Source organism: Malus domestica, chromosome 13 (genome assembly GCF_042453785.1).
Source record: "Malus domestica chromosome 13, GDT2T_hap1".
In the NCBI taxonomy this organism is placed as follows: Eukaryota; Viridiplantae; Streptophyta; class Magnoliopsida; order Rosales; family Rosaceae; genus Malus; species Malus domestica.
The window spans coordinates 14,477,611-14,542,849 of record NC_091673.1 but is presented as its reverse complement, the minus strand read 5'-3'; the positions used below and the strand labels follow the sequence as shown (position 1 = coordinate 14,542,849).

At 39.2% G+C, this 65,239-nt stretch overlaps 6 protein-coding genes and 1 pseudogene across 8 annotated transcripts; 3 read left to right on the top strand and 4 right to left on the bottom strand.

Annotated features, from left to right (window-relative positions):
• Positions 1-14,966: 14,966 nt before the first annotated feature.
• Positions 14,967-18,363, bottom strand: LOC103453047 (protein FAR1-RELATED SEQUENCE 7). The gene is made up of 2 exons (XM_008392581.4): positions 17,976-18,363; positions 14,967-17,572 (listed from the first exon to the last, which is right to left on the bottom strand). Exons 1-2 carry the CDS (start codon positions 18,017-18,019, stop codon positions 15,241-15,243), a joined length of 2,376 nt encoding a protein of 791 aa, XP_008390803.3. The 5' UTR covers positions 18,020-18,363; the 3' UTR covers positions 14,967-15,240.
• Positions 18,364-28,061: 9,698 nt separating this feature from the next.
• On the top strand, positions 28,062-29,964 carry LOC103453046 (BI1-like protein). The gene is made up of 4 exons (XM_008392580.4): positions 28,062-28,564; positions 29,059-29,172; positions 29,287-29,444; positions 29,572-29,964. Exons 1-4 carry the CDS (start codon positions 28,291-28,293, stop codon positions 29,776-29,778), a joined length of 753 nt encoding a protein of 250 aa, XP_008390802.1. The 5' UTR covers positions 28,062-28,290; the 3' UTR covers positions 29,779-29,964.
• A 141-nt stretch (positions 29,965-30,105) lies between these two features.
• Positions 30,106-31,937, bottom strand: LOC103453045 (protein DOS2-like). Its single transcript, XM_008392578.4, has one exon. It carries the CDS (start codon positions 31,620-31,622, stop codon positions 30,291-30,293), a length of 1,332 nt encoding a protein of 443 aa, XP_008390800.3. The 5' UTR covers positions 31,623-31,937; the 3' UTR covers positions 30,106-30,290.
• Positions 31,938-34,012: 2,075 nt separating this feature from the next.
• On the bottom strand, positions 34,013-38,191 carry LOC103453044 (uncharacterized). 2 transcript variants are annotated; one of them, XM_008392577.4, is made up of 11 exons: positions 37,882-38,191; positions 37,289-37,453; positions 37,090-37,208; positions 36,171-36,245; positions 35,792-35,885; positions 35,633-35,692; positions 35,360-35,425; positions 35,169-35,267; positions 34,991-35,035; positions 34,559-34,661; positions 34,013-34,425 (listed from the first exon to the last, which is right to left on the bottom strand). In XM_008392577.4, the coding sequence occupies exons 1-11, from the start codon at positions 38,002-38,004 to the stop codon at positions 34,343-34,345; spliced, it is 1,032 nt and encodes a 343-aa protein (XP_008390799.1). In that variant the 5' UTR covers positions 38,005-38,191; the 3' UTR covers positions 34,013-34,342. The 2 variants fall into 2 exon arrangements, 1 of the variants encoding a protein (XP_008390799.1); XR_011574591.1 differs by having other exon boundaries at positions 34,248-34,425; positions 34,752-35,035; positions 37,882-38,164.
• Positions 38,192-39,336: 1,145 nt separating this feature from the next.
• On the top strand, positions 39,337-43,665 carry LOC103453043 (F-box/LRR-repeat protein 4). Of its 2 annotated transcripts, none has more exons than XM_029091312.2 (8): positions 39,337-39,818; positions 39,957-40,187; positions 40,574-40,980; positions 41,221-41,406; positions 41,812-42,004; positions 42,317-42,393; positions 42,629-42,779; positions 43,013-43,665. In XM_029091312.2, exons 1-8 carry the CDS (start codon positions 39,516-39,518, stop codon positions 43,307-43,309), a joined length of 1,845 nt encoding a protein of 614 aa, XP_028947145.2. In that variant the 5' UTR covers positions 39,337-39,515; the 3' UTR covers positions 43,310-43,665. The 2 variants fall into 2 exon arrangements, with proteins under 2 accessions (XP_028947145.2, XP_028947146.2); XM_029091313.2 differs by having other exon boundaries at positions 39,414-39,782.
• A 249-nt stretch (positions 43,666-43,914) lies between these two features.
• Positions 43,915-46,114, top strand: LOC103453175 (AP-5 complex subunit mu-like; annotated as a pseudogene).
• Positions 46,115-59,145: 13,031 nt separating this feature from the next.
• Positions 59,146-60,653, bottom strand: LOC103403820 (probable galacturonosyltransferase-like 4). The gene has a single exon (XM_008342665.4). It carries the CDS (start codon positions 60,548-60,550, stop codon positions 59,498-59,500), a length of 1,053 nt encoding a protein of 350 aa, XP_008340887.2. The 5' UTR covers positions 60,551-60,653; the 3' UTR covers positions 59,146-59,497.
• Positions 60,654-65,239: the final 4,586 nt, after the last annotated feature.

Below are 65,239 nucleotides of genomic sequence, written 5' to 3'. Positions count from 1 at the left end.
GGGTTGGGCTTCCTTGTTTGTAGGTTTATTTCAAGTAGTGGATAATAATCCCTAACTTTGAGGGATACGTTGTTTAGTTTGTTTCCATCACTAGTCATGCACCACGTAATTAGGGTTGTGAAAACGTGGGTTGTTATGCTTTCATTTCAGTTTGTTTTGTATGGCTATTTAATGCCATCTTATGTTTTTTAATTTAAATAAGAAATATTCTCCCAGTTCTTGTGTGCACGTTCAAACATACATTCTTTTCAAACGTTTATTCTTGGTTTTAACATGGTCCAGTATTTATGAAATATAAAACTTGAACCCTAGATTAAGGTATATGATAAACAAATTCACTAACATGGGTAGATATCTGCAATAAGAAGGACAAAACCCTTTTACTTTGTCTTTGTAGTGAAACCCTGTCTGTAGATGGTTGTAGCCAAATGATACAGCCATATATCATATATGTCTAGCATAGACATTAAGTCAGCATCCAAGAGGTTGTAGCCAAGTGATACAGCCACATATCATATATGTCTAGCATAGACATTAAGTCAGCGTCCAAGTTGTCCACCCATTGTACAAGACCACCAACATACTTTCCATCTTTAAGATGACCTCCATGGTGAATTTCTATAAGACCACATATTTATTGGTTAACGGAAATATGCTCAGGAGGTGTTAGAGAGGTTCAACATGGATCAGTGCAACCCAGTCCATAATCCTATTGTTCATGGTTTCAAGCTTATCAAAGATTAAGATGGGGTACAGGTTAACGGCACTCTCTATAAACAAATCGTGGGAAGTCTAATGTACTTGATTGCCACACGTCCTGACATGATGTTTATAGTAAGTTTGATTAGTAGATATATAGAGTGTCCCACTGACATTCATCTACGAGCAGCTAAAAAGGCGTTGAGATACTTGAAGGGCACAGTTAGTCTTGGGATGTTTACAGGAATGGAGGAAATAAAGAGCTTATTGGGTATACAGATAGTGATTATGCCGGTGATCAGGATGATAGGAAGAGTACTTCAGGATATGTTTTTATGCTAAGCTCAAGGGCAATGCATGGTCTTCATAGAAACAACCAATGGTCACCTTGTCTACCACCGAAGCTGAATTCATTGTTATAGCATCGAGTGCTTGTCAAGTAGTATGGTTAAGAAGAATTCTGCAGCAGCTTGGTTATGAACTTATGATCAATGTAAGGTTACAATAGTATATTGTGACAATAGCTCAGTAATTAAGCTTTTAAGGAATCCTGTGATGCATGGCCGCAACAAACATATAGATGTACGCTTTCACTTTCTTCGTCAGCTCACCAAAGATGAAGTTGTGCAGTTGGTGAAGGATTTATTTTGAAAAACATGTTCATTTGAGCAACATCATATGGCATGCAATTAACAATTAAAGGCGGAATCATGCTTGCATGTACTCAAAAACAAAACATTACCATGAAATTCAAAGCCTAGTAGATTGGTGAACCAATAATCAACTCAAAACAAAGTGAGTTGAAATTATTACCTTTGTAGATTCCTCTTTGCATAAGCAAAGGCTAATCACCCAAAGAGATAGGGCCTTCATTCCTTGCTTCTTAGATCCATGGATTTGGATGGAAAAATAGGTTTCTCCAAGTTCCCAAAATAGGGAACCTCTAAGTCTCTTCACCAAGGTTTGATTGTAGAAGAAATGAGTGACCTTGGAGTAGTAGGATTGCTAGATGTACCCTCCAAGGTGTTGGCCTCTTTAGAGAGAAAATGGAGAGACAATTCTCACCAATTTTCCCCAAAATAAACCCTTAATCACCTAATGAATATTTAGTTATAAAGTCATTTATATAGTCACTTCTTTAAGTGACCTAAATAACCAAAACCCTAATTCATCACACCATGGCCGGCCATTTAGGGGATTTTGGGCTTTTGGGCTTTAATGAATCTTCATTCATTAAATTGTCATACAACTTAAGTTAATGGGCTTGACGTTCAAAGCCCATTGGGCCTTAAGGTCCAAAACTATCCCGAAGTCTTTAACGAACTTATTCGTTTGATTAATTAACATATTAATTAATCCTTGCCATAAATAAATGATTAAACCATTTAATCATTCTTACTCATTTCCGTTTAATCTTCAATCTCCACCTTTTATGGTGTGCGATCCATTAGGTTCCTTTTAGCGAGGTAGTGGGCGATTAAAACCATTTTACATCGATTGTGAATTGAAACTATTTTCAATTCTCCCTTTAGTGATTACACACGTTTAGGGCTTCCACAAACCATGAGTGACACCTAGCAGCATATCATGGTTACCCAAGCTAATCAGAAGAGGATAGAGAACCTATTCAGTTTGGGATTACAAATGCAATACGGTCCTTCTCTAATCTAATACTCTTGACCACATTGTTTGGTATGATAGTTTATTTACTCATGTCTACTATCCAATGTGAATCGTTTGCTTATATGATTTCCTTGAATGTGATTTGGAACGCATTCCCCAATCTCATTCATACTCTGGCCAGAGATTCCAAATCATATCATAGAGTATTCTCCCTCAACTGTTTGAAGGTTAGAGATCCCTTGTTGCGCATTCACTTGTCTCCATAGCTAAGTGGCTTAACCCCAACGATGCCGTGACACCCCGAGGGGGGTGAATTAGACATAATCAAAGATTAAGGACTTAACCACAAGACAACTGTGATGCCTCAGGTCAAAGGACTACTTTGCATTATCCCAACCATGAGTTCTCATGTGACATGGAATATAAGAACTCTTCGTTGATCACGTTCAGTGAACTCATTCTCTTATTGAGCACTTACGTACTTGTCTTGATGTCACACACACCAATGACTCGAGACTAATCACTCTCCTTGAGAGAAGACATAGTACGTACTGATCTTAACGGACTGTCAACGCCCAATTGGCAATCCTATGATCAGGAACGTTTAGGATGTGTCTACGAAAGAATGGTCTCATGAATCTAACTTCATTAGATTACATTCTCCCAATCACATATTCCTTGGACTTTATCGTTTAAGCATATAACATTTATATGAGACGACTCAAACAATAATGTATGCCCTTTATATGTAAAACTAGATTAGTTTAACATGTGAAATGTCCGTAAAGTATCATCACATGATTGGCTTTAGGGCACATTTCCAACAGTTGGTTCAGTGCCGTACTCAAGAGCAGGTTGCAAATATAATGACAAAACCTCTGAAGCTTGATGTGTTCTTAAAGCTACATGACTTGTTGGGTATTTGTTTATATCCAAGTATAAACTGATTGCTAATAGGAATCGGTTTAATGGTGGATGTTGAAGTTTTAGGGTTACCTAGCCGTTAGGGTTGGGCTTCCTTGTTTGTAGGTTTGTTTCAAGTAGTGGATAATAATCCCTAACTTTGAGGGATACGTTGTTTAGTTTGTTTCCATCACTAGTAATGCACCACATAATTAGGGTTGTGAAAACGTGGGTTGTTACGCTTTCATTTCAGTTTGTTTTGCATGGCTATTTAATGCCATCTTATGTTCTTGAATTTAAATAAGAAATATTCTCCCAGTTCTTGTGTGCACGTTCACACATACATTCTTGTCAAACGTTTATTCTTGGTTTTAACATGGTCCAGTATTTGTGAAATATAAAACTTGAACCCTAGATTAAGGTATATGAGAAACAAATTCACTAACATGGGCATATATCTGCAATAAGAGGGACAAACCCCTTTACTTTGTCTTTGTAATGAAACCCTGTCTGTAGATGGTTGTAGCCAAGTGATATAGCCATATATCATATATGTCTAGCATACACATTAAGTCAGCGTCCAAGAGGTTGTAGCCAAGTGATACAGCCACATATCATATATGTTTAGCATAGACATTAAGTCAGCGTCCAAGTTGTCCACCCACTGTACAAGACCATCAACATACTTTCCATCCTTAAGATGACCTATGTTGATGCACAAAACTGGAGGTCTTGGAACAACGTAAATCCCGCTGTGAATCTGCATGAAATGTAAATAACACAAGATGTATCGTGGTTCACCCCAAGGTTTGGGCTACATCCACACTGATTGTATTTATTTGAGGGAGAGAGAGCTCTGAGAGTGAGAGCGTTGAGAGGGGGTGAGAGGGCCTAGGAATTGGCCTCCCTTAATTGTGAGGGTGATGGGTCCTTTTATGGAATAAGGACTCATCACTTATTACATATTTGCCCCTTCCTTTATTACATAATTACATTTAAGTCCCTCGAGAATTTATACGAGGTTTAAATACGAGGCCCTAAATATGGTATAAACAGTAGTCCCCCAAGTCATTAGTCAAGAGAGTCTTTTAGCTGGAGACTTGAAATTCAGTCCATGTGTGGGCCGAAGTAACTAGATGTTATCTTGAACTGATGCTCGATATGAGACGGTGCTCAATCTGAAATGATGTTCAACTAGAAGTAGCACACGCTGCGAGGCTACTCGGCTCGTGGCTTATGTTGCCTTGGTTAGCTCGGCCTGTGGTGTTTGAAGGTGAGGGAGTCCCTTTTATAGAATAAGGGCTCACTCCTCAATACATGGATGATGGGCTAGAGTTGATGCTCTCTAATGATGGTGAGGGAGTTTCTTTTATAGAATAAGGGCTCGTTCCTCAATACAATGATGGGCTATGAGTGATGCTCGCGACAAGTCGGTTGCTCAGCTGGCGGCGATGCTCTCTAACAAAGGTGAGAGAGTCCCTTTTATAAAATAAGGGCTCGTTCCTCAGTACAAGAATAATGGGTTAGGAGTGATGCTCGTGGCGAGGCGGTTGCTCAGCTGGCAGCAGTGCTTTCTAACGAATGTGAGAGAGTCCCTTTTATAGAATAAGGACTCGTTCCTCAGTACATAGATAATGGGCTAAGTCCCCCAAGTATTTTCATGAGTGCTTTCTAATGAAAGTAAGGGAGTCCCTTTTATAAAATAAAGGCTCGCTCCTCAGTACATAGATAATGGGCTAAGTCCCCCAAGTATTTTCCATGAGGCCCAGTTGAGGCCCAATATATGGTACATAATGTATTCCCTCAAGTCTTCGGTCAATAGAGTCTGTTGGCTGGAGACTTCAAATTGAATCCATGTATAGGCCGAAGTGACGGTTGTTCGGATGCGGTATTTGTATACCCTGCACTGAAGCTTTGTATGTGAAGCTTTGCAAACCTTTTGGAAATGTGCAAGAGTAAGGATTCCAAACCACTCAACGGAACCAAAATATCAATCGGTTTCTCGTAATCTACCCATACCTGTTGCATGTAAAATCAGTGCCATCGATCATAGTTTATAAATCTCAAATTTAAGTTCGTAAATATGATTACATTGTCAAGTCTCTAATAACTCCAAATGAGTCACCCAAACATCCAACGGCCTTTTTAATTCAAACCACAAGATTCTCAAAATCCATCGTTCATATGTACATTAAAAACTAGGGCTAGAGGGATGTAGTTCGGCCGAAGTCTACATCTTTGAAGCTATCTCAATCCAAATTCAATAAACCCCAAGGTGAACACGATTCCGGACCATCTCTCAACGGAATCACGAAGTATGAGGGATTCCAAACCCTCTTAATGGGATCCAAGTGGGTACGATTCCAGACCATCACTCAACAGAATCGCAGAGTACAATGCATAATCACCACTAAATGAAACCCAAGTTAGATACGATTCCGGAACATCACTCAATGGAATCGCGGAGTAGAAGGGATTTAAGACTATCTCTCAACGGAATCCGAGTATATACGATTCCGGACCATCAATCAACGGAATCCAAACAAGCATATGATTCCTTCATCAAATGTACCAAGTACAACTAATCATCCTCACTTCTAGAATGCATATGGTCCCCCAACGCGGATATACCAAGCAGGACCATTAGTGACCCCCCAACACGGATTAACCAAGCGCTATCCATATATAGTATGGTCCCCTAATGCGGATTAACCAAACAGGACCATCCATGTACCACTGCTACATGGTGCAGTAAATTCAACACACATTATACATAGTTGTACGCATACACACTATCGATTCCACGTATCAACCAAGCATATAGTCATATGGAGCACAACACACGAAATTCCCTTAATTACTATTTCTACAAAAAAAACTAATAAAGTACCTGACTCATCTTCTGACTTTCATCTCTATCCCACACTAGGTAGTAATGCTAAGTTCATATAGGTATTCAGTTGGCAATCATATCCAAATAATTATCAAACAATATTTAAATCCCAAATTAATACGAATAATAAAGAATAATACTTATAATGGAGTTCTCCTAGAACCTCCTACCTCGTGTTCGACTATCTTTGTCAACACAAGTCCTCCAAACTTTCCAGCACAACATCTAAACCAATTTACAAACGCATGAACAAATGAAAACAAACACAAGTAAACACATATTAGCAAGCATGGAAGCGAGTAATTACAAATTATTAACTTGTGTAGCTTAGACATTATTTTAGTGCAACTTATACTTCAAATAACAACACTAGTATAAATCAAAAGTAATTTAAAGAAAAACAAGAGAATGATTGAGTACTAAAGAAACAATACTCCTCCACAAAAGCTGCATAAAAACTGCTTTGATTAACCAAATTGAAACTCACTTTTGAAAGCTCAATCTTGAACTAAATGGTACGAACTTAAATGTTTTTGGAGACATGTTTTGTGTAATTTATAACCACATAATGTTGGTAGAAAACAGAGCTCTAAATTGGAAGTAATGCCAATTATAAAATGGATCCCAAAACTAGAAATGCAGAACTTGTTGTCTGGCAGCTTTGTGACTCAAATTTGATCATAGTTTTGGTCAACCAAAATTCAATGGAATTAAGTGAAATCAGATGGGTTGTGATCATGGACATGTCTATTTTCAAAACACACAATATTAGTTCAAAGGAGCTCACAAGGACATAGAAATCAAGAGCCAAAGTAGGCTAATTGAAACATAGTGTCCCTTTGCAAAATGAATAAGTTTTCTGCAATGTAAAACCCATACTAGTTTAATCCAATTTACAATTTCAGGGCAATCCCAAACTATTCAGGAATCATATTTAACTTCTAGTTCAATGTGTTAGCTTACCTATAACATGCTTAATTCTTCCTCTTTCAGCCAAAGACTACAAACAATTCAATAAAATTAAAGTATGTACAATTTCTTGTTCTTGTCCTACCCTCCAAAGTCGTTCATCAATCTCCACTTAGCTACTAAGCTCTTGAATCAATGTTACCACCAGAACTCCCCATCAAGAACACCAAAAATTCAAGTTAAACACATAAATCTCAAACTTGTGGGAAAATAAAATTCGAAATTCGGAAGATCCACTCACATATCTTGGAAGTGCATGAAGAGAAGAGTATTATTCCCTCTTGGGTCAAGACCTATCTCCGGCAAGGTTAGCCGGAATCGGCGAAAAAATCACAAAATCCATCGAAGCTTCTAGGCTTCAAAATATGGGCACGTTTGGTTCCAGCATATTGGTTTGGTATCAATTTGAAGAGCGCTTCACTACGAATACATAGGCTTCGACCATGCATGATTTCGTTGCCGTACGAGAAAGTTATGATTCTATGAAATTTTTGGAGTGAAGGAGAATTAAAGGGTAGAAGAATCAGCAGCCCCCATGGTTTTTCACGCAGGAAAGAAGAAAAAGGAAGTCCTTGGCTTCCAGAAAGTTCCACTTGAATTTACTAAAATGTCCGTAACTATACCGTTATAATCTGGACTCGCAAACGGCTTTCACCTAAACATTTGTGGTTTCAAGATCTATTCAAAAATATAAATTGTGACCTCAAAAGGTGTACAGATTTTAAATAATTAATTTCCAAACTTCAAACTTCATAACTGGTTTTATTAAAATCTAAATTCAAACAAATTAAAATAAGTTCTCGAGAAATAATATAAAATCTCAATAATACAAATACGTAGATTATAACAGTGAAATCCAGGAACAAGATTTCACAATTTCTCCCAAGTTTCAGTGAACACCCACCTTGCAAATCGCCTGTAAACCCTAGATTTCTAAACAACGACTGTGCACTTAACATAAATATTGATGGAATATATGAAAAACTAACGGTAGGGGGCAAATCGGCTAAAAAAATTAATTTGAGTCCTTAATTTTCCATTAGAAAAGTTCAAGGAAAAAATCAAAAACTAAGAAAGTTTAGGAAAGAAATCAACTGTTTACTCATTGTCCTTTTTTTACAATGTAAAACATTTGAGCCTTTGTTCTATTTTTAAAATTTATTTAACCGTTGGAATGTTAAACCCCCCCTCCCCCACTTTTGCGTTGAAAAGCACAAGTGCAGACTCAAAACTCCTACCGGCATTTCTCTGCCAATCACAGATTTCTAGAGATTCTTTCACTTTCCAAAAAGCTCAAGCCTTTTTTTTTCCACCATGGCGGATCTTCTATCCTTTCCGTCCCATATAGTTGACCACATTGTCTCTCTGTTATCGTTGGCGGACGCCGTTCAAACAAGCATCTTGTCAAGAAATTGGTATCACATTTGGACTCGCATCAGAGTCTTAAACTTCAATCCCCAATCATCTCTAGAATTCTACAGCGCCGTTCACATGGATGCAGACATTGGCACCAGGAATCAAGAAATAGCAAGATTCGTTCGTTGGGTAGAAAATACTATTTGGAGACACACAGGTGCAACAATCAAAACCTTCCATGTTGTTTTTCCATTGAATGTCCTGCAGCAAGCATTGGAAGATTCCTAGGTCTAGTTTGTTGCAGGACATCCAACGGAAAAACAACATGCAAGGTTTCGATTGTTGCACCTGTGTGTCTCCAAATAGTATTTTCTACCCAACGAACGAATCTTGCTATTTCTTGATTCCTGGTGCTAATGTCTGCATCTATGTGAACGACGCGGCGCTGTAGAATTTCAGAGATGACTAGGGATCGAAGTTTAAAACTCTGATGCAGGTCCAACTGTGATATCAATTTCTTGACAAGATGTTTGTCCGAACAGCATCCGCAAACGGTAACAGGGAGACAATGTGGTCAACTATATGGGACGGAAAGCATAGAAGATCTGCCATGGTGGAAAAAAAAAAGGCTTGAGCTTTTTGGAAAGTGAAAGAATCTTTAGAAATCTGTGATTGGCAAAGAAATGCCGGTAGGAGTTTTGTGGCGGGGGGGTTAACATTCCAACGGTTAAATAAATTTTAAAAATAGAACAAAGGCTCAAATGTTTTACATTGTAAATAAAGGAAAATGAGTAAACGGTTAAATATCCAGCTCAAAAAATCTACCTAGATTCACAAATTCAACAATATGAGGATCCAAATCTACAACCACAAACCCAGACACAAAACAAAGAAAAAAACAAGGGAAAGAAAGACAGAAAAGTTATCCAATTACTAGAGCGGGCATGAAAGAGGTGGAAATGGCAGGGGAAGCCATTGGAGTCGACAGAGGAGAGATCTGATTTCGGAAGAAGTGAGAAATGGAGGAGAGAGAGGGAGAGGCGGAGAGCTCGAAGACTGTGTAGAGAGAGATTTGAGAGGAAAAAGAGTCTTTAAACAGGGTTCTTATAAATGCAGCGGACTGGTGGTTACCTGCTGCTTGTTGGGCCTTTTTATCGCTCTGTTTCTATCGAAATTTTGGGACGTTTGGGCCTTGGCCTTCTATTTTCTTTCTTGCTGTTTGGCTCCTGGTTCAGGATTCAGGGAGGGTTATATGGATATCACAATCTTCTGTTTGGCTCCCTTCATCTTCCCTGTTTGCAATACCAATCTGTACAGTTGGTTAAGCTGGTTTCTGATGAGGTTTTTTTTTATTACAAGCCATATTATACACCAAAAAAGAGGAAGAGGATTTAAAACTGAGACGCAAAAGATTACTAGAGCAATCAACCAGTTGCGATTTCTGAATAGATTTAGATGTACAGTCTAACCGCATCCGCAGCGGCAGCAGCAGCACCTCCAGGGGAGGGGATTCCGAATCCAAATTAGGAAGCAGCAGGAGAAGGACTTACCGGAAGCGGTCGAGGGGATGTGGCGATAATGATGAAGGTCATGATTTTGGTTTTGAAGATGCAAGGAGGCTGGCAGAAGAAAAACTAATTGAATTTATTGATGACGATGGGATCTGGTCGCAAGGAAATTGTTGGCTCTTCAGAATGACCATTATAATTTATTATACCTTGGTATTCATAACACCACATCTCAATAGAATGGAGTCAAATCTTCCTGAGCCTGTATTGGTTGAAATCCTGTTTTCGACTTCCTTGCAATAAATTATAGCGTTGTGCGGGTGCGGGTGTGGAATCATGATTTTCCAAGAAAGTAGATCGGTTACTTCAAAAGTTTAGTCATATACCGAACGACTTCGTTGAGATTGACCATTCTTATTCTACAAAACACGGGAACATGATCCAACAAGTCTTCAGCCAATTTGTTATATTCCTGGAGTTCCTTCAATCTCAAAATTAATGTGCGCAAAAAATCACACTCCAAAAATAATGCAATATATATCCATCTTTTGAGAGCCTTTCGGTTTGATATAGAATTTTATCCTAAAAAGATTTTCCTTCGGACTGGTATGCAGCCCACAACAAATGCAACACATAAAAAGTATAAAAAGTTTTACATGAAGCAATCACGCATGTGCGCGAATCATCCCTCCTTCCTTACAGTTAGGCCTGACAATTCTTGACACGATTCGATAACTCAACACAAAATTAATAGGTGTACGGGTCGATACGATAACGAATCGGATCGTTATCAAGTAATCCGATAAGCATATGTTAAGATAACGAGTTGGTTCGGATATACACGTGGATAACACGATACACGATAAGCAGAATACTAATTTTATAATTTTATAACCCTAAAAATTACTATAATTATATATATATATTAAATTAACTATAATAATTATAATAATTATATATACTATAATAATTATACCCCAAAATATTAACTATAATAATTATATATATAATTTTAAATTAAATTTTATACCCCTAAAAACTATAATAATTATACGTACATAATAAATAGATTTAAATCTACTTAATATATATATATATATATACACCATTAAACTTGATGGGATATGAATTATACGAAACTAATTTCAACGATCCAACCGTCAAACTTGTTTGTATATGCTTCGAGATTGCATCATTAAAAAATAGCAAAAAACAAACATTCAGAGATCAAGTAACCGAACAAAACTTTTCAACGGTTACAAAACGAAAAATCACGATTTAATTGTTATTTTAACTCCGATTTTTATGATTTTTTACAACTACACTCCTTGACCCTATATGAATACAATGAATGAATTTGATATTCAATTTAAAATATTTACACTAGTGGATATCTTATGTTATACTTAATGAAAGTATGAATACACTCTTAAGTGTTAATGAATCTTTTTTTTTTATGGGATACGCATTCTACGAAACAAGTTTCAACGATCCAACCGTCAAACATGTTTGTATATACTTCAAGATCGCATACGCCAAAAATTGCAAAAACAAACATTCAGAGATCAAGTAACGAAACAAAACTTTTTGACGGTTATAAAAAGAAAAATGACGATTTAACGGTTATTTTAACTTCGATTTTGATGATTCTTTACAGCTACACTCCTTGACCCTATATGAATATAATGAATGAATTCGATATTCAATTTAAAATATTTATACTAGTGGATATAATAAATCTTATGTTATACTTAATGAAAGTATAAATAAACTCTTAATTGTTAGTGAATATATTGTTTTGATGGGATACGCATTCTACAAAACTAGTTTCAACGATCCAACCGTCAAACATGTTTGTATATACTTCGAAATCGCATACACCAAAAATTACAAAAAACAAACATTCAGAGATCAAGTAACGGGACAAAACTTTTCGATGGTTATAAAAAGAAAAATCATGATTTAACGGTTATTTTAACTCCGATTTTGATGATTTTTACAACTACACTCATTGACCTTATATGAATACGATGAATGAATTCGATCTTCAGTTTAAAATATTTACACTAGTGGATACCACAAAATCTTGTTATACTTAATGAAAGTATGAATAAACTCCTAAGTGTTAGTGAATCTATTATTTTGATGGGATACGCATTCTACAAAACTAGTTTCAACGATCCAACTGTTAAACATGTTTGTATATACTTCGAGATTGCATACACCAAAAATTGCAAAAAACAAACATATAGAGATCAAGTAACGAGATAAAACCTTTCGACGGTTATAAAAAGAAAAATCATGATTTAACGGTTATTTTAACTCCGATTTTGATGATTCTTTACAGCTACACTCCTAGACCCTATATGAATACAATGAATGAATTCGATCTTCAATTAAAAAAATTACACTAGTAGATACCACAAAATCTTATGTTATACTTAATGAGTATGAATAAACTATAATAATTATATACATTAATTTAACATTTTTATACTCCTAAAAACTAAAATAATTATATATATATATATATATATATTAAATTATATGTTTTAATGTTTTGAAGTAATATTTATGTGGCAAAGTGTGGTATGTGGAAATTTAAGAAAAAAATATAATTTTTTTAACAAGTCATAACGGGTTATAACGGATTGGGACACTTTACCCTTATAACGGGTCGGGTCACTTTACCCGTTGGGTAAAGTGACCCGATCTATTAAGAACCTATTAAGATAACAGGTGTGACACGACATGACCCGTTAAGATAACATGTGTTATACAAAAACGACACGAACACGACAAACACGACCCGTTTGCCAGGCCTACTTACGGTTGATGATCGTACATCACCTACTCATTGATAATACCATAAATTGTCTTGTCAAAATGACCCGTGCTCAATCCTATTTCTATATTTTTCTTTTCTGACGTGGAATCTGTCTTTGTAATTTCAGAAAAAGAAAGTGGGAACATAGGAGAGTCTTTGACCGTCATACCCCCGATGCGTTCTATTAAAGAAAAACGGGTTTGAGCACCTCCACCTTCTCTTGCTGTGCGCAAATTTAGTTTCAACAGTTATACATATATATATATATATATGTATATATATATATATACATATACATATATATATATGTATATACATATACATATATATATATATGTATACAATATGTTTCTTATTTTTATATGTACATGTTTTTTTATGGAAAAACATAATTTTCTCTATTGATTTTGAATTTTTTTATCTTTCAATATTTTCAATCCCACAAATTATGAATTTTATTTAAAATATTACCAGCTTCTTGTCATACGCATATGTGTGTGGCAATTGACCTTTATATATATTTTTATTTAAATAATTAATTTACATATTTTTTAAAAATTATTTATAAAAAAAATGAATTAAAGACATGAAACCACCCACTAACGTGGGAGGTTTTGTTTTTTTTTTTTTGTTTTCTATAATTTTAAATATCAAATTCATTCAAAATAAAAATATGGTTAAATACTTTAGCTTCTTTTGGTTCAATTGTAATTTATGAAATTCTTAAATGGCAATTTATGATATTTTGAATGTTTCACACTTTAGGGTGCTCACTATATATATATAGATAAATATACACAACTACAAACTCCAATTTTAAGTTAAAAAAAAACTAATATGGAAATACATTAATATTAAAAGTCAAAGACTTCGATCAAAATTGAAAACCAATAAGCTTCGGTTAAATAACATTAGTAGCTAGGAACTGAGAGTCCAAATCTTTGTATTTTTAATAGAAGGGGTATTTGCACTGTAGCTCCATGTGCTTTGAAAAAAAGCCAGTTTTCCAAAGCTACAAATAGCAGCTTCAGCTTTTTCCTTTGATTTCAGCTTATTCTCATAGCAGCTTCCAAAATAAGCCTTTTTTTTTTCAATTTACCAAACACCTAAAACCCTCACAGCTTTTTTTCATAGGTGCTTTTTTTTAAGCACCTCACTCCCAAACTAGGTCGTAATCTAAACTACTATATGACCGATATTTGTATTAAAGTAAAATACACAAAATTAAGCCGTCTTTTTTTTTTTTTTAACCACCGCCCCATGGCATTCAGCAAGTAATGAAACGCTGTGTACCAAACGATCGTATTACTAATACCATATGTAGGCACCCTGGCATTCTTATTAGATGAGCTACCCGGCGTGCTATGCGGACTGCCGCTATGTCCACTGTTGCCGCCAGTACTACCACCTCCACTGCCGCTACCACCACCTACGGGGACTACGACTCCACTACCACTGCGACCAGCACCTCCATAGCCGCTACGACCACCACCTCCACTGCCGCCACGACTACCAACTCTACTGCCGCCTCTGCCAGGGACTACCACTGCGGCAGCCGCTGTGACTGTGGTGATGAAAACGAGCACAGCCACAACTTTCACAAACGAGCGTGAAGTTGGGGCCATAAGAATTGTAACTAATCTCAAATTTTCCTATGATAAAAGATGAAAATACGATCATGAGATTTGCGTTTATATAGGCATCAAAATTTCTTGCGGTAAAAGGTAACCAAATTTTTCACAAAAAGAAAAGGTAACCTAATTACTAACACTCGTGCGTAAATATGCGTGTTTTTAACAAGCGTGCGAATACAATTTTCTTACGATATTTATTACTTTTGATTATCTTGTGGTTTATTTTATGTTTATTGTTAGGATTACATTGTCGGATTGGAGGTCAAAGAGGAAAGAAATCCTAATTAGGGGATACTGAAATAAGGCCTCATTTGGCAGCTCCTATAAGGAATTTGATAGGATTAATAGTACGGACTCGGGTGTTTAGTGCGCTTATGTATAAAATAGTCGCCGAATTAATAAAACGGTCCAGATTCTTTTCTACGGTCAGATGCGGTAGTGGCAGTGTTAATAATACGGACTCGGATGTTTTCTGCATTGGTTATGGTTGATCATTAAGGAATCCTGTTTCAAGGAGTTAAGTTGCAAAATTTGATTCAGTGGGTAAAGAGAGATTGAAGTAAAATTCCAGGGGGGATTGACATTAGACTTTCATGCATTCCCAGTGACGCTTCAATTGATGGAATTGACAGCAAATACAGTGGAAGTCAAGTCTCCAGGAAAATATGGCATTACATCAACTGGGAACAAAATATTTACATGACTGATCCACTCACCAACAGCAAATTATCCAAGGCAAATCAAGGACTAGCCACTTATGCAGCTCAAAAACTTCAAAATCTATCCATACAGAGTAACCGAGATGACTGACTATTGTTCCCCACTCGCTTACCTCTGCCAACAAAGTTTCCGTCCACCCTCTCGCATAATTTCATAGGCGAGCTTGTGCTTTTCGAGAGATGTTGCCCCAGCCTCTATGTATTTACACGCTGCTTCTCTCAAACTCCACACCATCAAGGTCTTCAGTTCTCGGGGATTTCCACCCAATTCAGATTCACAAGGAATACCATATTCTGCATTTCTAGTCCAACGGCGTAAGATATAGCAGGGGGGTACTTCTTTTATGTCCAAGATTTGGAAAACTCTCAACACATGCCTACATAATATACCTTCAAATTCAAACATTCGACAGCTACAGCTCACTTCAGGAATGGATGCACCAACAGTGACTACATATTTCTCATCGTCATTCCCGCACTTGCGGACCAAATACCTGATGATAGCCCCTTCATCATAAATCTTAAATCCTAGATAACTATAGGATTGTAGAAGTTCTTTCTGAAATACCCGGAATGTGTTCAGTGTATAAAATCTTCTACATTGTTCTTCTAATGGTTCTTTTGTCTGCAAGTAGGCCTTCAAGTTAAAAGAGTTAAAATCCTCTTTTATTTCTTCTTCACGCCGTCGCTCGAGGCCTCTTTCATATTGTGAAACAAACTCCTTAAGTGAAGTTTGGGCATTGAAACGTGCACCAAAGAATGATTCTATACTTTCATTGAAGGGGATGCCAGCAAAGAATGTAGCTCGTAAGTATAACGGAACCCAACTCCTGCGCTTTTCGTACATTGCTTTCAGCCAAGCGTTATCCTTCAACCCATACCTGCTGAGGAGTGCATTCCATGCGGTTTCAAATTCATCGGCTGTTTGACACTGATAAATGCACTTTTCATATTCATATTTAAAAGAACTATTCATTACACTTAGATGCTCACTTTCTTTTGCCTTGATCTGCCACAAGGAGAAACGATGATGGGTTCCTGGAAAAACTTGCATGATGGCTTGCTGGATCATATCATCTTGGTCAGCTATTATTGACAGAGGACGACGCTCTGACATTGCCCTAAGCCATGTTTGAAACAACCAAGTAAAAGATTTCTCAGATTCATCAGCAACTAGGGCACAACCAAGAAGCACTGGTTGCTTGTGGTGGTTGATTCCAATGAAAGTGGCAAATGGCACCAGATAAATACTTTTCCGATATGAGGTGTCGAAAATAATGGCATCACCAAACTGGCTGCATGAAAACCTAGACCTCCCATCAGCCCAGAAAATACTCATGCAACTACCATTATCAACTTCTACTGCATAGAAGAATCCTGTATCTTCGGCCTGTTTGGTTTGAAAATAGTCAAACAGCACACTGTACCAATCGCTTCCAATGTGATTTTCTCTTCGTCTTTTGACAAGGTTTCCACTGTTTATGTCAACAATATCTTCAATTTCCAGCCCTCCAATCTCCTCTTCTATGAACTTTTTTGAAGAAAATAGATTTTTCTTTTGAACTTCCAGGTGAGACTCAAACTCATGGTTATGATTTTTATCAAAACGGTCCACTACCCACCTTCCAGAATCTTGTCTCTTAATCCTCATATATGCCCCACAACCAACTCTTGATGGATGCTGAAACCCTTCCTTTGAGCACACAAATCTCCGAGATGTAATTGACCCGTCAAGCTTTGAACGAAACAATTGACCAATCCTGATTCTAAATCCTGTATTCTCAGCGTACACATGATAAAATTGGTATGCTTCATTGGCCGAATTGAACTCTAGACCTGCAGATAGATCAATTTCTGACTGCATTTCCTCTTCACCCCGTTTTAAGCGCTTGGCACTTATAACTCCAGACGGGCAATGTGGTTTATCCTCAATTGCCTTAATCAATTTGACTTTTGGCCTATGAGACACTTCAACAACAGTATTTGTCGGCATGGAACTCTTCTTCTGCAAAATCAGAGTATGATTTTCCTCTGTAGATGATTCAAGATCAAGACCATGATTGTGATCCTTCAGGAAAAGGTCTACAACCCATTTCCCAGAATCGCGTCTCTGCACTCTTATTAATGCCGGACAGCCTGTCCGTGAACTAATCTGAAATCCTTCCTTGGAGCACACAAATCTTCGAGAAGAAACTGACCCATCTGTTCTCGAGCGATACAACTGACCAGTTCGAACTTTAAACCCCATCCGTGCTGCATAGAGAGTGTAAAAATCACGGGCAACATCTGCTGAATCAAACTCTAACCCCACATATGGTTCCAGTACTCCAGACTCTCCATCCTCTGCATCGACAGCATTCATCGGAGGCATCATTCCTAAAGGATATGCCTCTATAACTAAGTTGTTCCCACTGTCTTCAATCTTAGAATCGGTATCTAAGCTGCGTGTCACACAAAATAAAACGACATGAAAAATCACTACAAACTACAACCTTAGCCACAACATCTAGATTAACAATCTGAAGCAACATTAACTGATCCTCGAAAGCAAACTTATACAAAAACTAATCAATTAACACGGTCAGCAACTCAGCAGTCATGAATGTGAACACTGATTAGCAAAATAATAAAATAAAAACATAATTATGAAATCAATAAAAACAATTTCTCAGCAACCAAACACAGCATTATCCACTTAAAAAACACTAAAGAAAAATACCCAACAAAAAATCAAAAACACCCAATTCACAAATACAAAATGCATAACAAAGAATTAAGCTTGATTGGGTAGGACATAAATCAAATTGGGAAAAAATCACATTTAGGGTTTAAGTTCCAAATTACCTTCTGATATTTGTGAAGTGGGTGGAGTTGGATTCCAAGCCCATTTCGGAAGATTAACAACACTGCGAGTGGCGAGCGATGATTTCGAAGCTCAAGACGCCATTTGGGGGATTTCGTTTGCGTATTTTGGCGGGAAAATTGATTGGGGAAAAATTCAGAGGGCGCCCTTCAGAAATCTGATGAATTTGTGAAATTAATGAAATGTCAAGTGTATTGGGTTTTCGATCTCTCTGCTCTGCTGGCGTTCTTGTGCTCCTTATTTCAGGGTTTGACCTAATTCGATTGTAATTTGGAGCCCATTAGGGCATCCACTGACATCATCGTCATCCAATTTTTTATTTTGATAGGATTATTTTATCATTTTGTTTTTGGGAATTTGCATGATCTCTTTGTATTTTTTTTTTCCAGATCTATTTGTTTTTAATTTATTTTTTTCAGATCCATTTTATCTTTTTATTTTACATTATTATGAACCATCACACCAAAATAATAGAATAATATTTGGCTACTCAAAGAATGAGTAGGAGTTCTTATTTTGTAACTTTTCGTTACCGATTCATAGAACTTCGAGTTTATGATAAGAAACGTTCATATTATAAATCACTCTTTAACAATCGCCTCTACCAAAAAATCAATTGAAAATAAGATCGTTTAGTCATCAAACTATATAAAAATAGATGAAAGGAATTGTTAAAACAATTATGAACCGTCTATCTATTTATTATAACAAATTGACTAAACGACCTTACTTTTAATTCACTTTTTGTAAAGATTATCTCTACAAAATGACTTATAATATGAACAATTTTAATCATAAGCAAATCTATTATCTATGTGATTCAAAAATGAAGAATTTTGAGTAAAAAATCTATTCATTTTTTAGTATCCTAGCATTGTTAAAAATAATATGCATCTTGTTTTCCTTCCGAGTTTCACTTGCACAAAAGAAAACAAAACAAGGACACTCGGATGATCCAAAAAGCAAAAAGAAAAAACAAAACAGACAGATTTGTACTTGTTGTAAAAAATAAAAAAATAAAAAAAGGCCAGTTTTGTACTTTTTTACTTCATGTGCGAAAAGACATTATTTGCCGCGAGTTATAAATCTAGAGTCCTTGAGTAAACTCATCAATTTAACGGCTAAAGAGTATTTATTTTACACTATAGAATTTTTCATAGAACTTTAGGCCTTGTTTGGTACCTCAAATTATACTGATTATTTCAGTCGAATATGATAAATAGTCATCGAATAATACTGACTAAATTAATCGAACGTTTGGTACAATACCAAATTAATGATTTTTTTTATTTGTAATAAAAAAGTTTTAGGTTCAAATCTAAATTATGAGTTTGTAACCAATTTATTCTCTTCACTCCTTGGTGTAAATATAGCAAGGAATTCAAAAAGTGAAATTTTATTTAAACCTATGCAACCTCTTTTTACACCCAACTTAAAATTTTGAATGTTAATTGTCTATTTTATCCTATTGCATAATTACTATTAAGTACAAAATGAAATTAATAATAAAACTCAAATTTATCAATAAACCCAAAACCCCATTTTCTCTCCATCTTCTTAGTCTTCTTCTTCGATTTCAATCTTACATTTGTTGAAGAATCAATGAAGGGTGGTGGGAGAGATGTAAAAAAACGCGTAAGGAAGGGCACGCACAATAGAAACTAAAAATAAAGAATGATATTTAGTTGTTTTTACTTTCAAGAATTTATTTCATTCTTCTTTATTTTTTTCTCTCTCTCTCCCATTGCCCTTTAAAGTTCCTTCGCGTATGAAGAATACACTTGTAAAGGGCTTGTAGTTGCGTTCATCCTTGCAGGCGGAGTCATGTGGTTGAATCCTCGTGGTTGTTTTATTCTTTATCAAAACCATTGTTATTGAAAAGATCTTCATCTTTCTGGAAATGTCAGATACATGTTGTAGATGGCTCTTCACATGCCAGAATTTGAGTTTGATGCAGTTCGTCTGGAGTTGGAACTGTTTAGCCTTGAAATTGTTGAAAAGCCTTATGTAGTTACATTTAACAAAATGGACCTTCCAGATGCATATGAAAACTGGTCATCATTCAAAGAAAATTTAGAAGCTCGTGGGATTCGTGTTTTTGCATGAGTGCAGTGAAAAGAGAGGGTAGTCATGAAGTGAGCTCTGCTTCTTATGAGCTTCTACGAGAAAACAAAGTGGCCGAGGAGGAGTTCCCAAGTCTATTTACTTTTTTTTTTTTTTGTATTAAAAAGGTTTCTGAATTAAATGCATACATATATTATTTTGTGGATTGAATTGGTTTTATGGGGGTATATTAGGTATTAAATTTGAGTTTAAAGAGATATTAATAGTTTAGTTTAAAATTAAATGGGTGCAAAGAGTAAGTTGGGTGTATAAATAGGTTAGATGAGTTTAAATAAAATTTCCCATTCAAAAAGTATGAAAGAAAAAGGTGTAAATATAACAAATTTATTCTCTCCACCTTTTGTGTAAACTTGTAACACTAAGTGTGGAGTAAAAATAATCAAGAAAATTATGTAGGCGACATATGTACTTTTGGGTGTAAAATGACAATATTACCCTCGAGACACACCGCAACTTCTACGCACAAGTAACGGACAATCATGGCACAATCAGAGTCAAAAGTGATCAAAATAGGTATTTATTCAAAACCTATTTCATCCATCCTCATCAAATCATCCCCACAATGTAACCTTCAATTATTCATTCAAAATATGATTAATTACCTAAATTAATTGATTAATTTCCTAAAAACTACCATATCTTGTAATTACACCCAAAAACTACCATATGTGGCCAGTTCCCATCTCTCCAAAGGGGGCCGGCCACACCCCTATAAATACCACCTCATTTCTCCAAAAACATAATTTCAACTCTCTTGCAAAATTCTCCAAATTTCTCTAAACACTTTCTCTCAAATTCTAACTTTGACATCAGAGATTCTTCGGCCAAAGCCCCCATATTCATCATGGGCTCGCAAGGCTCTTGACCTTAATATTAGCTGTTATTATTTTACATGTGCATTTTCGTCAAGGGAGAAGACGGCGGAAATTTGCATCCACACTAAGGCCTCATTTGGTATTAATTTTTTTCACATAAAGCTGTTTCAATTTAAAGTTAAACAATAAAAAAGTGTTTGCTAAAAAAAAATATTCTACCTTTTTCTAGCGCAATGGCCTATAGACAGCAACTTTTAAAGTCTAGTGGTATTCTTTTTCACTTGTAAGCATGGTATAAAATATCGATGATATCAGAAATATCAGTAGTCCAAAAACATGGAAATTTCGATGGAAATATCGGGATATTATCGATATCGATAAAAATTGAATAAAAACCACGGAAATTGTAAGAAAAACTTGGAAAATTTTATTGAAACTTTGGAGAATGTTTATTTAGTCAATTATCTATTAGTTTATCAAAAAAAAATTAAAAGGAAATGCATTACATGATGAATTTAACTGATTTAAGTTGATTATACAGCGAGCTGGCAAACACTGTGAGTGTAGAAAATATGTAGTAATTAATTAAAAAAAATTAAACACACCATAATCATTTATATATAATGATTTACTACAATATTTTACACTTTATACATTACATGGTAAGATACATGAGTGCTTTAGTACCACATAAAGTTCCTATAAGGTTCAAAATTTTCACTATCTTCATCACTCTATGTGTAGAGTGAGTTTATTATGAAGAGTATTCATCAAATGATAAATCCCCAAAATAGTTTTGCATGTAATTGTTAACATGCCACTCATATAAATATAAATATTTTAGCATATTATCACTAAAACATAAGTGATATATGGTGGTTACAGGTGTTGGAGGGGTTCAAATCCCCTTTGTGTTTTTTTTTTCCTCCCTTTTTTCCTTTTTTTTCTTCTTTTTCTTTTTTTGTTCCTTCCTTTACATCAATATTTTAGATATTTTAGCGATTTTTTAGCGATATTACACCGATATTTTGACAAAATATTGCTAAAGTGTGAGTGAAATTATCGACATCTATATTTTCCGATAGTATCGTTGATATTGTCGATATTTGAACGATATGTACATGGATATGTTCCGAAATATCCATGATTTGAAAAAATCGAAATATCCTCGATATTTCTTCGATATTATCGATATTTCAGACTATGCTTATAAGTGAAGATTTAACATTATGAATTAGCTTCGTTCATGACTCAATGGATGAGAGGAGTTCTTCCTCAAGATACTTAGTTTTTTATTCACGAATTTTTGTATTAATGATCGAAACCGTTCAAATACTTTGTAAAGATCATATCCAAAAAAATTAATTAAATATGAAATTATTTAGTCATTCAACTATATAAAAACAAACGAATAAAAGTATTATAAACTATTTATTTATTTGTTACAGCTAATTGATTAAATGACCTTACAGATTTTGTCCAACTTAACTCATGCACTAAAAGTAAATCACACACATGCCAAAGGGCTACGGCAAACAACATTTAAGACTTGCTTTTGTTAAAAATTTGGTCTCCCTAACATTATCCATAACAAAAACAAATGAGAAATTTTAATAAAGTGGAGCTAAGTGTTTAATGAATATTTTTAATTCTTATAATACCCTCATTAAGGAAAACTGACATTATTTATAATTCTACGTATATTTTCGACCTCGAAGAACAAAGACCGCCACCACCTACCACTACAACGACTAATCTTATATCACCACCACCATTACCACCACCACAATCATCACTACTACCGTTGCCACCGCTGCTACCTCTACACCCTATTATTGTCACAACCACCAAACCCCCACATTTGCCGCTGCCATCACCGCCACTACCCCCACCACTGCTATCGTTGCCACCACCCCCCATAACTATGCCTATGTTTGTCATTATATACAATAGCATCATTTTTTTTTCATTAAATTAACTTCCTCAAGATACTTAGTTTTCAATTCAAGAATTTTCGTATTTATGATCGAAACCATTCATATTATAAAATACTTTGTAAAGATCATATTTAAAAAAAATAGTAAAATATGAAATCATTAAGTTATTCAACTATATAAAAACAAATGAGTAAAAGTATTATGAACTGTTTATTTATTTGCCACAGCTAATTGACTAAACGATTTTATAGATTTTGTCCAACTTTCTGCATGCACTACAAGTAAATCACACACATTGTGACAGCCCGTCCCAAATTTTATTGTTTTATAAATCTTAAAATGTGAAATTTACGAGAATTCCCTAGAGGTGAGGGTATTGATTTTTGTTGATCGTTAATTCATGACGCGTAAGAGAGGGAGAGGAAGAGGGAAAATAGAATAAGAAAGAGGAAGGGGGATGGCTGCCTGATGGCAGCGAAAGAGAGGGAGAGGAAGGAGATGGGCACTACCCAATCAGAAATGAGGAGAGAGTGAGATTGATGAATGGGAGAGAAGAACCAAGAGGGAAATGAGAGAAGAAGAAAATGAGGGAACCCAAAACGGGTCTTCTTTGATCCGTGTGACGGGAACCATAGAAACCGATGGTTTCCTGGCCAAATTTCGGTGAATTAAGCCAAACCATCACCTAGAAACACCTCGCTAGCCTTCCCTCTACCATTTATACCCCTAAATTCGTACAATTTGACCTTAGATTCAAGAGAGATGCACCGGTGGTACGTGTGGGTGTTTGGCGGTAATCCACAAATCGTGAAGCTAACTTAGCCAATTGTCACTACCATTAGGCTCCCCTCAACCTCAGGAACAAAACCCAAGTGATGGTAGAGGCGTCGGAGCATCCATGGAGTCGAATCGAAAATACCCAAAAACTAGGGTTCCTGTGGGTTTTCGTAAAATTAAAGCCTTTCCAAGCCAAATTGGCCTTGGCAGCAGGTATAAAGTTTTCTCTACTCTTCGAGATCTTCATTTTCGTAATTTTTGAGAATTTTTAGAAATAGTTGAATTTTCCGGCAAGTCGGGGCAGTTGACCGTCACTCACGGCGACGCCTGCATCTAACGTTGGTGGAAAATATGAGATTTAACCTTATGATTTTGTGGTTAAATGTTGGTCATAAATCAATGTGTAAAGAATCAAGAATTTGAAGTAAGGAAGCGTAAGTAATGATAATTAATTAAACTAGTGTCTAGTTGGGCTTGTCACCGATAATTATTCCCAAAAATAAATAATTCGGGAGTAGGGCGTTATAGTTTATGCATTTTTATGCCACATTAGTTATATATATATGTATATAATTGGAAATGCTATAACGTGGTTGAGTATTAGATTTCATCGTGGTTTATCTATATGTATATTACCTGCACATAATTATTATGAACGTTTTGAAGTGCAAAGGTGAACGCAGGACACCCAGGTAAGTTCAGGTGAGTTTATAGTATTAGTTGAAATGATGGGGTTATGGTATGACTACATGTATGTTTAGGCAACTCCGACCTGGTCATGTAGGTTGCAATAATAGGCAACTCCGACACTGTCGTACAGGTTGCCTATGAATCGTATATATAACAATAGATACAGTCAGAGCTCATAAACCTACACCCCGGTGTTAGTGATCCCGCCCGTGGTTAGGGCACAGTCCTTCACGTGATGTTCACCTCCCGCACCTTACGCTCACCTCGGATCCAAGGTAGGTGCACAGTCCTGTCGTACAGACCACTTTATATGGTTCCGACTTGTAGGTGACCCACGATTATTCGCACAGTCTTCATGTGATTGTAGCACTTAAGCGTATTTATTTACATCCAGTCCTGCCGTACGACCACTTTAGGTGGTTCCGACTCGTGTGCAGGTATACTTATTGAGCTATTAATAAGTCGTACATGTCACTAGAGGTGATTCCGACTTATGAGCTAGCATATATGATGAGATATATGATGAGCTAGCATATATGATGAAATATGTGATTATCTAGCATATGTGATGAGATATGGATAAGTCGTATAGGTCACTAGAGGTGACTCCGACTTATAAGCTAGCATATATGATGAAATATGTGATGAGTTAGCATATATGATGAAATATGTGATGAGCTAGCATATATGATGAGATATGTGATGAGATATGTATAGGTCATACAGATCAGTAGAGGTGACTCCGACTTATGAGCTAGTCTTGATTGATGAGATATGGATAAGTTTTACATGTCACGTGAGGTGACTCCGGCTAGCATGTTGATGAGCTATTTCAGCCGTACATGCCACTATAGGTCGATCCGGCTAATATGTCATTTCATATTGATTTATTTCACCTGAGTACTTATTCTTATTGAGATATTTGACACGGTATAACTATGAGACTATTATTTTGGTTATGGTATTGATTTATAGTCACACTTGTTATTTTTCAGGAAATTATACAGGTATTACGGTGAGGGGCTACTACCTTTGATAGTTGGAATTGGTTTGAAAAGTTTTGTTTCACTCACTCACATTTTCTATTTTTGTACCCCTTCAGGTTCTAGCAGCAGAGTTCCGTATCGACGAGGATTCGTGGCACTTTTTGGTACAAATGTTTTCTTGTGATGGTATGATCATTGTCTCATCTTACTGCACTATACCTATGCTCTGTATCACGCGTGAAATGGGTCCAGATCCGCTCACCGCGCACTCATGTACTTAGGGACTTTTAGGTTTTAGTTTACTCACATTTTATACATTATCACACTTTATGACTTCGTCACCTTCCAGGTGTCGGCCAGCACAGCTCGATTCGGAGTCATGGTGGACATCCTGGGTCGGGGTGTGTCACACATGCCAAAGGGCTAAGGCAAACAACATTTAAAACAAATAATAAATCCTAAGTATATAGATTTTATCCAACTTTTTGCATGCACTACATGTAGGGATGGGCAAATACCCATTGGTTATGGGTAACTGTGGTTACCCGCCCATTTAAATTAAACGGTTACGGTTATGGGTAACCGTTTAGATAAATAAACGGTTATGGGTATAACCATTTACCCACGAAATTTAAATGGGCAGTTATGGGTATTAACCACAGTTATAAATGGGTAACCGTTTACCCATTTATTTTATATATGTAAAACTAACACAAACCATGTTCTCGATCCAATAATACTTAGCACCCAATAAATTAGCAAGGAATTCATCTGTCATTCTCTCAATAACACTACTACAGGAATGATGATTCTCATCATCAAAGAATTGGCCAAATTAATTTAAATTCCTTGCGGGTAACCGTGAAATTGACAGAAATCTCTTCTAAACAATTTTTGTAACCCAAGAATACTTAGTAAATATTATATTTACCTTCATTGGTAACAATTAAAAATATCGTCCGTAAACTATTATTTCAATTATTGAAATGGTATAAGGACTTTAAAAATTAAAATATGGAAATGTATGATGAATGTACCTATAACGGTGTTTCATTGTCAAAAAAAAATTATGACAAATTTTTTTTAATTTTCAAGTTGTTAAAAAACATGTAGACGGGTGAAAAAAGGGTAATGGTAAAAAAAAAAGATAAATGGGTTAAAAATGATAAATGAGTAAACGGGTATTAAACGGTTATGGTTAAATAGGTATGCGGTTATGAGTATGGTTAACCGTTTATAAACGGTTATGGGTATGGGTATAACCGTTTAGGCAATTACCCAACGGGTAAACGGTTATGCAGGTATGAGTATAAACAGTTATGGGTAAATTAACCGCGGTTACCCGTCCGTATAACCATTGTCCATCCCTAACTACAGGTCAACAAATATTTGTGTTTTCTCAACTAATAATTCCAAGGACCAAGACTTAAAATTACTAAGTCATGAAGTTAATACATTCCCACTTGAATTGTGGAAACTTTAATTCCTGTATAAAGATGTGGCTATGTTTTGGTCACCTGTTAAATTGTCTATGATGATTACATTTGTAGCATGTTTGAGATGAAATGGCAGATGCATCGGAGAAAGTGGTGGCAGATCGGATCTGGGAGCTTCTGAAAGTGGCGCCCCAGTCAGCCCAGATTGGAAGTGGTCCTCGGGGATGGGCTCGGATCCGACTAACCAATTCATTTTGGCCCTTGGATTCACATCCTATGGTTGGTAATTAATTTTCTTTTCAATGGATTTCTCTCCCTCTCTCCCCAATGTCTTGGGGTCCTTGGGGTCATGGGAAAAGATAGGAGTTGAGAAGAATAAACCTTTCTGACCAAAAATAAAAGAGAAGAAAAAAAAAAAAAACCATTTGAAACAAAATTTATTATTGAGCGTAATGCCCATATTGATTTTTTCAAGTTTCATTTTTTAATTTTTTTAATATTCATGTGGGGTCTATATTGACATGTTACGTCTAGTTATTATCCAAGTGTGTGTCATGTCATTGGTCAACGGTTGATTTAACATTAACCTTAACAAATGTATGAAAGTATCCCTGAATTATGACTTTAAGTACCATTTTGGAATGAAAAAAAAATCAATGTACCAAATGTCGAAAACCAAAAAACTTGAGGGTTGTAAACTGAAATTAAGTATCATGAACTGTATATTTATTTGCTACAGTTGATTGATTAAATGACCACATAAATTTTATCCAACTTTATGTATGCCCTACAAGTCAACAAGTATTGTAGAGAAATGCTAAGGAGACTTGCCTTCATCCACAGTAGGCTCACTATATCACATGAAAACATTGAAAATAAGAAGCAACAGATTTGTAGGAGAGTTGCCTTCATCCTTCAAGAATTGCATCGGTCACTATCCACTAATTTGTTATTCAAGAATTCCACCAATTAAGAAGCAATTGTACCTAAATGTGATTCTTTTTTTCTTTCTGAAAATGAGCGCTATGCATGCATCTCTTTGTAAAGTCTTCCTTATTAATTTGGTTGTCTTCTTCAAAACTTAATTATGCATGCTTGTTTATTTTTATCTTCAACGTCTTTTGAGACAACACGACTTCACTAGAAAAGCTTCCACAGGACCTAATATAATGTTAATGCATTTTTAACCTAATATGGTGGAAGGGATCCGGAGCCACTTGACCTAATATAATGTTAATGCATTTTTAACCATTTAATTAAGTCTCAATTAAATTATGTTATTTTAATCATTATCATCGTCATAAATCAAAGACGCGTCTTGGAATCCATCGACCATAAAATGCAGCGTCACGGTCCAAAAAAGACCCGCCACTCACTCTATCAAAACGGCCAGAGAGACCAATAGAATCATCCACCAACAAAAAGAAACAAACCCCCATCATTCCACAACAACGTTTTTCCCCTCTCCCTCCCAATTTTCCCGAGAAAATTCCTCTGATAGAGAAAGTTCTCGAGAAAGAGCGAGAAAATCATGAACAAGATGCACGGGTACACGGAGGTGGGTACGAATAGCGGCAAGGCGGTGGAGGTAGACATAGAGTCGGGGGAGTTGTTGTACCCAGGTCTGAGCAAAGGCGAGAACCAGCTCCGATGGGGATTCATCCGCAAGGTGTACGGAATCTTGGCCGCCCAGATGGTTTTGACCACTCTGGTCTCCTTCGTCACCGTCCTCTACGCTCCGATCAACGATCTCCTCAAGGGCAGCCCTGGAATTCTCCTCTTCTTCGCCATCCTTCCCCTAATCTGTACGTAACCCTAAACTCAAAACCTCTAGTTTTTTGCATTAGTTGTGGTAATTGTTTTTATAGATATTGATTTTAGATCTGAGATTTGGATTTTGGATTCAAAGATGGAGGCTTTTTCGTTGATTTGGGGTTTTGGTGGGTGATTATTTGGTACTAGATTTAAAAGTGCTTCAGATTTGAGTATTCTGTGGGCGATCTTGGTCTTTTTAAATGGTGATCGAATTTGGGTATTGTTTGGTTTATCTAGTTTCTTATCTGTGATGCGGTTACATTGTTACAAATACTCGGAAAATTAGAGATTTTATCGTGTCGGTGATATGATCGTATTGATGTCTAACTCGAAAAATGCCTGCTTCTAAGATAGATTTGTGCTCGTTATATTGAATTAATCAGTGAACCAATTGCTTGCTGGGTGTTTCACATGTAAGTCCTTGATAACATTACACTTGGGGAAATATTTGCTTCATCTTATTAACCTTTGAATGTTGCTGCAGTGTTGTGGCCCCTGCATGTGTATCAGCAGAAGCATCCCCTCAATTTTGTCTTCCTCGGACTTTTCACTCTGAGTTTGAGTGTCACGGTTGGTGTGGCCGTTGCGAATACAGACGGTTAGTTTTATTTCCCTACATTTTGAATGTTTTACTGACATCTTGCAATCTGGAAACGATTGTAGGGTTTATTTCGGTTGCTGATTTTTCATCTGATTATGTTTGTGGTTTCAGGAGCAATTGTGCTTGAAGCCTTAATTCTAACCTCGGCTGTGGTTGCATCCTTGACTGCTTACACCTTCTGGGCTTCGAGGAAGGGCAAGGACTTCAGCTTCCTCGGACCAGTCTTGTTCACCGGCCTCATTGTCCTCCTCCTAACTGGTTTCATGCAGGTCGGATTGTCTTTCTATTACTTTGTTTGGCTAACTCTTTGAGTCTAATTAGTCAAATGCATGCGCATACTATACCCTAAATACTTGAAATATCGATCTGACTTGGTGATCTTGTGCCCTTGTGTAGATGTTCTTCCCTCTTGGCCCTACAACTAACGCCGTATATGGTGCCATTGGCGCTATCATTTTCTCTGGGTACATTGTCTATGACACCGACAACCTGATCAAGCGCTTCACATACGATGAGTACATTTGGGCCTCCATCACTCTTTATCTTGACATTCTGAACCTGTTCCTGACTATATTGCGGATGCTGAGGGAAAGCAACAATTAGTCATGCTGAGTACCGACTACCGACTCAACTCTCTGCAGTCTGGTTTTGGCTCATTGTGGACATAGTATATGGTCCAAGCCTGAACATAATCATTGTGGATGTAGAGTATATGTTTCCTTTTTACTCTTTAAACAGTTCGAATACCGAGCGATTCGTTTTCATTTATGCGATTCATTTTCCGTTTTATGGATTTGGTTGCTCAACTTGTTCGAACACCGGATTTTCTTATTTCGCTAGACATGTTTGTGTTTTGATCATAAGAGAAATTATGACACACGCCATATCGAATTAGGTATCAAATTAGGGTGCAAGGAGCTCCATTGAACATATAGCAAAGGAAACCCGTATCGGGTTTTCTAATTTAAGTGAACCACAAAATGTGACATAAATGTGAATGTAAATCACTTATACTTCAAAGTAACAGATAAGTAAGAGAATATATTTACGTCGTGTAACAACCAAATAAACAATTATCTTCACATACCATTTGCGATCTTCTTGCGAAAACAGTTTCAATGTGATTTTATAGCGCCATCTTCTTCATCATCTTCGATATCCCAGCTCAAATCCTCCTCCTCCTCTGCTAGCCGCTTGTGCAAATCAGCTCTGTTTGCGCTGCTCCCCGTTGCATCCCCTTTGTTCTCGTCTATGCTTCCTAAATCTTCAATCTCATCCCACCCAAGATCCTCTTCCTCAGGCATTGAGGGCTGGCTCGAAACAATCGATACATCACTCTCTTTGCAAGAATCACCACCATCCGTCTTCCCCTCCGACACTCCATCAAATTTGGATTCTGCCTTATCCCCACCATCGCTACTTACTGATTCCCTTGCAGCAACTTCAACACTCTCAACATCAGCACCCTCCCTTGCAGCAGCCTCACAAGAAGCTCCCTTTTGTTTCTCCAACTCTACATTCCCACTCGAACCCACCTTCGAATCCGACCCATCACCCTCTTCCTTCCCTACATCTTCATCATCATCATCAAAATCCCAACTCAAATCCTCCTCCTCACCTGAAATTGCCCGATTCACGAGCTTAGCTCTCGCCTCCTCCACTTCCTTCAGCTTATGCACCCTATAAAAGTACCTAGCCCAGAAGCTCTCATTGTCAACCTTACCAGGCACAATCTCCCCATGAATCTCACCAATCACTCCATTTTCCCTCATCAAATTCTCGACTTCCTCCGCCTTCTCGTCCAGCACAAACCCTAATTTCCAGCTCCCATAGCTCTCCAAATCCTCCGGTTCCTCCAAATAAGTCCTCAAATTACTCTGAACCGCACGCACCTGAGCTTCAAACCTACTGTACTTTCTCAAATCACTACCACTGCTACTTAATCTCTTATCATCACCACCAATCTCACGATTACCACTAACATTATCATCCAAATTATCAGATTCAACATCATCATCAGCTAAGATTGCGTCCCTACCGTGAGAGATGATCCTCGCCGTCGATTTCCAGACGGTGCTTCCGATATCATCGATCGCCTGCCCCACCGTCTCCAGCGACTCCTGAGCCACCGACGCGCCGACCTCGAGCGAACCAGGAAGACCCTTGACGGCGCGCGAAGCCACCTGCCGGATCACCGCCGTCTCCTTCTTCAACCCGGACCCGAACTCCTCGAGATCGCGGCGGTAGTTCTGGATGACAGACTCGGACTTCGTCGCCAGAGTCGTGATCAGACCTCCGAAGCTCCACGCCCCGGCGCCGTAATTCGGACGCGGACTGCGGTCCGGTTCCCAGTCCGGGTTCGGGTGGCCGCCGTCGTTTTGGGCGTCCGGGTGCAGATCGTCGGAGGGAAGGGGGTCGTCGGAGAAGACCGACTTAAAGAAATCCATGGATGAGAGCAGGAGAGGTTGGGGTTTTCGAGATTTGCGGGAATTTTCTGGGATTTGGGGGGATAGAGATTTTCTGAAATCGGATTCGGAGTCGGAGATGAACCGGGACTCTGTATCCGTATCGAGTAAATACTCTTTACAAGAATAGCGACAAGGTGGCGTAATCTAACTTTTAATATTTTGAAAGGAAAATGTGAATTAAATATCCCTTTAAATGCTAAATTAGAATATTTTTTTTTCTTAATTCTTCTACACAAGATGTATTTTAAATAAAATAATTTTTATAGAATTAAGATGTATATGGTACCATGTATGACGCACCGAAATTGTAAAATAAATAAACAATTTTAAATACAATATCCACCGGAATATTCTCACTAAGCAATCATTAACTAAATCAGTTGATCAATACTGTATTTCTTTACTTAAGTCCGATCTCTTTTTGTAAATAGAGTTGTTTAAACGGGCGTTTTGATATAGTTAAAAAAAATTAACTTGGGAGCTGTTATACTCACTTCGTTGTCTTATTTTTTGAGTCATAGTTTAATTCACCCACCATAAAAAGTTAAAAAAATTATAAACAAATAATATATAAACATCGTTTTCTACCTCTTTCATGGAAACGTCATCTTCTATCTTTTTCATGAAAACTTAATCTTCTACCTCTTCAATAACAACGTCATCTTCTAAGCCCATTTTCGTTTTGCTTTCTGCTTTCTTTGAATGAAGGGAATTAAAAATTTGAGTTAGGGTTTAAAGCTAGACAAATCGTTTATGAACAAAACATGGGAGTTATTACGCCCAACTTGTTTATTTAACAAATTGATTGTGCCAACATTTTGGTTGTTTTAAAGGGAATTTTAACGAAACACTCCGGTATTGTTCATTTTAACGAAAAATAACATTTTTACTCTAAAAAGTCACTCTTGGTACTATTCACTTACAAACACATTTTTGTGCTTTTGATTAAATTCAAAGTTTTAAAGCCATTTTTATTAGTTTTTTTTTATAAAAAAGATAACCCTAAAAGAGGGTAAATAAGGTCTTTATCTGTCATTTTACAAATAACAAACTTGTAATTGAAAATTTCTTTAAAAAGTGAGTGGGAACATAAGATACTAGTAGAAATAACAACACTCATATCTTATTAAGTGTCAGACCAAGTCCTAATTTGATCATAAAAATTCAAATCATTATATACCAAATTAACTTTTATTCTCTATTTGTTTTACAAATAATATAGCGAGAGGGAGACTTGACTCTTGGTGATTATTCTTTGTTTGTAAGTGAAAATGAAAGCCCATATCTTGTAAATAGCGGCATTTGATACCAAATTATTGTAGCCGTAAAAAAAAGTCAACTAACATCTCCAAGTCAATCATGAGTTGAGGAAACACATGCTTCTAAGAGCAGCTCCAGCGGGAGCTTTTGCTCGATGGACAAGCTTTAGCACAGGGCCTGATTGCCCAAGGGAGGAAGTCCAGCGTTGGCTGGCAAGGGAGCCTAAGTAGGCCCGAGTGCCAGGCCTGTATATTCATGTCGGCCCGAGTGCCTAAGGTGGTTCTGACGTCAGCTAACGTTAGACGCCTTTTTAAATTTTTTTTTCTGTTAGGTTCTGGACCGGTGAGGTCGAAAACGAGGAAATTGTAGTTGGGTGCGTAGAGGCGGGTGAGGGCAGAGGATATGGAGGTGAGTTCCGGCGGGGACATGTGGGGTGCTGACGAGGTGTTTGATGATGAAATGGTGTAGTGAAGAAATGCGTCCAGGACGGCAGGCGGGAGGGGGAGTACGGAGGTGGGTGTGAGGGAGGAGGTGGGGAGGGTTTGGGGGATGGTGGTGCTGATGAGAGGGAGGGTGAATGCGAGGGTGAAGAAGGTGAAGAAGAAGAGGAGCCACAGGCAGTGGCTTTCGCCGTTTGTGGTGGGTTTGTGGATTGCTTGGGGGTGGAGGAGGATAAGCTTTGTGTTTGTGGTGGCCGTGTTGGTAGTCTTCATTTCAATAGAGAGAGAGAGAGAGAGAGAGAGAGAGAGGGAGAGAGAGAGAGAGTCAGATGCTGCTCTTTGCTTTGTCTTTTTTTAATTATCTTGATATTATTTTATAAATAAAAAAAATACTAATATTTTATTACCTATTGCCAGGGCTATTGAAGTGCAACGGTGAAGATGCAAAAGACTGTTACTGTTAAGAGCAGTTACTCTTCACTGGATGGAATGGATAGTATAATGTATTGCCTGGGGGGCCTTTCCCACGATGGAACTGCTCTAAGAATCAAATTCAAAAAGATTATGGGCAACTTCTGAGCAAACTAGTTTTAAAATTCTTCTCTCAATCATTACCATGTAGAACTCTCCAATCTGTAGGAGTTTGATCAATCAAGCAAACACAAAACCTTGCAAACACAAAACCTTTATAAGATGGCAAACCCACAGAAGAACAAATATATAGCTCACAAGTGCTCATGAGCACTGAAAAACAACCATTTTTACATACTTTTTCGGAGATTTTACGACATGTATCAAAACAATTTTCCTTTTTGCTTCTCTTTTCGTAGTTCAACAAAGATTACAAGGGCATACAGTTGTTGATACACACGACTCCGGAAAGCATTATACTCCATCCATACTCTTTTCCCTTTTCTTTGGCACATGGCGTTTTGTCGGACGATAATTGCAGAAAATCGGATATCAGAACAAGCACGACAAGCAGATGTGAGAGGTATTCTACAGATTAACTAGCTGATATACTCCTTCGATTTCCTTGATGATCAGCTCCTTTTCCTCTTCAAATTGCTCGTCTTCATCGCCTGTAATGAGACTATAAATCAGCGGGGATAAATATGACATTAAAGTTAAAAATATTTTTAGAAGCGCCATCATTCTTTCACAAGCCAATTCCTGCAAAGAGTTGAATGGCCAGAAAGGTAAAAAGTTAAGAACCTTTTCCAGCAGAAAGATTCTGAAGCAAGTCCGTCAACTTTTCATGGTTTTTAGCCAGGATAAGTTTTACTTCCCGTGGTTTATTAGGATTCGCAACAAAGACCTGCATTTAGAACACAGATATAGAATAATCAGTATTAAACGAAATGCAAAAAATTGAGAAACATGATTGGGAATCGAAGTAATCTCAGACTTTTATTTATGAAGTTGACAAACGTGAAGTTATGGATCAATATCAGACGGCCAGTCAACATTCCCATCCTACAAAGTCGATTAACTCGTACGCTATATGCATCTTTACATTGTTCCAACCCACATCCCTCACTGCATGACGTTCAAAAAGCAGCGTACAAAATGCACTCCATATTCTAATCACATTCATACAAACACACATCCAGGGAGCAGGAGAGGAAAAATGAGCAGGGGACGCACCTTGAAGATGTGGAAGGCAGAGATTTGGATGTTTTTACTTGAATCCTGCTCATATTACAAAATATATTAAACAACATGCTAAATGCACGAAGTAACAATATTTACGCACACTTCAATGTAGAACCCATGATTTGGTCTTCATAGTCCTAGACAGTAATATCAATAGTAAATTCAATACCTTGAGCAACGTCATCATGACTTTCAAGTACCGAACTTCTAAGATGTAGCGCTTCATTATATGTGAATTTGGAGTCTCCAAGAGGAATTCGGAGAGAAGCTAAAATCCATATACAATTTATTCTTTAGTGCTATCTCATGGACCAAAAGAATAATAGACAGAAGCTGCAAAGTTAGATAACCAGAACCAACCTTCAAAGATTGCCTCCTGGTCACATAATTTGGAGATGTCAAGAGCTTCTCATATAGATCAAAGAACTAGAACAACAATTTCTTATCAGATAAGCTCAAAATAATATGCACTACAATCTACCAATACGCTAGTGAAGACGCATCTTAGTTGAGCAGATATCGTAAGTGAAAAAAATATTCAATCAACATAAACATATGACAAAGTCACACAGCTACAATTGCCACTGACTATATTTGTACAGAAAAGTATATTAAGATGAAGATTGAGCAAACCTCATCATAGTGAGCAGTCAAAAATTCAGATACCACCGTTCCATGTTTAGTAAGTAGATCCTGCCAAATTCAGGGACATATTATGAAAGAACAGATAGGGCCATAAAAGCTCAGCAACGAATACAAAGGTCCAACATCATTGAAGATCGAGGTTCTGACCTTAAAGGTAGAGAATGCATCAGAAGCAACATCAAAGTTAGGCAGCTCCACAAATTTAAAAAACAACTCAAAGCTCGCAGACTCCAGTATGTATCTGAAAAATACTACACAAATCAAATGTGTGAATAAAAGAAACTTGCTTTGCTATTTTGAAGGAAAATTGAAATATTTAAAGATAAAAAGAACGAACAAAAGAGGGTAGCAGCTCTATTGCACCCACATATTAGTTAATCCAAAAGTTTCCTGTTTTACAATCATTAACAATCTTCTAATGAAACGCAACAGAGCAGCTCCTTTTACAAAATAAGATCTACTTTAGGCTTACCGACCTGCAACAACCATTAGGGGAAAAAAAAGGTGAAAAGTTTAAATGTCTTACTTTGCAAGTGCAGGGAATCTAATGCAATCCCTCAACATACTTCCACAATTCAAAGCAATTTCCTTGTTATCATAGCTGCTTGAAAAAGAAACCAATAAGTGTCGTGCAATTATTAATTTACCAGTTGAAAAAGTATGACGACAAGTATAATTTATAAAACATTAGGGACAATGTCTCATTAGTCATAGCTGATGGTGAAATTTACACCTAGCTACGTGCATGAGTCTGTGGTTCACTTACATAAACTTTAAGTAAAGAAACTGCAAGACGACATCAGCAGAATTTAGACAAGACAACTCTGGTTGTGCAAAATGTTTTATAAACAAATTTTAAAACAGTCGAATTATGAATGGAAAAATACATGCACTCGTGAAACAGAATTATGAATGCAAAATGTTTATTGCATAGATAGAGAACATGATGTCTGCGGTCAAAATATGACATGACAGTCAACAAAGAGACCTTGCCAATTCACAATATAATAATTGATGATTGATTAGCAAACAGGCTGTAGTATTCTTGCGGGTATATTGCTTTAGAATCATCATGATTATACCGTCGGCGTAGTTCTAGTATCCTAACACTTCAGATATACTTCTAGTATCCAACACTTCATATGCCCTCTTCCACCAAATGTCTCGCAAGAGCATCATCATTATTATCCTGTCACTACACAACAATATGATATAGTTGCTACACAAGTCACATGGTTTCATTCTGATAACTTCCCTCAAATAAACCCTTTCTTTAACACACTGGATTGGCAACAGAAAACGAATTCTCCTAAAAGTGAAGGAGAAAGGGAAAGATTAAATTAAACTTACACCTCAAACATGTGGAAACAACATGTTAGGAAAAGACCAAGGAAAGAATATATATTTTACACAGAAGTACTTAAAAAAGCATTAAATAAACTTACCACACGACAAGAAAGTCTAATAATTCCAAATGGTTCTCCATGTATTCTGCGCAGCAATAAGTCAATTCAACCTTTTGCTTCATCAATATGGACCAACAATGGACCAAATCCTTTCTTGCCTGAAATGAAAACAATTTATCATCGCATGTAACCAATGCTTCATATGCCAGACATTACGACACAAATGACCATAACTTACTTCCCATCCCAGTATAGGTAACTTGTGAATTAGAAGGTCAAAAACACCCTCCTTACAAATCTCGAGCGCAAGCTGCGAAACTTGATCCATATTTGGTTCGGTCTCCCCATCTCCAGAAAGCAAACATTTCATTGTTGTGAAATTCTTTTCAACTTCTTCCAAAGCCTATAATAAAGTAGAGCAGCATCATACTAAAAGAACTAGCAAATCATTAATCAAAGAAATATATCACGGCATTAACTTCGTATCGCAACTGTATATCTAGCAATTAAGCTTCGTAACGCCAAGTGCCAACGAAATTGGGGAAACAAAAGCTAGTAACTTTGCATACTCACTCACGATATTCGACTCGAAAAGCACTTCTACACTTGCAAATTTGCTTGTACTAATCAAATTTCTTAGATTTAGGTCCATATAAATCAACCCGATTGACAGTTTCCCATTGATAAATGCAATGCTGCAGACACACACACCCACAAAGCAAAACCAAGCAAAGATTTTGCCCCCAATTGTATAACCAAATTACAAATGCAAGTTTGGGAAATTGGAACAAGAACAATTAATCAAAAGCCCTAGAAATTGAGAGAGGGGACCTTTTCGAGGGCTTTGACTTCGACGACGGTCTGGGTGTCGAGGGCTGACAGGCTGTCGTTGATGGCCTTGGCCACCTCCTGTGGGGTTTTGGGCCTCGACGGCTTGAAGAACGAGAACGACATGATCGACGGTGTCGTTCAATTCTCCTCTCTCTATCTCTCGAAGAAGAATTCAGGGAAATACAGCGGAGCTTTCGTCAATGGCGATTGAGAAAAGCCAGTCTCTTTTGGCTCAGTGCGAATCTCAGCTTTTTATTTTCGCGACGTAAACAAAAAAATTATTTATGTTTTTGCTTTTATGCGATAAAACGCGGGTATGTAAAAATGAAAGTGAAATAATATGTACCTACTATGGCCAAAAAAAAAAAGAAAGAAAAAGGTAAAACAAAAATAATCATAATTAATTTTTAAATAAACCATGACACCTCGGTAGTTTATTTCATGATTGAATAATGTCTTTAATGGGACAAATATTGAGAATTTATTGTTTACTTAAAAATGAGGTGTTGAGAGTACAAGAGAGTTCCACTCTAAAAAAATCTCCATAGACTATTTTCAAATATCTATAATTTATTGTTCACCGTTAATGTTGATGTGGATATTTTGACATCTTATTTGGAGATGCTCTTAGCATTTCTCCTCATAAGAATTGTCACTTAAATTCTAGTCAAAAAATGAATTCGAACTAAATTATTAAGGTTAGCCTACTGAAATGTTTAGTCTGCTCTTTCATATGTTAGTGTTTGTAATATGGAATGTTTTTTTTTTATAATAAAAATCTATAAGAATTAAGAAGAAAATAAATCATTGAAAGTAGCCTATTAGAACATGTTTAGAAGTGATTAAGAGATGATTGAGACTTCTCATTCGAAGTAATTTTGGTTCCCTTAAAATCACTCTCAGTTTTGTTAAAAACAAAAATTTAGTCTCAATTGGGCTATTAACATTACTTTCAAAGTTTAAAATATAAACATTCGAGATTATTTGAGAATGTACACAACCCCTTTGAGTAGTTCACTTTCAAAAATAGTAAATGTTAAAAAACAATCGTTTTGTTAACGAATAATAACCCAATCCGTTTACTAATTTACACTAGAGATATGAGATATAACGATTTAAGTTTTTATTTTTTATTTCTTCTCTAAATTAAAAATTCGTTTTTTATTTTTTTTGAGTACATTGATATTTCTGTAGTGAGCAGTGAAAGAGTTTGATTAAGTCACACAATAAATAATTTAATTTACTATCGAATTCATTATTTACAAGATTCGAAGGTAACACCCTAAAAATGTACTGAAATTGACAGGCCACTCAAACAAGGGAAAGCAAAACATGTTTCGGGTGGAGGCTAAAGAGGAACGAAAGTACGAAAATGGACCAAAACAAAAGTAGAAAGTACAAAATCTTGTGTTGGAATCCCGGCAGTTATGTCGAACAATCAGGGGCATTATCGACAAAGCAGCTCGCATCTTAACCGCTGACTCCACCGATCCCCTCCAAAAACCGCACCGATCCCCTCCAAAAACCGCTTTTCATTGATTCATCCATCCATTTCGATCCCCAAAACCTCCTCTCTCTCTTCCCCCCCCCCGTCAGCTCATCAACTCACCTCAACAATCTCGAATCCCGATGCGATGCGAGGCCACGATCGGATCAACACGTGTCTCCCCGACGAACTGATCTTCGAGGTCTTCCGGCGGCTCGACTCCAAGCCCAGCCGCGATGCCTGCTCCCTTGTCTGCAAGCGCTGGCTCGCCCTCGAGCGCCTCAGCCGCACCACCCTCCGCATCGGCGCCACCGGCAGCCCCGACCTCGTCGTCGACCTCCTCGCCCGCCTATTCCGCAACGTCCGCACCGTACACATTGACGAGCGCCTCAACATTTCGCTCCCTACTCACCCTGTAATCACTCAACCGATTCGATCGATCCCCAATTCGGTACGAATTGGGTTATTATAATTCGTCGAAACAAACAGGGCCTTAACGATTTTGGTTTTGTTTCGAATTGGGTTATTATAATTCGTCGAAACAAACAGGGCCTTAACGATTTTGGTTTTGTTTTTTTTTTTTAAAAAGGGGAGGAGGCGCGGGACGGATATTGCGGCGGTTTCGTCGGTGAGGCTGCATTCTGCCAATGGCTCCGGCGTGCTTGATTCGAACAGCTTATCGGACGCCGGTATGACTGCTATCGGAGACGGATTCCCCAAGCTCGAAAAGTTGAGCTTAATCTGGTGCTCCAATGTCTCCAGTATCGGTCTAATTTCGCTTGCTGATAAGTGTAAAATGTTGAAATCATTGGATTTGCAGGTGAGTTTTTGCTTAATTGGCTTTTAATCTCGTCTATTATTGCTTTGTTAAAGTTAAATTTTAATGCTTGAAGTCTACAATTCTTCGTTTGAATACTTAAGTGGAAATTATTGGTACATTCCTACATGGGGTTTCTTTTGAGGTGCTGTCTTGCAGTCTTGCTTTCATTAAAGATGCAATCTTTTCCGGAAGCATTGGAAATAAATGTTATCCTGCACTCCTTGTAAAAACATAGGAGAGAAATTGCACTTTAGTGGAGTGCGATGATTTTTTTGGAGTGCCAATAACTGTTCCTGATAATTTTAAAATCATATATTTGCTCTTTGATATACATGGCAAGTCCATGACTTGAAGCATCAGGTAACCTTAATTTTCTGTTTATGAAGGGTTGCTATGTTGGGGATCAGGGCCTAGCTGCCGTGGGACAGTGTTGCAAGCAGCTCGAAGATTTGAATTTGCGGTTTTGTGAGGGATTGACTGACGTATGTGTGGTTGAATTAGCCCTTGGTGTTGGGAATTCATTAAAGTCTCTTGGTATCACTGCGTGTGCAAAGATAACTGATACTGCAATGGAAGCAGTGGGGCTGCACTGCAAGTCTCTCGAAAACTTGTCGTTGGATGCAGAGTGCATACACAACAAAGGGGTGGTTTCTGTGGCCCAAGGATGTCCTGCTTTGAAATCTTTGAAGCTTCAATGTATTAATGTCACAGATGAGGCTTTGACTGCTGTTGGAACTTCTTGTTCGTCGCTGGAGGTGTTGGCTCTATACAGCTTCCAGAAATTTACTGATAAGTGAGTACTCATTATTCTCTTTGTTCCTTAGTAGTTTATTATTGGCTTCTTTCCAATAAGAAACTTCCTTTTGGAGCGAGTCACTACAGTTTCTCACTCAACTTCAGATTGTGCCTGTACACATTATTTTATAAGATTACAGAAAAAATAAAAAGTTTTGAGCTTGTCTCTTTCATTTTATTAATTCAGCTCCTGCAGTTAAATGACTATCTCTTTGTTTTCATGTCTGCGACATTTCAGAGGTTTACGGGCTATTGGGAAAGGATGTAAGAAGTTAAAAAACCTTATTGTTAGTGACTGCTACTTTCTGAGTGACAATGCTTTGGAATCAATTGCAACTGGCTGCAAGGAACTTACACATCTTGAAGTGAATGGTTGTCACAATATTGGAACATTGGGTCTGGAATCCATTGGAAAATCTTGCCCGTATGTTCCTCTTTTGGTTTAACTTAAATTGGTAATTTTGCTGGTAATAATTATATGGATGGTTTGAGTGGTTCTCATGTTTAGCTTATTGATGCTGCTAAACTGTGGAAGAATTCCATTAAGCTACAGGCTTTCACTAGTATTTTTCTTTGAATGGGTTATAGGATACATTTAGCATGGATGTTTAGCTGTCAGTTTTGCCCGTCAATGGAAAACTATGTACATTCAGAATTTGTATCCTTGGAACGGGTTACATTGAGCTCAGTTGGAAGATTTTATGATTGTGTTCGTTAATATAATTTCTTGCATTCATATGGTAATACCTAGTTGGTGTTACATTCATGTTAAGTATGTATTCATTTGTCTGTTGATGGTTGGTTAATCTGAAGAATTTGAAATGTGCAGGCGTCTTACTGAGTTAGCATTATTGTATTGCCAAAGGATAGGCAACTTTGCACTTAGTGAGGTTGGACGAGGCTGTCAGTTCTTGCAGTCTCTTCATCTGGTAGATTGCTCAAGCATTGGAGATGAAGCCATTTGTAATATAGCTAAAGGCTGTAGAAATTTGAAGAAACTTCATATTCGTCGATGTTATGAGGTTCTCTCAACCTTAACAATGATTTATTCACCACCATATTTATTCTTCATTTACAGAATATGATTATAGCTATTTTTGCAAAAGTTTGCTATTATTTGATATTTCCTTTAGTTTGGAGGAGCGGAACAATATGCAGGAACAAGAAAATGCATTGCTTTGTCCTACATTTGAGTTGTATCACCTTTTTTGATATGTTATCTTTAACGATAAATGTGCTCTTTTATGTTGAACAGATTCATTTGCTATCTGGCTTCTGTAAAAAATTCCTTGTTTGTTACCTATTTGGATAATATCTGTTGCCTTTTGGTATAGATTGGAAACAAGGGAGTTGTAGCAGTTGGAGAATATTGTAGGTCTCTCACAGGCCTTAGCCTCCGGTTTTGTGATAGGTAAAGTTTCTTCTCATCTTCCGTATCTTTCTCTTTAGTTTTCTTGTACCACACCACTTATTTGCAAGTCAGATGCTTATGTTCTATCTGCTCAGTTGAGAATGTGCTGTTTCAAACATTCAATCAAATTTTTTTCAATGTTTTGTGGTCGGAATCTACATCCTTGATTACTTAAAGATGTCTTTAACGTTGTATATCACATGAGATATATCCTAATCTTACCTTTTACTACTAGAGTGGGGGACCAGGCCCTTATTGCTGTTGCTCAATGTAGCTCCCTACAATATCTGAATGTCAGTGGATGCCACCAAATTGGTGATGCTGGATTGATAGCCATTGCTAGAGGGTGCCCGCAACTTAGTTACCTAGACGTGAGTGTTCTGCAGGTGTGTTCTCTCTTCCTTTCTCCTCTCCCCTCCCACCCCACCTCCCTCTCCCACCCACCCACACCAACGAACACATGCATCTGGTGGCTTATATCTGAAGCACCGGATGCACCCTTGTTACATTTGATAGAAATGGTAGAAATTTTTCATGTTCATATTGATGCACACGCAACCTAACATGAATGCGTTTTTCCAATCCTTGTTCAATCTAACATGATTTTCGTTTTGAAAAGAATTTGGGGGACATGGCAATGGCTGAACTAGGAGAAGGTTGTCCAAACCTGAAGGACATTGTGCTGTCACATTGCCGTCAGTTAACAGATGTTGGTATAAACCATCTTGTTAAAAGTTGCACAATGCTTACATCCTGCCACATGGTTTATTGCCCGGGCATAACTTCTGCCGGAGTAGCCACTGTGGTTTCGAGTTGCCCAAACATAAAGAAGGTCCTGGTTGAGAAGTGTAAGGTCAGCCCGAGGACCAAACGGAGGGCAGCCTCTGTCATTTCCTATCTTTGCGTGGACCTGTAGACTGTAATGTCTCCAGTCCGCTTACATTTATGTGCATACCCACAGCTTGCTTAATTCAGAACAGCACTATATGGAAGACAAAATCTGGAGGCACAACCTCCCTTAGGCGGACTTACATGAAACGCATTCAACGCCACCGTGGTATCCCGTTCCATGTAAAAGCCAGTTATGTACGCATGCCCAAGATCGTTTGTTTCCTTTTTTAAGTTATTTTTTGTTTCTTGTTTATTTTTGTGGCCGTATCTGTAATATTAGCAATAAATGTTTGTAATGTTTTTGTAATAATAGAAGTATTCGGAGTGTTGGAGAAAGAAATAAAAGAAGTAAATGTTCTGATGGTGTAACCATCTGGCCAATTTTCTCTGGTCTTTTCTTTGTCACACATTTTCTTACAACGAGACTCGAACCTAAAATATTAAATGTGTGCCTCCTCTAGCGAATGTCTTTTGAGCTAAAGCTACGGGGGAAAATAACATGAAACCTTGCACATTCCGTATTTGCCTTCTATCGATGGGGATGCAGCTGATTCCAAGTTATTTTCTTTTCCTATTTTTTCACCACATTTCTCTTTTCTCCATTACATTTCAGGGGGGGGGGGGGCTGGCATTGCATGTTTGTATAAACTCTATAAAGTATAAACTGAATCTACCGTGTAAATGGCATGTGCGACTTTCTTTAAAGACATTAAGCAGTTCTTTTTCTTTTTCGTTTTCCCCTATTGCTTTTATGGTGGCATGGCACATGCTATTGGTGACTTAATAACTGGTGATGTGGTGGAACCTGAAGTGTTCGTAAGTGCATCCCCATCTGTCCGAGGATTGTTAAACTCACAAACCGCCAGCATAGGAATATCAAGCATCTCCTCAAGGGCGAAACCTGTAGCTGCACCAGTTGCATCCTCATCCCCTTCCGGCATTGCAGCAACAGGAACTGTTACATCGGATGCTCACAAGACCGGTTCTAGGCCTTTAGATAAAGATGCTCTCCGAACTTTCATAACTAGTTCAATGCCATTTGGTTGGTACTTTTTACTATGGTATTTCTCATCTCGGGATTTCTTTACTATCATTATCACTATTGACAATTTAGTGGTTCACCTTTGCCTTGGCCTGGTGCTGGTTTAGTGTCTCATATGCTTGCTGATTGTACTGGTACATATAGGAACACCATTGGATTTGAGCTTCCCCAATATTCTTTCCATTTGGGTTAATGGCTTTTCTTCGTCAGATCTTCCTCTTGCGGACCTGAAGCAACCAGCTTGGAAGCCTTGCCTATACAAAGGAAGGCCGAGAATACTCAGTTCATGAGACTGTCCATGCTGCTTTGTATGACCAAGACGAGATTCCAGATAGTTTATCAATTTCTGGCCAAATAAATTGCCGAGCAGATTTAGAAGGATTGCCTGATGTGTCCTTCCCCTTAATAGGGTTGAACGCAGATCACATTGAAGTTTTATCATTTCATCCTTGTGCTCAAGTTCCAGAACAAGGTGTTGATAAGCAAGCTGTGATGTTTTCACCCCCGTTAGGTAATTTTGTTCTAATGCGTTACCAAGCAGTCTGTGGTCTTGGACCACCCATAGAAGGATTTTATCAGTTGTCTGTGGTCTCTGAAGACAAAGGTGATTTCTTATTCAAATTGCAACTAATGGATGGATACAAGTCGCCTCTCGCTATGGAGTTTTGTACTGTGACTATGCCTTTTCCGACAAGAAGGGTAGTATCTTTTGATGGCACTCCATCGGTTGGATTGGTATCCACTACAGACCATTCTGTGGTATGGAAGATTGTCACGGGTGGGAGGGCCCTCACCAAAAGTATTGAGGCAATTTTCCCTGGGAAAGTCCAGTTTGCACCATGGAAACCTCAAAAATCACCTATCTCTAGTTCAGCCTTTGGAACCATAGCTGATGAAGATAGCGATATTGAGACAGATGGTAACAATAATAATATGGTAAATGTAGATGAGTTCTTAACGGAAAAAATGAGCAAGGATCTTCATCCAGCTGATTTGGTAATGGATGAGTTAACAGGACATATTCAAGGTGATATTCCTTGGTGTATGCTTTTCGCAGACGATATAGTGTTGATAGATGAAACTCAGGAAGGGGTAAATGCAAAGCTTAACCTTTGGAGAGAAGTGTTGGAATCTAAAGGTCTTCGCCTAAGCCGATCAAAGACAGAATATATGGAGTGCAAGTTCAGTGCAAATGGAGGCCAAAACGAGTTAGGGGTGAGGATCGGAGATCAAGAAATACCAAAGAGCGACCGTTTTCGTTACCTAGGATCTATCTTGCAAAAGAACGGAGAATTAGATGGAGATCTCAACCATAGAATACAAGCTGGATGGATGAAGTGGAAGAGTGCATCCGGCGTGTTGTGTGACCGCCGTATGCCACTGAAGCTCAAGGGAAAATTTTATAGGACGGCAATAAGGCCGGCGATGCTGTATGGCACAGAATGTTGGGCGGTGAAGCATCAACACGTACACAAAATGGGTGTAGCGGAGATGAGGATGCTTCGTTGGATGTGTGGGCACACGAGAAAGGATAAGATTAGGAATGAGGATATCCGGGGTAAAGTAGGAGTAGCCGAAATTGAAGGAAAGATGAGAGAAAATCGGTTACGGTGGTTTGGACATGTGCAAAGAAGGCCTACTGACGCTCCGATTAGAAGATGCGACTATGGGACAGAGGTTCAGGGCCGAAGGGGCAGAGGAAGACCTAGGAAAACTTTGGAAGAGACCCTAAGAAAAGACTTAGAGTACTTGGATCTAACGGAGGACATGACACAGGACAGAACACAATGGCGCTCTAAGATTCATATAGCCGATCCCACTCAGTGACTTGGATTTTCCAAGTCTCCAACCAAGAAGTTTTCCTCACTCGAGAAATTAAGGGAACACTACCTCAACCTATATGCTCCACTCACAAAGCTTCAACATACAAGCTTCAACAAAAGAAAATTCAAAGAACTTAGCGAAGAAGGCTTTGGTGTATTTAACAATATACGTTGAAATGAAGGAAAGCTTATTTATTGATATCCCCGATATGTTACAAATATGTACATATACTTGAGTCAAAATAAACAAACAAGAGGGAGCCATCACAAATGTTGCTTAGGAGAAGTCTCAGCAGGCGGTAGAGCCCCAGAAAGAGAAGGCACCGGAGGAGGATCATTCGGAGTCTCAGTACTGGACAAAACCCTAGAAGGAGGAGGCATCAGAGGTTGATCATTTGGAGCTTCATTACGCGGTACAGCCCCAGAAGACGAAGGCAATAAATGCCTTTGGAACAAACCCACAAATCTCTGATGATCAAGTAAAACCTGACCATCAGATTCCTTCATCTGGTCAAGCTTCCTCTTCATGTTTGTAGCATAGTCATGTGCGAGCCGGTGCAACTGTTTATTCTCATGCTTGAGCCCTCTAATCTCCTGTTTGAGACTCATCACTTCAGCCACCAATGATTCAACTTGGCGGGTTCGAGCAAATAGGCGTTGGGCCATATTAGACACAGAACCTGCACACTGAACACTGAGAGCCAGAGAATCCTTAACAGCCAACTCATCAGACCGTTTGGAAAGTAGTCTGTTATCTTTGGGAGTGAGAAGGTTCCTGGCCACTTCCGCAGCAGTCATATCATTCTTCATCACGGAATCCCTAACGGTAAGAGGACCAGTAGGGGAGATGAAGGATGGGCGCCATATGTTGTCTGGAGAAGGCGGGGCTGCCTCTTCAACAAGGTTCAAGTCAAAACGACGGTCGGAGGGGCCAGACATTTTCAAAGGTGTTGAAGAGAGAAGAGGTCGGACAAATCAAGATCTTAGAAGTGCAAGAATGGAGCTTCTACTGGTGGATATTCAAGTGTGCTTTGGAACTTAATGTCAGCCCCTATAAAAATCTGCACTCGACGAAGCTTCAGAAATCGAAGAGGCGCCTGCTCAGAAATCGAAGAGGCGTTTGCTTTCTCAAAAGCTGGGCTGCTTAGAGACCACGAGGGTCGATCTCAGAAATCGAAGAGGCGTTTGCTTTCTCAAAAGCTGGGCTGCTCAAAGACCACGAAGGCCGATCTCAGAAATCGAAGAGGCTTGCTTTCTCAAAAGCTGGGATGCTCAGAGACCACGAGGGCCGATCTCAGAAATCGAAGAGGCACCTACTTTTCCAGCCTTGTCAGCACCTGTCACACGCACACTCAGCTTTGCGGAAACTATGGGCATTCTGTCGAAAATTTCTGACGAAGTAGAAAGCACATGAATCGTACTGTTCAATCACCCACTTCCCACACGCAACAGTAGCTCATGGGTACCACAGATAACTTTGCCAAAGTTCTCTGACAAAGTTGAGACACGTGAAGCTTGCAGCTCCCACTACATCGCTCTGACCAAGAAGGGTAAAAGAATTGCAAAGAAACAACACTAACAAAGTTTAAACACATAAATTTTGAAGGTCTAGCTACCATATTATTACCCACAAGGGTAAAGGAACAGTACCACTGCTGGATAATTGGAAAGTCCCGGTGTGTCAACCTCTGTGCTTCGTGGCAAGGTAGACTAGCAAACATGCCCAACCTGTACTCACATTCGAGAAAACACTCCCAACAAGATTGCTTGCTCCAAAATCGAAGAGACACCGCCCTTCGAATCTCGAGAGCCAGAGGCACCGCCCTCCGAATCTCGAGAGCCAGACTCCCAACATGATTACTTTCTCAAAAATCGAAGAGAGGGTAAAGGAACAGTACCACTGCTGGATAATTGGAAAGTCCCTGTGTGTCAACCTTTGTGTTTCGTGGCAAGGTAGACTAGCAAACATGCCCAACCTTTACTCACATTCGAGAAAACACTCCCAACAAGATTGCTTGCTCCAAAATCGAAGAGGCACCGCCTTCCGAATCTCGAGAGCCAGACTCCCAACATGATTACTTTCTCAAAAATCGAAGAGAGGGTAAAGGAACAATACCACTGCTGGATAATTGGAAAGTCCCTGTGTGTCAACCTCTGTGCTTCGTGGCAAGGTAGACTAGCAAACACGTCCAACCTTTACTCACATTCGAGAAAACACTCCCAACAAGATTGCTTGCTCCAAAATCGAAGAGGCACCGCCCTCCGAATCTCGAGAGCCAGACTCCCAACATGATTACTTTCTCAAAAATCGAAGAGACACCGCTCTCCGAATCTCGAGAGCCAGACCCCCAGCAGGATTGCTTTCTCAAAAATCGAAGAGGCATCGTTCTCCGAATCTCGAGAGCCAGATCCCCGACAGGATTGCTTGTTCGAAAATCGAAGAGGCACCACTTTCCCAACTTCAAGAGCTGGATCTCCTTGGATAAAGCTTGTCTGTAATCTTCACACGCAACATCAGCTTTCCAGATACCACAGACCACTTTTTCAAAGTGCTCTGACAGGGTTAAAACATGTGAAGCTGGCAGCTCCCACTACCGTGCTATAACCAAGCAGGGTAAAAGAATAGCATTATTACTTGATGTTAGGGAGACTCCTATATATGTCGACCTCCATCCCTAACGGACAGGCAGACCTGCAAAAATGCTCAACCCTTTCTCTTATCTGAGAGGGCACTCCCAACGAAGCCTTTCGAAATATTCAGCTTTCTTTCCCCCCGATAATACCTCTGTAAACAAGCTATACTAGAGCAAGAATATCTCATATCATCAGGGTTAAAAGCAAGAGTATCCCATATCGTGCTTTTTCCCTGTCTTTTCCTTTGGCCTTGTTCTTACCTGCAAGACAAGGAGAAAGAGAGCAATCAGTCAGCACTTGGAATCAAGCTTCCAGCCAGGAACTGACTGCCTGGAACCCCTTACCTGATTACTTACCTGGCATTGCTCTCGAGTACTCATCTTCAAAATCTTATGCTTGCAGGGAAGATACCGCATCTGCCTGAGGAACAAATAGGGCAAGTGAGAAGGATACAATGAAGCATGTGGAGACAAGTGTAACAGCACACGTGTCGATTCATCCACTACTCTGTCAAAAGCAAAAGTATCCCATATCAGCAGGGTCGAACGTACTCTAGATTTGATGGACTTGTTTTGACCCTCAAATTCTTCAGTCGGCCTTATACTCTGGAGGAAACCAGAAAACCCTCCAGCCCAGTTCAAGAATAAGCCTGTGGAAAGTTACTTCTTCAAAAGCAAAAGTATCCCATATCATCTTTTCTCATTTTTCTTCTCTTTATCCTTCATGCTGCCTGCAAGATAGGGAGAATGTGAACAATCAGCCGGAGCTCTGATTGCTTACCTTGTCTGTCACCTCTTTCAGCAGATCCCCTAGCTCGGCGACTTGGGGGACTCCTACTACATGGTTTGTATCGCGCTTGACCAAGCATGAAACTACAAGTAAGCTTCAAGTGAAATTGATACATTACCTTGTGCATCTCCACCAGTTACAGATACCACCCCTGGATGGAGGAAGAGTACTTCCAGAGAAGATGCCACATCTACCTATGAGACAGATAAGGCAAGTCAAGACGATACCACAATCCGGTACTTAGAAGTTTCGTGGCTACGAGATCATTCTCCCACAATATTTCCTAATGTCATTTGTACTAAATCATTCACTTGTACTCATTAAAGGAGAGCTTGAACCTATGTACTTGTGTAAACCCTTCACAATTAATGAGAACTCCTCTATTCCGTGGACGTAGCCAATCTGGGTGAACCACGTACATCTTGTGTTTGCTTTTGTGTAAACCCTTCACAATTAATGAGAACTCCTCTATTCCGTGGACGTAGCCAATCTGGGTGAACCACGTACATCTTGTGTTTGCTTTCCTATCTCTATCCATTTATATACTTATCCACACTAATGACCGGAGCAATCTAGCGAAGATCACAAAAAGTGACCGTTTTCGCTACCTAGGATCTATCTTGCAAGAGAACGGAGAATTAGATGGAGATCTCAACCATAGAATACAAGCTGGATGGATGAAGTGTAAGAGTGCATCCGGCGTGTTGTGTGACCGTCGTAGGCCACTGAAGTTCAAGGGAAAATTTTATAGGACGGCAATAAGGCCAGCGATGTTGTATGGCACAGAATGTTGGGCAGTGAAGCATCAACGTACACAAAATGGGTGTAGCGGAGATGAGGATGCTTCGTGGGATGTATGGGCACACGAGAAAGGATAAGATTGGGAATGAGGTTATCCGAGGTAAAGTAGGAGTAGCCAAAATTGAAGGAAATATGAGAGAAAATCGGTTCCGGTGGTTTGGACATGTGCAAAGAAGGCCTACTGACGCTCCGGTTCGAAAATGTGACTACGGGACAGAGGTTCAGGGCCGAAGGGGTAGAGGAAGACCTAGGAAAACTTTGGAAGAGACCCTAAGAAAAGACTTGAGTACTTGGATCTAACGGAGGACATGACACAAAACCGAGCGCAATGGCGTTCTAGGATTCATATAGCCGACCCCACTTAGTGGGAAAAGGCTTTGTTGTTGTTGTTGTTGTTGTTGTTGAGGAAAGGGGATCGTATAACTTGTAAGGATTGCAAAGTTATACCAGGAGAGAGCGTGGCTAATCAACATCGCTTGTTGGTGATGGATGTACATATCAAAAGAGTAAGACAAAAGAACAAGACTTGGAAGTGCCCAAGGACTAGATGGTGGAATCTAAAAGAAGAAAAACAAGTCATTTTCAAAGAGAAGGTAATCACCCAATGTGTGTGGGATAGAGAGGGGGAAGCTAGCCAAATGTGGGATTCCATGGCTAGTTGTATCCGAAAAGTAGCAAAAGAGGTATTAGGAGAGTCCAAGGGCTTTGCCCCACACCAAAAGGAATCTTGGTGGTGGAATGAGGAGGTACAAACAAAGGTGAAGGCTAAGAAGGAATGTTGTAAAGCCTTATACAAGGAGATGACCGATGAAAATGGTGAAAGGTATAGAAAAGCGAAGCAAGAGGCGAAGAAAGCTGTCAGAGAAGCTAAGTTAGCGGCTTACGACGATATGTATAAACGACTAGATACCAAAGAAGGAGAGTTGGATATCTATAAACTATCTAGAGCAAGGGAAAAGAAGACAAGGGACCTAAACCAAGTGAGGTGCATCAAGGATGAGGATGGAAAGGTTCTTGCTACAGAGAACGCGATTAAAGACAGATGGAGAGGTTATTTTCATAATCTTTTCAATGAAGGACATGAAATGAGTGCTTCTTTAGGGGAGTTGAGTAACTCAGAAGAGTGTAGAAACTACTCTTTTTATCGTCGAATCCGGAAGGAAGAAGTGGTTGTAGCTTTGAAGAAGATGAAGCATAAAAAAGCAATAGGCCCAGACAATATACCAATCGAAGTGTGGAAACTTTTGGGAGAGACAGGTATAACATGGCTCACTGACCTTTTCAATAGGATTTTGAAAACGAAGAAGATGCCAAATGAGTGGCGAACGAGCACTTTGGTGCCTATCTACAAGAATAAGGGCGACGTACAAAATTGCATGAACTATAGGGGTATTAAGCTAATGAGTCATACAATGAAGCTCTGGGAGAGAGTCATTGAGCATAGATTGAGGCAAGAGACACGGGTTTCCGACAACCAATTCGGGTTCATGCCAGGGCGCTCAACCATGGAGGCAATCTATCTCTTACGAAGATTGATGGAAAGATATAGAGATGGGAAAAAGGATTTACACATGGTCTTTATAGATTTGGAAAAAGCGTATGATAGGGTCCCAAGAGACATTCTTTGGAGGATTTTAGAGAAGAAAGGAGTACGAGTAGCATATATCCAAGCTATAAAGGATATGTATGAAGGAGCAAAGACTGCCGTAAGAACTCATGAAGGACAAACCGAAAGCTTTCCCATAACTGTAGGATTACATCAAGGCTCATCCTTAAGTCCTTACCTTTTTGCGTTGGTAATGGATGAGTTAACAGGACATATTCAAGATGATATTCCTTGGTGTATGCTTTTTGCAGACGATATAGTGTTGATAGATGAAACTCAGGAAGGGGTAAATGCAAAGCTTAACCTTTGGAGAGAAGTGTTGGAATCTAAAGGTCTTCGCCTAAGCCGATCAAAGACAGAATATATGGAGTGCAAGTTCAGTGCAAATGGAGGCCAAAACGAGTTAGGGGTGAGGATCGGAGATCAAGAAATACCAAAGAGCGACCGTTTTCGTTACCTAGGATCTATCTTGCAAAAGAACGGAGAATTAGATGGAGATCTCAACCACAGAATACAAGCTAGATGGATGAAGTGGAAGAGTGCATCCGGCGTGTTGTGTGACCGCCGTATGCCACTGAAGCTCAAGGGAAAATTTTATAGGACGGCAATAAGGCCGGCGATGCTGTATGGCACAGAATGTTGGGCGGTGAAACATCAACACGTACACAAAATGGGTGTAGCGGAGATGAGGATGCTTCGTTGGATGTGTGGGCACACGAGAAAGGATAAGATTAGGAATGAGGATATCCGGGGTAAAGTAGGAGTAGCCGAAATTGAAGGAAAGATGAGAGAAAATCGGTTACGGTGGTTTGGACATGTGCAAAGAAGGCCTACTGACGCTCCGATTAGAAGATGCGACTATGGGACAGAGGTTCAGGGCCGAAGGGGCAGAGGAAGACCTAGGAAAACTTTGGAAGAGACTCTAAGAAAAGACTTAGAGTACTTGGATCTAACGAAGGACATGACTCAGGATCGAGCACAATGGCGTTCTAAGATTCATATAGCCGATCCCACTCAGTGACTTGGATTTTCCAAGTCTCCAACCGAGAAGTTTTCCTCACTCGGGAAATTAAGGGAACACTACCCCAACCTACATGCTCCACTCAGAAAGCTTCAACATACAAGCTTCAACAAAAGAAAATTCAAAGAACTTAGCGAAGAAGGCTTTGGTGTATTTAACACAATACGTTGAAATGAAGGAAAGCTTATTTATTGATATTCCCGATAAGCTACAAATATGTACATATACATGAGTCAAAATAAACACACAAGAGGGAGCCTTCACAAAGGTTGCTTAGGAGAAGTCTCAGCAGTCGGTAGAGCCCCAGAAAGAGAAGGCACCGGAGGGGGATCATTTGGAGCCTCAGTACTGGACAGAACCCTAGAAGGATGAGGCATCAGAGGTTGATCATTCGGAGCTTCATTACGCGGTACAGCCCCAGAAGACGAAGGCAATAAATGCCTTTGGAACAAACCCACAAATCTCTGATGATCAAGTAAAACCTGACCATCAGTTTCCTTCATCTGGTCAAGCTTCCTCTTCATGTTTGTAGCATAGTCATGTGCGAGCCGGTGCAACTGTTTATTCTCATGCTTGAGCCCTCTAATCTCCTGTTTGAGACTCATCACTTCAGCCGCCAATGATTCAACTTGGCGGGTTCGAGCAAATAGGCGTTGGGCCATATTAGACACAGAACCTGCACACTGAACACTGAGAGCCAGCGAATCCTTAACAGCTAACTCATCAGACCGTTTGGAAATTAGTCTGTTATCTTTGGGAGTGAGAAGGTTCCTGGCTACCACCGCAGCGGTCATATCATTCTTCATCACGGAATCCCCAACGGTAAGAGGACCAGTCGGGGAGACGAAGGATGGGCGCCATATGTTGTCTGGAGAAGGCGGGGCTGCCTCTTCAACAAGGTTCAAGTCAAAACGACGGTCGGAGGGGCCAGACATTTTCAAAGGTGTTGAAGAGAGAAGAGGTCGGACAAATCAAGATCTTAGAAGTGCAAGAATGAAGCTTCTACTGGTGGAGATTCAAGTGTGCTTTGGAACTTAATGCCAGCCCCTATAAAAATCTGCACTCGACGGAGCTTCAGAAATCGAAGTGGCGCCTGCTCAGAAATCGAAGAGGCGTTTGCTTTCTCAAAAGCTGGGCTGCTTAGAGATCACGAGGGTTGATCTCAGAAATCGAAGAGGCGTTTGCTTTCTCAAAAGTTGGGCTGCTCAAAGACCACGAAGGTCGATCTCAGAAATCGAAGAGGCGCTCGCTTTCTCAAAAGCTGGGCTCCCCAGAGACCACGAGGGCCGATCTCAGAAATCGAAGAGGCACCTACTTTTCCAGCCTTGTCAACACCTGTCACACGCACACTCAGCTTTGCGGAAATTATGGGCATTCTGTCGAAGACTTCTGGGGAAGTAGAAAACACATGAATCTTACTGTTCAATCACCCACTTCCCACACGCAACAATAGCTCATGGGTACCACAGATAACTTTGCCAAAGTTCTCTGCCAAAGTTGAGCACGTGAAGCTTGCAGCTCCCACTACATCGCTCTGACCAAGAAGGGTAAAAGAATAGCAAAGAAACAGCACTAACAAAGTTTAGACCCATAAATTTTGAAGGTCTAGCTACCATATTATTACCCACAAGGGTAAAGGAACAGTACCACTGCTGGATAATTGGAAAGTCCCTGTGTGTCAACCTCTGTGCTTCGTGGCAAGGTAGACTAGCAAACATGCCCAACCTTTACTCACATTCGAGAAAACACTCCCAATAAGATTGCTTGCTCCAAAATCGAAGAGGCACCGTCCTCCGAATCTCGAGAGCCAGACTCCCAACATGACTACTTTCTTAAAAATCGAAGAGAGGGTAAAGGAACAGTACCATTGCTGGATAATTGGAAAGTCCTTGTGTGTCAACCTCTGTGCTTCGTGGCAAGGTAGACTAGCAAACATGCCCAACCTTTACTCACATTTGAGAAAACACTCCCAACAAGATTGCTTGCTCCAAAATCGAAGAGGCACCGTCCTCCGAATCTCGAGAGCCAGACTCCCAACATGATTACTTTCTCAAAAATCGAAGAGACACTGCTCCCCGAATCTTCAAGAGCCAGACCCCCAGCATGATTGCTTTCTCAAAAATCGATAAGGCATCGTTCTCCGAATCAATCGAAGAGGCGCTCGCTTTCTCAAAAGCTGGGCTGCTCAGAGACCACGAGGGCCGATCTTAGAAATCGAAGAGGCACCTACTATTCTAGCCTTGTCAGCACCTGTCACACGCACACTCAGCTTTGCAGAAATTATGGGCATTCTGTCGAAGACATCTGGTGAAGTAGAAAGCACATGAATCTTACTGTTCAACCACCCACTTCCCACACGCAACAATAGCTCATGGGTACCACAGATAACTTTGCCAAAGTTCTCTGCCAAAGTTGAGCACGTGAAGCTTGCAGCTCCCACTACATCGCTCTGACCAAGAAAGGTAAAAGAATAGCAAAGAAACAGCACTAACAAAGTTTAGACACATAAATTTTGAAGGTCTAGCTACCATATTATTACCCACAAGGGTAAAGGAACAGTACCATTGCTGGATAATTGGAAAGTTCCTGTGTGTCAACCTCTGTGCTTCGTGGCAAGGTAGACTAGCAAACATGCCCAACCTTTACTCACATTCGAGAAAACACTCCCAACAAGATTGCTTGCTCCAAAATCGAAGAGGCACCGTCCTCCGAATCTCGAGAGCCAGACTCCCAACATGACTACTTTCTCAAAAGCGAAGAGAGGGTAAAGGAACAGTACCATTGCTAGATAATTGGAAAGTCCCTGTGTGTCAACCTTTGTGCTTCGTGGCAAGGTAGACTAGCAAACATGCCCAACCTTTACTCACATTCGAGACAACACTCCCAACATGATTGCTTGCTCCAAAATCGAAGAGGCACCGCCCTCCGAATCTCAAGAGCCAGACTCCCAACATGATTACTTCCTCAAAAATCGAAGAGACACTGCTCTCTGAATCTCGAGAGCCAGACCCCCAGCATGATTGCTTTCTCAAAAATCGAAGAGACATCGTTCTCCGAATCTCGAGAGCCAGATACCACAGACCACTTTTTCAAAGTGCTCTGACAGAGTTAAAACATGTGAAACTGGCAGCTCCCACTACTGTGCTATGACCAAGCAGGGTAAATGAATAGCATTACTACTTGTTGTTAGGGAGACTCCTATATATGTCGACCTCCATCCCCAACGGACAGGCAGACCTGCAAAAATGCTCAACCCTTCATCATATCTAAGAGGGCACTCCCAACGAAGCCTTTCGAAATATTCAGCTTTCTTTCCCCCCGATAATACCTCTGCAAACAAGCTATACTAGAGCAAGAATATCTCATATCATCAGGGTTAAAAGCAAGAGTATCCCATATCATGCTTTTTCCCTGTCTTTTCCTTTGGCCTTGTTTTTACCTGCAAGACAAGGAGAAAGAGAGCAATCAGTCAGCACTTGGAATCAAGCTTCCAGCCAGGAACTGACTGCCTGGAACCCCTTACCTGATTACTTACCTGGCATTGCTCTCGAGTACTCATCTTCAACATCTTATGTTTCCAAGGAAGATTCCGCATCTGCTTGAGGAACAGATAGGGCAAGTGCGAAGGATACAAGGAAGCATGTGGAGACAAGCGTAACAGCACACGTGCCGATACATCCATTACTCTGTCAAAAGCAAAAGTATCCCATATCAGCAGGGTAGAACGTACTCTAGATTTGATGGACTTGTTTTGACCCTCAAATTCTTCAGTCGGCCTTATACTCTGTAGGAAACCAGAAAACCCTCCAGCTCAGTTCAAGAATAAGCCTGTGGAAAGTTACTTCTTCAAAAGCAAAAGTATCTCATATCATCTTTTCTCATTTTTCTTCTCTTTATCCTTCATGCTGCTGCAAGATGGGGAGAAGGTGAACAATCAGTCGGAGCTCTGATTGCTTACCTTGTCTGTCACCTCTTTCAGCAGACCCCCTAGCTCGGCGACTTGGGGGACTCCTACTACATGGTTTGTATCGCGCTTGACCAAGCTTGAAACTACAAGTAAGCTTCAAGTGAAATTGATACATTACCTTGTGCATCTCCACCAGTTAAAGATACCACCCCTGGATGGAGGAAGAGTACTTCCAGAGAAGATGCCACATCTACCTATGAGACAGATAAGGCAAGTCAAGACGACACCACACTCCGATACTTAGAAGTTTCGTGATTACGAGATCATTCTCCCACAATATTTCCTAATGTCATTTGTACTAAATCATTCACTTGTACTCACTAAATGAGAGCTTGAACCTATGTACTTGTGTAAACCCTTCACAATTAATGAGAACTCTTCTATTCCGTGGACGTAGCCAATCTGGGTGAACCACGTACATCTTGTGTTTGCTTTCCTATCTCTATCCATTTATATACTTATCCACACTAATGACCGGAGCAATCTAGCGAAGATCACAAAAAGCGACCGTTTTCGCTACCTAGGATCTATCTTGCAAGAGAACGGAGAATTAGATGGAGATCTCAACCATAGAATACGAGCTGGATGGATGAAGTGTAAGAGTGCATCCGGCGTGTTGTGTGACCGTCGTAGGCCACTGAAGCTCAAGGGAAAATTTTATAGGACGGCAATAAGGCCAGCGATGTTGTATGGCACAGAATGTTGGGCGGTGAAACATCAACACGTACACAAAATGGGTGTAGCAGAGATGAGGATGCTTTGTGGGATGTGTGGGCACACGAGAAAGGATAAGATTGGGAATGAGGATATCCGAGGTAAAGTAGAAGTAGCCGAAATTGTAGGAAAGATGAGAGAAAATCAGCTCCGGTGATTTGGACATGTGCAAAGAAGGCCGACTGACGCTCCGGTTCGAAGATGTGACTACGGGACAGAGGTTCAGGGCCGAAGGGGTAGAGGAAGACCTAGGAAAACTTTGGAAGAGACTCTAAGAAAAGACTTAGAGTACTTGGATCTAACGGAGGACATGACACAAAACCGAGCGCAATGGCGTTCTAGGATTCATATAGCCGACCCCACTTAGTGGGAAAAGGCTTTGTTGTTGTTGTTGTTGTTGTTGTAGTCAAGCACACTTTTGGACTTTAAAGTGTTTAAGCATTTATTGAAGACCAAGCTTTAACAGAGGATGGCGTTTTCTGACTCACGTGTATAGGTGTTGTTCAAGATTGTTGGAGCTTCATTGTCTGGAATGTCATCGGATTCGGATCCAAAATCTGTAAGTTTTGCTTCCTCTAATTCACCTCTCATGGTCTAGGTCGTTACAGGAACCCAGGGATAGGCCATAAGAGGAGTATTCTTGTTGTATTTATCTCATATATACTTGTATTATTTTTTTTTTGCTGGCTCTCTTAATTGTTTCTGCTACATGCAGGTAAGCGTTTATCCAACTGTTAAAGCACCAGTGGAGTTCTCTACTCTGGTGGGTTTTTCATCAGAATTCTCTATCTTCAAGCTTGATATACTTTTCTTAGCTCTGACAGTGCACGCTGCGGAAAAATTGTTAGAAAATGTTTGCCGACATCATTGTGCGCATCAGATATAGAACTTGCAGAAGTATATTATATGTAAGCAAAGCAATGCTGCAGATAATCTACAAATATCTGTTAATGTATTCGACCAATGATGGCTTCATAACCTATGAAAGTAAAATTCTCCTCGGTTTCTTGTTTCTTCTAATGGTAACAATTTCGTTGTTTAAATGTGAAAGTTAAGAGTACTCTTGTCAATCCATATTGCTTCTTTTCATTTGTTAAACAGGTTACTTCGGGCGATTATATTTTGTGGAATACGTTGGGTAGATGCCCGTCTGCTGCTGTAGCAAAAGTTTATGGTCTGGTTTGTTATGGAATGGCTTTCGGAAATTGAAGTTTCTGAATAGATCATTCGTGTAATTTTATTTAGTGTTGGAAGTGAGAAGTCAATCAATGCGTTCGGCTGAGAACTGACCTGTTTTTTTTCGCTTAATTGATTTTGCTTTTAGAGGTCGCACTTGGTGCGATGGCAAGTGCCTTCGCCCATGAGCGGTAGGTCTCGGATTCGAGACTTAGGAGCTGCCTCTCCATAAATGGGGGTAAGGCAAGCCGAAATTCATCTCTCCCAGACCCTGCGTAAAGCGAGAGCTTGTGCACTGGGTACGACCTTTTTAATTGATTTTGCTTTTAACTGTCATTCCTTTACATTTGTTCCTTGAAAGTTGAAATACAAGAATATACAGGTTTCCAACCATACAAAGAAGCCTTCAAATGGCCATTTACAAGTTGGATGGTCTACTCTTGGCAACAAAATTTAGCCTAGAGTACCATCCAGGCCCCAGCTTCTTCGCAGGAGAACCCGAGATCCCGTCGCGAAGTCTGCCTCCTCGGAATACAATTGCCATTCATGGGCTGTGTTATGATGTGCATAGTTCATGAGTCTGCATTTTATCTCCTTCATTGCATGCTCTCTGTCTCTTCGCGGTTCACTTTCTTCTCTTTTATTCTTCCAGAAAGTGTCTCGCCGAATGGTAGAGATCGTACGGTGCCCAGAGATGATCGACGGTGCATGGCTTCCGGGCGTCCAACCTCAACCATGGCTTACCCTTCCCGCTCCAGTGCAGAAGACTAATGGGACCAGGGTGGAGGTTCCTACACCTTCCTTCAAAGTTGTCACCTCCTAACCCATGCTGGTTCCACCGGTGATCCACACCCTTGATGTTTCCGGCCAAAACCAGCAGAAAGGGCGGCAAAGACCCCAAATGGTATAGCCTCTTTCGCTTTTGCAACGCCATCCACTCCTCAACCTTCTGTGTATACCCTCCTTTCCTCCATTTATCCACATCCACCACCATCACTCCTGTGTTGAAATAACACGGGTTTCTTCCTTGGAATGTCTTCGACAAATCCGGGTCAGACCAAAATGCGTCAGTGAAATACTGTGAGAAATTTGCCCGGCAATATTCCGGTGCAGCCACCACCTTGTCTTCCATGTCCACGCTCCATAGCTTGGCAATGTCGTCCACCACAATGAGGTCCGAGTCCAAGTATATAACACGCCTCATATCGGTCGGAAGGATGTCAGCAAGATAGATTCTAGCATAATTAATTGGCTGATCCAATGCTTGCCTTATAGATTTTGATATCTTCCAGCGAACCCGGTTCGAATCAAAGGCATATGTCTTGAAGTTCAAGTAAGGGAACGTAGACTTTATGCTGGAAAAGAACTCCGGTGCAATACGCGCGGAGAGGAAGTGAAAATAGAGGTTTTCGGGGCACGTCGAGTGTTGCAACAAGGAGAACACGGCAGCCATTGTGCCGCGGATGTAATTGGCATCTAGAGTCATGGCAACATGGATGGCATCCGTGTTTTCGGAGCCACATTGCTCCCCGTTTCGGAAGGCGGGTGCTTCACGGAAGACAGGGAGGTGAGGGGAGGGACGGCGAAGGATGCCTAGGCGAATGCCGGAGGTGGTGGTGATGGGGTGGAAGAGGAGGATGGACAGGAGGCCAAGGAGTATAGGGAGAGGGGTTGGCGTACTCAACAAGGCCATCCTGTCGTGTTTTGGTATTAGTTTTTGGGGACTTTTGGGAGGTTGTCTCTAATTGCAAAGGCAACCGAATCCATTTGAAACATTAGAAATTGGGGGGTTTTGGATGTGGGAAAGTTGGGATGTTTTAGTAGAGAGAGAAAGGAAGTAAAATTGTGAGGAAGACAAAAAAGGTCGGAAAATCTCCGGGTATTTTGGGTTGCCGAAAAGTCAAAAGAGGTATTTTGCCTTTTCTAATTGTGTTCTTGCAATCTTGGATGATCATATTTGGAGTATTAGTTTGTTCGTAATTCTGTTTGGGTGTTGACAATGTAAAAAAATTAAACAATGTTGTAAATAGTGGGTATGTTTGCCTACATGTGTATAGTAAAGACTCATATGCTAAATAGTAACCCTTTTGTAAGTTTCCATTGAAGTGGTTCTATAAATAGAGCACTTCGATTGTTCAAAGTTAGAGAATATCAAGAAAAAAAAAGGAAGAAATATAATACTCTCAGTATCCCTCATTTTCTAATACTTGCAATACTTTTGTGGTGGTAATAAAAAAACTAAATAGTGTGATATTTTGCACCACTTCGTCATTGCTCTTGGCAAAGGTTATTTCTCTAACTTTTGCTTATTTATAACACGTTATTAGCACGACTCTCTAATCATTTCTCATTTCCCTTCACCGAAACATAAAAAAAATGTTTCCTCTAAGGTTTTTACTGTTCTTCTTCTTCCTCTGCCTCAATTGCTGGATATACCATCGCGAAGAATTGTTTGCACCATGCTTACTTCTAATTCTCAACCTAACAGTTACTTATATCTTTGATTTCTTATTTGGTGTAACTCTTGACTACTAACCCAGTGTTTATTTATGCAATCCAAGATGGTGCGGTATCATTGCCTATCTTTGACTGCAGATCTAATTTTACTACAAATTTTAAGTGGAGCGGTATAATCGCCCACCCTATCTTGCATATTTAAATTTGCCTGCTATTTAATTTTATCGCAATTTTAGGTGGTGCGGAATAATCACCCACCCTGCTTTGCATATTTAAATTTTATCGCAATTTTAGGTGGTGCGGTATAATCGTCCACCCTACTTTGCATATTTAAATTTTATCGCAATTTTAGGTGGTGCGGTATAATCGTCCACCTTGCTCTACATATTTAAATTTTCCTGCTGTTTAAAGTGGTGCAGAATAATCGCCCATCCTATACTTGTTTCGATGAGAATGGTGCGGTACAATCGCCCTTCTCATTAATCATGTAAATCTTGAGCCTGAAGTTTCGAGTACTTATCATTTTGTCCTAAACATAAAAAATTTGTAAGAACCAGAAGTTCTAACAATATATTCTTCCTAAACACATATTATTGCAAGTTCTTACACATCTCATTTTCTTTAAGAAAAGAAAATGGCAAACTTAGCAAAGCTTGATTTTGCTGCCCTGGACATTACTGGGGAGAATTAGCTTACCTGGGTACTGGATACCAAGATCCATCTGGAAGCAACGAATCTTGGAGATACCATTAGGGAAGAAAACATCTCATCCTCTCAAGATCGAGCGAAAGCCATGATTTTTATTCGTCGCCATCTTGATGAGGGACTAAAGAACGAGTACTTAACGGTTGAAGATCCGTTAACCCTCTGGAAGACCTTGAGAAACAGATACAATCACCAGACAATGGTGATTCTTCCAAGAGCTCGCTATGAATGGACTCACCAAAGGATCCTAGATTTCAAGTAAGTGGCAGAGTACAATTCTGCGTTGTTTAGAATTACATCTAAGATGAAGCTATGTGGGGATACTATTACTAAGGAAGATTTGCTGGAAAAGACTTTCAGCACATTTCATGCCTCTAACGTGCTCATGCAGCAGCAGTATAGAGCATGATGCTTCACTAAATACAACCAGCTAATATCTGTGCTTTTGGTAGCTGAACAAAACAATGAGCTTCTGATGAAAAATCATTAGTCCCGACCGACCGGATCAACACCGTTCCCAAAAGTGAATGCTACTTCCCTTGAAGGGAATACCATATCCTCTCGTGGCAATAATTACAAACGAGGACGTGGCCACAAGCGAGGCCGGTGGAACAGGAAAGGCAAGAACCATGGTGTCCAGTTTCACAACCAGGTTCCAAGGCATAACCCAAGCCCGAGCTTTAAAAATGCAAATGCCAGAAAGGAAAAGCTCATATGAACACTCCTAGAAATCCTGAAGGAGTTTTCCATAGGTGTGGTGGCAACGGACATTGGGCGCGTACTTGTTGCACCCCAAAGCATCTGGTGGATCGATATCAAGTCTCCTTCATGGAGAAGGGTGTCGAGATCAATTTCTTCGACCAGGCTCAACCAATGGAAACATCTGATCCAATGACCAATTTATCAAGACAGTTAAACACAACCCACCTGGATGCTACAAACTTTATTAATGAAAGAGGGAATGAAGCTTATGGGTTCAATTGAATTATTTATGTTTATTGTACTCTTGTTATTTGTACTTGTGGTTTAATGCTCGCATTTTCAATTCAATAAAAGTAGTATTCCAGTATGAATAAACTGCTTTTTCTTTACTCAGAGAACATGGATAAAAATTATAGTTATTTTCAAAACAAGAGCAATGACAGAGACTTTTGTCTTGCAGACAGCGCAACCACGCATTCAATACTTCGAGATCGAAAGTATTTCTCGAATTTGGTACTTGCAAAAGTAAAGGTAACAACAATATCAGGGCAATCAGATGTAATTGAAGGCTCAGGAAAAACCCAGATTATATTACCAAATGGAACAATATTGTCCATATAGAATGCATTATACGTTACTCGATCCATTCAAAATTTGTTGAGTTTTAAAGACATACGTCTAAATGGATACCACATTGAAACGAAAAGTGTAGAAAATGTGGAATATTTATGCATTACCTCCAATGATACCCAGAAGCGTATATTGGAGAAGTTGCATGGTTTATCGAGTGGATTGTATTATACATACATAAAGATAGTTGAGACATATGCTGTCATGAACCATAAGTTCATGGATTCAAAGGTTTACATGCTTTGGCATGACCGTCTAGGTCATCCAGGATCTACCATGATGCGTAGAATCATTACCAACTATAATGGACATCCATTATTGAGCAGACACATTGATGTCTCAAATGATAACCCTTGCAAGGCTTGTTCCCAAGGGAAGTTAGTAATTAGACCATCACAACTAAAGGTTGATAATGAATCCCCATCATTTTTGCAAAGAATTCAAGGGGATATTTGTGGACCTATTCAACCACCTTGTGGACCATTTCGATATTTTATGGTTTTGGTTGATGCATCTACCCGATGGTCACATGTTTGCCTATTGTCGACTCGAAATGTAGCTTTTGTGAGACTTATTTCTTGGATAATTAAGTTGCGAGTACAGTTCCCAGATCATCCCATTAAGTCCATTCGACTTGATAACGCTGGTGAATTTATGTCTCAAACCTTTGATGATTACTGCATGGCACTGGGCATTGATGTTGAACATCTTGTTCCTCATGTCCATACTTAAAATGGTTTAGCAGAGGCATTTATCAAGCGGCTTCAATTAATAGCCCGCACTCTGCTCATGAAAACAAAATTGCCAATCTTTGCATGGGGACATGCCATCTTACATGTAACATCATTGGTTCGACTGAGACCCATAGCCAACCACCAATACTCATCAACACAACTCGTGTTTGGACATCAACCTAATATTTCACATTTACGAGTTTTTGGTTGTGCTGTTTATGTGTCTATTGCACCGCCATAACGAACTAAAATAGGACATCAGCGCAGACTGGGAATTTATGTGGGTTTTGATTCACCATCTATCATTAGATATTTGGAACCTTTGACTGGTGTTATGTTTACAGCTCGTTTTGCTGATTGTCATTTTGATGAGACAGTCTTCCCGTCGTTAGGGGGAGAAAGGACCGTTCCAGAAGAACGGCAAGAGTTGACATGGGTTGTTCCCACCTTATCTCATTTTGATCCACGAAGCACTCAATGTGAAAATGAAGTGAAAATGATCGTTTATCTTCAAGGTATTGCTAATCAAATGCCAGATGCATTTAATGATGCTTCGAAAGTGACAAAGTCACATATACCAGCTACAAACGTACCTGCAAGAATTGATGTCCCTGTTGGACAAAATAAAGTGGCAGTGAATGATTCATCCAGTACACGCTTGAAGCGTGGTAAACCCCCAGGTTCAAAAGATTCAGCCCCTCGAAAGAGAAAGATGAGGGCACATTTGAACCCAAATGAAATATTCAAGAAAAGAAAATGAATGATAAATCCACAATTCATGATTCTATACTTCGAGAAAAAGAAAATGTCCTTGATGAGACACATGTCCCTGAAGAGACAGAAGTACATGAAGGCAAAGAAATATCCATAAATTATGCATGTACTAATGAATTGTGGGATCGAAATGAAATAATCATCGACGACATGTTTGCATTTGCAATAACCACTGAAATTATATTAAGTGATAATATAGAGCCCCGTTCTGTTGATGAATGTAGACAGAGACAAGATTGGCCTAAGTGGAAAGATGCAATCCAGGCAGAATTAAATTCCTTGGAAAGACGAAGTGTTTTTGGAACAGTAGTCCAAACCCCGCCTGGTGTGAACCCCGTAGTTTACAAATGGGTATTCACAAGGAAACGCAAACGAGAAAA

What these genes read in the sequence shown, in the direction of transcription:
- LOC103453046 (XM_008392580.4), top strand. Translation starts at nt 28,291, where the DNA reads ATGAACAAGATGCACGGGTACACGGAGGTGGGTACGAATAGCGGCAAG. An exon ending in CGCCATCCTTCCCCTAATCT is followed by an intron (nt 28,565 to 29,058) that starts GTACGTAACCCT and finishes ATGTTGCTGCAG; the next exon opens with TGTTGTGGCCCCTGCATGTG. An exon ending in GGCCGTTGCGAATACAGACG is followed by an intron (nt 29,173 to 29,286) that starts GTTAGTTTTATT and finishes TTGTGGTTTCAG; the next exon opens with GAGCAATTGTGCTTGAAGCC.
- LOC103453044 (XM_008392577.4), bottom strand. Translation starts at nt 38,004, where the DNA reads ATGTCGTTCTCGTTCTTCAAGCCGTCGAGGCCCAAAACCCCACAGGAG. An exon ending in TTAGACTTTCTTGTCGTGTG is followed by an intron (nt 36,246 to 37,089) that starts GTAAGTTTATTT and finishes TTTTTCAAGCAG; the next exon opens with CTATGATAACAAGGAAATTG. An exon ending in ATGCATTCTCTACCTTTAAG is followed by an intron (nt 35,693 to 35,791) that starts GTCAGAACCTCG and finishes TGAATTTGGCAG; the next exon opens with GATCTACTTACTAAACATGG.
- LOC103453043 (XM_029091312.2), top strand. Translation starts at nt 39,516, where the DNA reads ATGCGAGGCCACGATCGGATCAACACGTGTCTCCCCGACGAACTGATC. An exon ending in TGAAATCATTGGATTTGCAG is followed by an intron (nt 40,188 to 40,573) that starts GTGAGTTTTTGC and finishes CTGTTTATGAAG; the next exon opens with GGTTGCTATGTTGGGGATCA. An exon ending in TCCATTGGAAAATCTTGCCC is followed by an intron (nt 41,407 to 41,811) that starts GTATGTTCCTCT and finishes TGAAATGTGCAG; the next exon opens with GCGTCTTACTGAGTTAGCAT.
- LOC103453045 (XM_008392578.4), bottom strand. Translation starts at nt 31,622, where the DNA reads ATGGATTTCTTTAAGTCGGTCTTCTCCGACGACCCCCTTCCCTCCGAC.
- LOC103453047 (XM_008392581.4), bottom strand. Translation starts at nt 18,019, where the DNA reads ATGGGCTTGGAATCCAACTCCACCCACTTCACAAATATCAGAAG. An exon ending in CACTTCACAAATATCAGAAG is followed by an intron (nt 17,573 to 17,975) that starts GTAATTTGGAAC and finishes TGTGACACGCAG; the next exon opens with CTTAGATACCGATTCTAAGA.
- LOC103403820 (XM_008342665.4), bottom strand. Translation starts at nt 60,550, where the DNA reads ATGGCCTTGTTGAGTACGCCAACCCCTCTCCCTATACTCCTTGGCCTC.